Below are 72,089 nucleotides of genomic sequence, written 5' to 3'. Positions count from 1 at the left end.
GCCGATGCCCAATGTCATAGTACAGAGCATGTCAAATCCAAAACACCAAATATCAGTAAAAAAAGGACTCCAAAACCTAAAATAAAATTGTCGGAGGAGAAGCGTCTTTTTTTGCGCCTCTTTTTTTCTTTGCGTCATGTGCTGTTTGGGGAGGGTTTTTTGGAAGGGCCATCCTGCGTGACACTGCAGTGCCACTCCTAGATGGGCCCGGTGTTTGTGTCGGCCACTAGGGTCGCTAATCTTACTCACACAGCTACCTCATTGCGCCTCTTTTTTTCTTTGTGTCATGTGCTGTTTGGGGAGGGTTTTTTGGAAGGGACATCCTGCGTGACACTGCAGTGCCACTCCTAGATGGGCCCGGTGTTTGTGTCGGCCACTAGGGTCGCTAATCTTACTCACACAGCTACCTCATTGCGCCTCTTTTTTTCTTTGCGTCATGTGCTGTTTGGGGAGGGTTTTTTGGAAGGGACATCCTGCGTGACACTGCAGTGCCACTCCTAGATGGGCCCGGTGTTTGTGTCGGCCACTAGGGTCGCTTATCTTACTCACACAGCGACCTCGGTGCAAATTTTAGAACTAAAAATAATATTGTGAGGTGTGAGGTGTTCAGAATAGACTGAAAATGAGTGGAAATTATGGTTATTGAGGTTAATAATACTTTGGGATCAAAATGACCCCCAAATTCTATGATTTAAGCTGTTTTTTAGGGTTTTTTGAAAAAAACACCCGAATCCAAAACACACCCGAATCCGACAAAAAAAATTCGGTGAGGTTTTGCCAAAACGCGTTCGAACCCAAAACACGGCCGCGGAACCGAACCCAAAACCAAAACACAAAACCCGAAAAATTTCAGGCGCTCATCTCTAGTAATAGCCCTGCTTGCCAATACTGGCTTTACTACATGCCTAATGAGACAGATGGTTACATCATCTAGGTGTAGCAGGTTATCTGTCTCTGGCTGCAGCTCATTCATTGCACCTTTTTACCTGCTTCTCCCCTGCTCTTTATAAGCTACATGCCTTTCTACCTCCACCAACCTGTGTGAGCTGTTGGGAGGTGAATCTTCATGCCTGGCATAGGCAGGGGAACTGATGAGGGAAGAGCAGGCTGAGGAACTCCCGGCTCTGGATTGTAGCTGCTCCTCAGCTTCACCTCACACAAACTGCTCACAGTGTGGGTGGGTGGCTCTGCCTGCAGGGTGCTGGTCACTGGTGTGGTAGAAACTGCACTGGAGGTTGTCTGTGTGCCTGGCTGGGAAGTGAGGACTCGGACTCCCATGAGGTTGCCTGTTTCTGCTGCTGCTGATCATCATCTACACGGTCAGAGCAGCATGTGACTGGTTTCCTCCAATTAGAGCCCAGCACATGCTCCTCTGACCCCTCTGCAGAGTATCCTGGGATTTAGGGGTACATTTACTAAGCAGTGATAAGAGCGGAGAAGTGAGCCAGTGGAGATATTTCCCCATCAACCAATCAGCAGCTCTGTATCATTTTATAGTATGCAAATTACAGATGTTACGTCAGTGCTGATTGGTTGATGGGGCAACTTCTCCACTGACTCACTTCTCCGCTATTATCACTGCTTAGTAAATGTACCCCTTAGTACCCAGTAGTGCACTGCAGATTACTGTGTGCTCTGTGCTGTGCCCCGATCCTGTAGCTGATCACATCATACTGACCTGCAGACGAGCCTCTTAAATCAAGCAGTCCTGCTCATCTCTGGTATCATTAGTTGTCTTTCAGATGGGAGGGGGGGGGGGGGGGGGGAGCATAGTATAATAAGTCAGTCTGACTCATTTTACGCCATCAACTGTGGGCACAGGGAGCCAGAGACAGCGGAGGAGAGGTGCCCCCCATCAGAGGAGGAGGCCGGCAACAGCCGACTGCACTGTCACCGTGAGTTCCGCCTCTGCAGAGAAGCCTTCTTCAGCAGCGTGAGCTACCGCCCTCCAGTGGGCGCCGCCCATAGGCAGCTGCCTAAAACTGCCTAGTGGTGGCGCCGGCTCTGGACACGGTGTGAGAGGGTCAGCATCCAGGAGAGCGCTGTATAATGACCACTCCACAGCATCTGAATCTGACATATGTGTATATTTATATTGGTGTATGTATGTGTGTGTATATATATAATGTATGTGTATAATAAATAAATATATATATATATATATATATAATAAGATTTTACTTACCGATAAATCTATTTCTCGTAGTCCGTAGTGGATGCTGGGACTCCGTAAGGACCATGGGGAATAGCGGCTCCGCTGGAGACAGGGCACAAAATAAAAGCTTAAGGATCAGGTGGTGTGCACTGGCTCCTCCCCCTATGACCCTCCTCCAAGCCTCAGTTAGGATACTGTGCCCGGACGAGCGTACACAATAAGGAAGGATTTTGAATCCCGGGTAAGACTCATACCAGCCACACCAATCACACCGTATAACTTGTGATCTGAACCCAGTTAACAGTATGATAAACGCAAAGGAGCCTCTGAAAAGATGGCTCACAACAATAATAACCCGAATTTTTGTAACAATACCTATATACAAGTATTGCAGACAATCCGCACTTGGGATGGGCGCCCAGCATCCACTACGGACTACGAGAAATAGATTTATCGGTAAGTAAAATCTTATTTTCTCTGACGTCCTAGTGGATGCTGGGACTCCGTAAGGACCATGGGGATTATACCAAAGCTCCCAAACGGGCGGGAGAGTGCGGATGACTCTGCAGCACCGAATGAGAGAACTCCAGGTCCTCCTCAGCCAGGGTATCAAATTTGTAGAATTTAGCAAACGTGTTTGCCCCTGACCAAGTAGCTGCTCGGCAAAGTTGTAAAGCCGAGACCCCTCGGGCAGCCGCCCAAGATGAGCCCACTTTCCTTGTGGAATGGGCTTTTACTGATTTTGGCTGTGGCAATCCTGCCACAGAATGTGCAAGCTGAATTGTACTACAAATCCAACGAGCAATCGTCTGCTTAGAAGCAGGAGCACCCAGCTTGTTGGGTGCATACAGGATAAACAGCGTGTCAGATTTTCTGACTCCAGCCGTCCTGGAAACATATATTTTCAAGGCCCTGACAACGTCAAGCAACTTAGAGTCCTCTAAGTCCCTGGTAGCCGCAGGTACCACAATAGGTTGGTTCATGTGAAATGCAGAAACCACCTTAGGTAGAAATTGAGGACGAGTCCTCAATTCCGCCCTGTCAGAATGAAAAATTAAGTAAGGGCTTTTATATGATAAAGCCGCCAATTCTGACACACGCCTGGCTGAAGCCAAGGCTAACAGCATCGACACCTTCCATGTGAGATATTTTAAGTCCACAGTGGAAAGTGGTTCAAACCAATGTGACTTTAGAAAACTCAACACCACATTGAGATCCCAAGGTGCCACTGGAGGCACAAAAGGAGGCTGTATGTGCAGCACCCCTTTTACAAATGTCTGAACTTCAGGTACTGAAGCCAGTTCTTTTTGGAAGAAAATCGACAGGGCCGAAATTTGAACCTTAATGGACCCTAATTTTAGGCCCATAGACAGTCCTGTTTGCAGGAAATGAAGGAAACGACCCAGTTGAAATTCCTCTGTAGGGGCCTTCTTGGCCTCACACCACGCAACATATTTACGCCAAATGCGGTGATAATGTTTTGCGGTTACGTCCTTCCTGGCTTTGACCAGAGTAGGGATGACTTCTTCTGGAATGCCTTTTTTCCTCAGGATCCGGCGTTCAACCGCCATGCCGTCAAACGCAGCCGCGGTAAGTCTTGGAACAGACAAGGCCCCTGCAGTAGCAGGTCCTTTCTTAGAGGTAGAGGCCACGGTTCGTCCGTGAGCATCTCTTGAAGTTCCGGGTACCAAGTCCTTCTTGGCCAATCCGGAACCACGAGTATAGTTCTTACTCCTCTCCTTCTTATGATTCTCAGTACTTTTGGTATGAGAGGCAGAGGAGGGAACACATACACTGACTGGTACACCCACGGCGTTACCAGAGCGTCCACTGCTATTGCCTGAGGGTCCCTTGACCTGGCGCAATATCTGTCCAGTTTTTTGTTTAGACGTGACGCCATCATGTCCACCTTTGGTTTTTCCCAACGGTTTACAATCAGGTGGAAGACTTCTGGGTGAAGTCCCCACTCTCCCGGGTGAAGGTCGTGTCTGCTGAGGAAGTCTGCTTCCCAGTTGTCCACTCCCGGAATGAACACTGCTGACAGTGCTATCACATGATTTTCCGCCCAGCGAAGAATCCTTGCAGCTTCTGCCATTGCCCTCCTGCTTCTCGTGCCGCCCTGTCTGTTTACGTGGGCGACTGACGTGATGTTGTCCGATTGGATCAACACCGCCTGACCCTGAAGCAGAGGTTTTGCTTGACTTAGGGCATTGTAAATGGCCCTTAGTTCCAGAATGTTTATATGAAGAGATGTTTCCATGCTTGACCACAAGCCCTGTGTGGAGGCCACACACACTACTGAGCCTCATTTTGACTTGTTTTAAGGACATTACATAAAAGTTGGATCAGCCTGTAGTGTGTTTTTCCACTTTAATTTTGAGTGTGACTCCAAATCCAGACCTCCATGGGTTAATAAATTTGATTTCCATTGATAATTTCTGTGATTTTGTTGTCAGCACATTCAACTATGTAAAGAACAAAGTATTTAATAAGAATATTTCATTCATTCAGCAGTGTGTATATATATATATATATATATATATGTGTGTGTGTGTGTGTGTGTGTGTGTATATATGTATGTATATATATATATATATATATATGTGTGTGTGTATGTATATATATATATATATATATACATACATACACACACACACACACACACACACACACACACACACACACACAGATGTGTCCACTTACATCTTTGCTATATCCCACCATGTATGGCACAGTTTTGCATGCCATAGACTCAGATATTTAGCCATGCCTTGTGATTTTTCTTAATTTGCTTATTTAATATGTTACTTTATACATATTCTATTATGGCAAACAAAAATTTTAAAATTCATCCACTCGCTACTCGTGAATAACAGCTGAGCCGTGTTTTGCATGTTGTGTCAAATTTGTAATAAAGCAAAGATGTAAGTGGACACATCTGTATATGTGTGTGTGTGTGTGTATGTATGTGTGTATATATATATATATATATATATACACACTCAATTACCATGTATAACATCAGAAATTAGAGATCACGTGAGGTTTTCCAGATGTTTCGAAAAAATGTAAATTTGAAAATGAAAGTATTTATCCAGAGTAAGAGTCCCTCCTGCCTGCGCTATGGGGTACGCACCAGACTCCTCCTCCTCCTCATCTTCCCCATTCTACATGTGCTGTGCTGGGGCAGAAGCGTGTGGCTTTCTAGCTCCTGTATCACAGAGAAGTGACCAGTGCACGCCATTGGCTGAGCCGCATGACAACATTGGACCTCCGCTTCACGGTAAGTTGGGCCTGATGAAGGACTTGGTGAAAGCTCCGGACAGAGAAGGCCGGCTCTCAGTTATCTGAAGGGAAAGCTTCCGCAGCCCAGCTATAAGGAGGCGCATTTTCTGGCCCCAAAAAAGGAAACTGCCTACGGATTTAGGGTCTATTTACTAAGCCTTGGATGGAGATAAAGTCCCAGCCAATCAGATCCTAACTGTCATTTTTCAAACCCAGCCTGTGACATGGCAGCTAGGAGCTGATTGGCTGGTACTTTATCTCCATCCAAGGCTTAGTAAATAGACCCCTTAATATTTACTACTAAATTGCTGGAAATGGAGTCGGTTGCTCGTCCCTCCTGTATGTAGATTCTTAGGGAACAGAGCAGAGGCCACCTACCTGTGCATCGGGATTCAGCTCTTGGACGACTACAAGAATCTGGCTATAGAATCACTTATAGGGGGTTATTCAGAAATCTGCGACCGTACTGCTCACATTCTGGGGGTCACCCAGCACAAGGTAAGCCCATCCCGATTGTGTGGCTCCGCCCTGTGATCCAATCGCAATTCAATTGTGATCGCATCAAATAGAGGTTGGCCTCATCGCAGGAAATGCGTGCATTTCCTAAACAACGCCGCGTCACCACCCCTGGACACGCATCACCTGTCAATCAGCACGGTGAAGGATCGTGCAGGCGTAGTGTGCTGTTGCGCGTGCACAGACTGTATGGATACGGCTGCTGCGTGCAGGTCAGAATTAGGCCCATAATTCACTTTTTACATGGCAGCTGCATGATGTCCCTGCTCCCGCCATCTTCCAGAGCTGAGCTCCGCAGACTCCTCTCTCCCCTCAGCAGGGGGATGTCACTGGGGTCTCCCTGCTATTCAATAATCCGCATCTCCTTCCTCTACAGCCGCTTTCTGCCGCGCTGGAGCCGAGTCCGATACCTCTACACGTGGCGGCGGCCATTACTGGGCCCCTGGAGCTTTCCCTATCCAGGCTCCCCGTGACTCCCCTGGATCTGCGGCCTGGAGCTCTCTGGCCCTCTCCTCGCTGGCTGCCTCCTGGATCTCCAGGGCTGGTACTGCTGGAAGCCTGGGCTGCTCCACACTCTCGCCCTGCTGCTGTGTCCTGCTGAACTCTCTGTGCTGCGGTATTGATGTGCCTGGCCTTCGCTGCTGGAAGCCACTGCTGACCACCTATGGACTCTGCAGATAAGGAACGGGTCCCTCTGCTCTTCCACTGGTGCTCCGCTCTCCGCCCTGACAACTGTCTGCTGCCCTGTGGTGCTTGGTAGAGGGTCTGCCTCTTCTGCAGCCCCCAAAGCCACAGTGTAGCACCTGCACTGCACCATCATTTATAATTACCAGACCCTACACAGTGTCCTGCTTCTTCCTTCCTCCCTCCACTGAACCACAAAACACCGCTGGTCAGATGCTGTTTTCCAGCCAGGCTGCCAGCTAGGATTGGGGTCTCCAGCCCAGTGACAGGATTGCAGCTCGCACACAGCCAGCCACCGCCTTCATGGTGCATCAACTGTTAGGTGTCTGCTGCCCTTTGGTGGCTGACTTTGGTATTGTGTGTAGGGGTTCCATCAGCCTCTTAGTGAACCATCACACATTGGAGCCTGCTGCCCTCCTGTGGCCGCTCGGGATATTACACTGAATTTAGTGTCTCGGCTCCTGCAGACTCTCTATGCCAGGGGTTCTCAAACTATTTATCTCTAGGGCCCCGTCATATAAAAAAAATGATAATAGGACCCCAGCCAGTTACTGCAGAATAGCCGCCACACGTGTGGTCAGCAGATCGCACATGCACAGTAATAGACACAAAACAGAAGTGACCGCTAATGTGATCACTTCATTTCTTACACAATCACAGGAAAGAACTCCTTTTGAAGCCTCTGCTCTCTATGTGTTTTTAACATATTCATGCAATTGTTAAGTTTATGCCTGCTGTGAAGGCTTTGGAGGTGGTAGGGAGGCAGTGGGTGACAGGGAGGGGCAGTGGGACACTGGGGAGGAAGTGGATGACAGGGAGTGGCAGTGGGTGGCAGGGACAGATGGTGGCAGTGGAAGAGAGTGATTAGGGAGAGGAAGATGGTGACTTGGGAGAGGCAGAGTGTGACTGGGGGTGGTAGAGGGGGACAGGAGAATGACAGGGGGTAGAAGAGGGAGGCAGTGGGTGGCAAATGGTGACTAGGGAGACGCAGTGGGTGTTTAAATAATGAGCCTTCCCCTGTTCTTCCTCCACATCCTACACCGTGTGCTCCCCTGTCCCCCCCATCCACAGACACATACAGTCAGTGCTCCCTGGAACCTCCACCCACTTGTCCCTGCGGATGATCTCCCCCATGCAGCACTTGCGGGCTGCTAGCTGGCTCCTATGACTCTGATTGCAGTCCGCTGCTTGCTGCCTGTTCGATCTGTAAGTTTTCCCAGGGCACCCCCTGCACCCTCGGTAGTTATACCAACCCGGTGATTATTTCTGTGTTAGCTCCTCTTATTTGGGCCTCTTGGTAGATGCTACTACAGGGTAGATTCCCGACCCAACCATGCCCCCATCTCTCAGATTCTACCCCTTCATAATCCTCCTCTGTGCCACTGGCATTGGAAATGTAACGAGCAGTTCCTTCAGGACTCCCACTGTAGGGCTCAGAAGGTAGAGGCTCCGGGGGACTATATATCCCACAATGTCACTGATGACGTCTCCCCACAAGTGCGTCATCCGGGGGAAGTGTATTCAATTAATGTTCCTTCCTCAAAAAACAGAAGACTGAACGTACAGACGCCTTGTTGTCTAAACTTTGTACGCTGGAAATGACACATAAATGTCCTTTACCCTGACACTCTGGGCCTAATTCAGACCTGATCGCAGCAGCAAATTTATTAGCAAATGGGCAAAACCAGAGAGAGTGAGATTTGGGTTGGGTATGTTCAAACTGAAATCTAAATTGCAGTGTAGAAATAAAGCAGCCAGTATTTACCCTGCACAGAAAGAAACAATATAACCCACCCACATCTAACACTCTCTGCACATGTTACATCTGACCCCCCTGTAGTGCACGTGGTTTTATCCAACTGATAACAAATTTGCTGCTGTGATCAGGTCTGAATTAGGCCCTCTATTGGTACTCCGAAAAGCTAGAACTGTTCTAAATTCCCTTTTAAATGATGGGGTTCAAAGGGCGTTCGGGCAGTGTCACCACAATTATTATTGCTGGGGTAATAAGCCAGGTAAACCGCTAGCAAGGGCACTTAAGGCTTTAAGTTCTTTGACCTACCTACAAGGTATGACAGACCCCACAGGTAATCTCTGCAGCAGTCTCTCCACTCTGGTCTGTGCGATATAACCCCATTGCGCTCGGACTCAGTAGACTGAGACATGGAGATCTGGAACTATTTGGAAGCTATAGCTTGCACCACGCTCTCAGAAGAGGCGACAGGGCTCTGGATTCTCTGTTTAGAGGTATAATTATCTAATGCCCTTAAGCCTCTCCCTTTCAGACAGAAGCCCCGGCCCTGATGGTTTTACTGTGTCTTATCATAAGGCTAACCAAGATCAGCTATTACCACTGCTACTTTACTGTGCAAACACGTTCCTCTGACCAGGCGCTCAGCCCTCATAGTAATACCCAGGTGTGACAGGACGGTTCCGTACGAAAGCACTCGCCACTTTCGCGTCCCGTCTCCTGCGCACAGAATGGAGGGTCAGGTCACACGAGGCCTGACCACATAGGGGATTCCCGCTTAACGTCAGTAACCGCCTGTTACTGACTCCACCCACTGCATTGTGGGCGGATTTATGCTGCCACCACCAAACTCCTAACCTGCCGTGGCGTTTGGAACCACGGTTCTGCTCTGTATGTGCCGACGCACTGCCTTACCACACCTGTGTGGTGTTGACGAATCCCCACTAGCCACTTGCTAGGCCTCTACCGGTAGCTGGCGGAAGGCGGAACTTGGAGACGTTAGGTGCTTCCCTGGACAGCCAGAGGACGGGGCTATGTTTGGCATAACCCTGTAGGTCTCAAGATGAAGCAATCTTCTTGAGGCAGATGAGATGTTTATTTGCTCAATAATAGCCTTAAAAAAGACTCTTCCCTATTGCTAGGGGCAACAGCATACAGCAAGATGTTCCAGCAGAATAAAGATGGTACAATACAATACACTGGAGGCACGCAGGCCTCCTTTTTATGTCAAATTTCCACACAGTACAACAGGGGGTCATGTCCTCCCTGAGCCCTTTCTATCCATTCAGGATAACTTAGAAAATACAAGTAAATAAATTACATTTCAAAAGGAGATAAGTGCAATAAAACAATATCCTCCTCCCTGTCACCCAGACAACGTTTGGTATCAGATTAACATTCACTATTGATAAATTTATCACATAGCTTCAAAATACAAATGTTTCTGTCTCATTCACATCTCCAGGCAATCCCAGTGTTTGGGATTACAACAGGAAACACAACAAACAGTCTTCCTTCCTGCATCTGCCATTCAGGGTTCGTATATCAGTTAAATCAGCTACATGAAACAAACAGGTTCCAAGCCCATAGACTTCATCTATGGGATAAGGAGATCCCTGTGAGTAACATCTCTCTCTAAGGTACTTACACATCAAAAGGTTTTGTCATTCACACCTCTCTGCTAGGACAGGGCCATTAGCATGCCACTTCCTACTGACTGGAGATGATTATTCAGACATTGATAAGAGTAAGTGCATTTTCCCCTTTAAAATACAGGTGACCATATCTTGAATATAAAATAAATACAGTTAAACATGCAATCCTACAATTGTGCACAGAGCACTACATATGACATGTTAAAACACATCATTAAACAAACTTTTAAACAGTCCGCGCCCAGCGCCGTAAGTACGTTTAACAGTGACGCCAAGCGCCCATTGTCTCTTAATATGGCGCCGGGCACGAGGGTTAACCCCTTAAGTGCAGCAGCGGCCATTGTCCATGTGGGCTGGTGGTCTCTCCGGCCACACTCCTCCCCCCCATTCAAGCGGGTCAACCAGGGAGCCATGTCCCAATGATTTGACTCCTGGTCCCGCAGTCTGTTGAGTTGAAGGGGACGCTACCTGGGGGGTGCAGGCTCCGGCCTAGACAGTTCATCCATAGTGCAGTGGGCCTCTCTTCGTGGGTGCACAATGTTCAAATAGTCCACCTGAAGTCCAAGTTCAAGGCTCCACCACAAAAGTCTGTCCAATTTCCCCAAGGTAGGTTGCAGCCACCTAACAGGTGGGTGGTAAGTCACCACGGTGGGGGGCCAGTTACACACCAGTGCCACCCAAGGTGTCCCAATTGTGGCATACCCCACCTCCCACAATAGCAGTATACTGCTCAAACAGGCCACAGGGTGCTCCTGCCCATATGGCTCCTCCTGGCTCAGTACTGCTCCCAGTCCGTGCAGTGGCGCAGTAGTTCGTAAAACACAGTCCTGGTCAAGAATGTGCGCCATCAGCACTGGAGCGGGTACCAGAGCCTCCTTCATTGACTGGAATGCCAATTCGCAAGCGGGTGCAAAGTCCACTGACTTGGGAATGCCCTTCCTAGCCATCTCTGTAAAGGGGTACACTACAGGACTAAAGTCAATGACAACGTGTCCGTAGGGCCTTACAGGTTCTAAGGTCAGTACCAGTCTGGGTGATGTGGGTCGGGGACAGCCTCTGGTTGCCTCCACCCCCTCTGGTTTGGGCCTACCCCTGTCTCCTCCCACATGGTGCCCCAGGCACTGCACCTCCGTCATACCTATCTGGCAACTGTCTGCCCTAACTGTCAGACCTGCCCTCCAATCCTCCTCTGTCGACCTATGACTCGGGAAACCTACCCTGTCACCTAGGCCTACTCCTTCCTCCTCGTCCGCTACCTGTGCCACAGTGATGGAGGCCAGACCACCAGCCTCTGGATCCTGTGTGTCACCCACTACAGGGAGTCTGCGTGTCTTCCCCGATCTACTGAGCACAGGTAGGGGACCTGCTATGTCCACAGCAACTTGCTGTAAAGGTTCTCCTATGGGCAGAGGCCCAGAGACAACACAACCGCTGGAGTGCCCCAGCTGCCAATGCATGGCACCAGCCTTACAGTTGGTCTGGGCGTCATCCGACAATCCAGACCAGGGTAAGCACTGTGTCAGGCACTTCAGGGTACGGTCTATCTCAGGGATACTGTCCAAAGGGGTTTCGCTGGCAACCAACACCGGTTGCGCAGGAACGTTCCCTGGGGGGACCAGTTGGACACATTCCCTATCTGGTCTATCCCCTCCCACTTTCCTGGCTACCCTGTACCTTAACCCTTCCCGCCAGGTCAAACTTCCTGCCCCAACCCTGTCAAGGCCGCTGCCAGAGTGGCGCCTCATGCCTTTCAGGGATGGGTCAGAGGGTTGAGCCTCCCTAAACTCCTGCCTGCGGCCCTCAATCTCTCCTAAATTGGGACACACTACAGGGGGATCTAGGTGGGGACTACTAGGGTCAGTCTGGTAGGGGTCAGTCATGGAAAAGTCAGTGTGGTTTCTCATACTCACCGCCGGAGTTGGCAAACCACTTGGGTCAGGAGCATCATTGGGCACCCCCACAGGATCAAACGAGCTGGACCCAACATCCTCTGCGTTGCTAGTGGACCAGAGGCAAAAGGCATGCGGGGTCGATGTGCTGATCTAGCCGCTGTAATCTTTTCCTCTGGGCTGGTTGAAGCTGTGGTTGGCTGTGCTGGCAGTTGTCTAGCAGCTGTAGTCTTTTCCTCTGGGCTGGGCTGGGCTGTGCTGGAGCAGCTGATGTCAACGGTGGTTGTGGAACTTGACTCCGGGGAATGGCGCCAACAAACGTAGTGACGATCCCACCACCAAGATCATTTCCTAGGACCACATCAGTTGGGAGACCATCCATGACGGCAACTTCTCGCAACTCTGGTCCAGCTCCCCAGTCCAGGTAGACTCTTGCCATGGGAACCTCTTTCTCTGTTCCATCTGCCAGGGTGACCTTGGCAGTGCGACCCTGCAATACTGCAGCAGGATCTATAAGGTGGGGGCTCACCACAGTGATTGAGGCCCCAGAGTCTCTTAGGCCTTCCCCCTGCAGGGGTCCCACGTGGACCGGCTGCAGGTGCCTCCACATGTTGTGTAGGGGCTGTTTGGCCATGCAGGTGACTCTCTCCGCAGAGTGCACCTGTCTCTCGCCACACTCGATCTGACTGACTGGAGGGGGAACAGTCTCTGTAGGCTCATCTCCTCTCGTCAAACAAGCGAGCCGGGCTCCAGCACTCGGATTTGGGGCACGAGTCTGGGGTGCTTGGGATGCAGGACAGTTCATCCTCAGATGTCCGATTTTCCCACAGCCGTAGCACTTCTTCTCCAGTCGTGGCACCGATGATCTCTGATCAGTTGCAGGGACGCTGCGGTGCGGTTGCTGGCCAAGAGCACCCGGGTTGGAAGATGCTGGTCTTTGGGGGTGATGAGCTGAAGAGGGGGGTCCCCTTGGTGGTACAGTCTTTTGGAGCTGGCTGCTGGCTGGGCGCTTCTGCCCCTGTGGCCGAATTGCCACATACTTGTCTGCTAACTGGCTCCCGGTCTAGCACCCACTCCACTTCTGGGGCGCACCTGCGGTAGAACTGCTCCCTGCAGATCAGGTCGATAAGTGCGTCCCATGTAGTGGCTTCAGAATCCTTCACCCACTTCACCACGTACTGCCGCAGCTGGTTGGCGAACTGCTCATGGGTGCTGCTAGGATTCTTGGGCAAGTCTCTGAACTTCTTCCTGTAAGACTCTGGAGTGATGAAGAATAGCTGGAGGAGGGCCCGTGAGACTTCGTCGTACTCCCCACAGTCCTCCATGGCCACTCCTCGATAGGCCTCCAAGGCCTCTCCATGCAGAGTGGGCACAAGGTGTCTCACCCACTCTGACTTGGGTAAATCGTGTAGTTTACAAGTCCTTTCAAAAACTTGTAAATGTCCATCAATGTCCCCATCACTGTCTGCAAATTTGGCAAACTGAATGCGTCCTGATCTGTGTACAACAGCTGACAACGGCTCCCGGGGTACCACGGCCCGTGGTGCCCGCTCCGCATGCCACATCCGAATGACAAGCATGCGTTCTTGCTCCGTTGCCCTTTCCCCCAATTCCGCTAGCCGATCTGCTAGGGTATCCGGGATGCCCCCCCTGGGACGTTGGGATCCTGGCCCTGGTAGGGATTGCTGGGAAACATTGCTGCTGTGAGAGAGGGCGGGGCTTGTGGGTCTCACCGGTTCCTTACGAAGGTCCACTGTTGGGCCGTCCTTTGCGATGCTGACGCTGTCAGTGCTTTCCACCTCCGCCCGATGGGACTCCTCCACGCTCATGAGCGCCGCCTTCATGACGCTTCTGGACGCGTTGAAAGGGATATCCACACCCTTCTCCTGGCACACGATCTCCAGATCATCCTTGGACATTCCGTTGAATTCCGCCATCTTGTGCGTTCTCCTGCGCTGCAGTTACTCCTCCCCTGAGTAACTCGGCTTCTCCAAATCGGGTGATGAAAAGCCGCCTGGGATTATCCCACCGCTATGCCACCAATTTCTGTGACAGGACGGTTCCGTACGAAAGCACTCGCCGTTTTCGCGGCCCGTCTCCTGCGCACAGCATGGAGGGTCAGGTCACACGAGGCCTGACCACATAGGGGATTCCCGCTTACTGTCAGTAACAGCCTGTTACTGACTCCACCCACTGCATTGTGGGCGGGTTTATGCTGCCACCACCAAACTCCTAACCTGCCGTGGCGTTTGGAACCACGGTTCTGCTCTGTATGTGCCGACGCACTGCCTTACCACACCTGTGTGGTGTTGACGAATCCCCACTAGCCACTTGCTAGGCCTCTACCGGTAGCTGGCGGAAGGCGGAACTTGGAGACGTTAGGTGCTTCCCTGGACAGCCGGAGGACGGGGCTATGTTTGGCATAACCCTATAGGTCACAAGATGAAGCAATCTTCTTGAGGCAGATGAGATGTTTATTTGCTCAAAAATAGCCTTAAAAAAGACTCTTCCCTATTGCTAGGGGGCAACAGCATACAGCAAGATGTTCCAGCAGAATAAAGATGGTACAATACAATACACTGGAGGCACGCAGGCCTCCTTTTTATGTCAAATTTCCACACAGTACAACAGGGGGTCATGTCCTCCCTGAGCCCTTTCTATCCAATCAGGATAACTTAGAAAATACAAGTAAATAAATTACATTTCAAAAGGAGATAAGTGCAATAAAACAATATCCTCCTTCCTGTGACACAGACAACGTTTGGTATCAGACTAACATTCACTATTGATAAATTTATCACATAGCTTCAAAATACAAATGTTTCTGTCTCATTCACATCTCCATGCAATCCCAGTGTTTGGGATTACAACAGGAAACACAACAAACAGTCTTCCTTCCTGCATCTGCCATTCAGGGTTCGTATATCAATTAAATCAGCTACATGAAACAAACAGGTTCCAAGCCCATAGACTTTATCTATGGGATAAGGAGATCCCACGTGATTAGCATCTCTCTCTAAGGAACTTACACATCAAAAGGTTTTGTCATTCACACCTCTCTGCTAGGACAGGGCCATTAGCATGCCACTTCCTACTGACAGGAGATGATTATTCAGACATTGATAAGAGTAAGTGCATTTTCCCCTTTAAAATACAGGTGACCATATCTTGAATATAAAATAAATACAGTTAAACATGCAATCCTACAATTGTGCACAGAGCACTACATATGACATGTTAAAACACATCATTAAACAAACTTTTAAACAGTCCGCGCCCAGCGCCGTAAGTACGTTTAATAGTGACGCCAAGCGCCCATTGTCCCTTAATATGGCGCCGGGCACGAGGGTTAACCCCTTCAGTGCCGCAGCGGCCATTGTCCACGTGGGCTGGGGTCTCTCCGGCCACACTAGGGAGGACCCGGCCCTTCCTGCCAGTCATCGTTCTATATCTCTCTTGAATGTGGATATTAAGATGTATGCAAAGCTCACAGTCAACCGTCTCAAGCCTCGGTTATCCACTGATCAGGTGGGGTTTGTGACAGGTAGGGATGCTATGGATAATACCACGAAGGTCCTTGTGCTGGTACATCATGCAGTTTCTCCTGATACCTCATGACACTTCTCTCCATCGATACGGAGAAGGTTGTTGATCAGGTGGATTGGAGTTATAGGACAGAGGTGGTGAGATGTTTGGATCTGGGAGACACATCTCTTAAGATCATGGTTTTGTACACGGCCCCCTCTGCACAGATTCGGGTGAATGGCATCCTAATAGATCCAGTCCATATTACGAATGGTACCGGTCAAGGCTGCCCCCTCTCTCTCCATTGGTCATTGTTCTTGTATGGAGGCCCTGGCAAGAGTGACACGAGCTAATCCCAGTATCAACGGTTTGCGGGTGGGCACACAGGACTATCATCTTGGCTTCTTTGCGGACGACTTGCTGGTAGTTTTAACAAACCCTGTTCCATCTATTTTCAGCAGTTTAGCTATTGTTCTAATGTTAACATTGACTACAGTACATACACAATGTCACCGGAGAGACTGTATCTGCATGTAGTGCATCATTTGCATTTATATGGCAACCTTCTCAGCTTCAATATCTGGGCGTCCTTACACCGCGACGCCTCACTCACCTGATTGCCCTTTACCACACACCACTACTGCACTCCATTCATAAGGAATTAGACCAATGACTTCTACAGTGATCGCCTCCCTGACCCTTGTACCGTACGTATTGCAGACACCCCTATAAGTCTACCCCCACACTTCCTATCTGAGGTTACTCCAGAACTTTGGGGGAGAACGCCCAGATTTAAGCACAAGGTACAGTTAAGACTGGAATGGGGGGGGGATATGGGGTGCAAGGAACTATGATTCTTACACATTATCAGTACATTGTGTTAAGTTGGGTTCTGGATTGGACTGGGGGCACTGTTCAGGAATAGGCTATACCAAGGCATGGTCCTGTATGGCTCAGTGCCGACTTTACATTCAGAACATAACTAACAAGAATTTAGAACTTGTTATACGATTCATAGAATTACATGTCCAGAGTGTCTTCCTGCTTCCATATAAATAATGATGGTAATATCAGCCAGCTGCTGGTAATCTGGACATCTCAGTATAATGGCAGCAGAACCTTTTGCTTAGTGCGTTACCCCCATGCCAAGGAGAAGAAACCTGCAGAGATTCCACACAAGCTCTTCAGCCAGGGCCCGAACTATGGATTGGCTAGGATGGCACTTGGTGAGGGGGAACCACCTGGCTGAGACCTCCAATCCCGAGGCGTGACCAGGTCATAGGAATCTCATTCCAAAGCAATAATGTGCATAGGACTACTTGGTGCGGCACTGCCTTCATGTTGCTGATGGACTCCACAATGTAATGCCTCCTCTTTACCGATTCTGCTTCAGGTCATGCCCCCCTTTCTACACTCTAGCTCAGATCATAGCCCCTCTCTACACTAGGGATGGCCATCGACCATCGGTGGTTTATGACCAATGTTGAATGCTTTTGCTATCGATGGGAGAGAACCAGATGGTTTCTCTCCATTGATGGCACAACTTAAACAAATATTTTTCTTTTTCTTATTGCAAGGTGCCAGGACATGGAGCATAGCTCCACCCTAACACCTGCTAAGCCCTACCCCCATCTTTTTTATTGGCCCACGGCCCAGAGAACATCTTTCAGTGGTGCAAATCATCGACGGTTTGGCATAAATGGTTTAAGTACCATCGACGGTCATCACTGATGGTGCCATCGATGGTCATCCCTACTCTACACTCTAGTTCAGGTCATGCCCTCCTTGCATTCTCTATAATTTTCCCCATGTTTACATATATCCTACAAGGCCTCACATCTTGCCCCTCCTCTCTCCCCTATTCTCCTACACCTCTCCTGTCCCCCTCTTCCATCGTTCCTGTCCAACTCCTTACCTTACTGTTACCGCATAGTCTTATCTTCCTCACTTTCTCCTAAGGACCCCTGCGTCCATTGACAAGCTTGGCAATGGATGATTTGTGGCCACATGAGCTGCTGCAGATACCTCCTTCCCCTCGGACCCCATCCATCTCCTGTGTTAGCGGATGGACACAAATGGCCGGCATTTGGACCATTTCTACAGTGACCGGCTCGCACCAATAGCACAGATTATCCTTTGTGCCCCTATGGAGGTTTTCAGGAAAATATGCAATGTTGTAGCATTTGTGCACAGCTATAACGGAGTCTCACCCTCTGAGTCCACCATGAAGTTCTCCTTATACTGGAGTTCTCTAGCAATAAATGCAGGGCCATCTGTCCAACTGAAGCTGAGCAGAAACTGGAACAAGCAATAACCCTAAACAAACCAGCATTCCGGCGTAGCCGAGCCCAGGACCTCTGGAAGTGGCAAGGGGGTAATATCCCACAGATACAATAGAAGGCTTCTATACGAGTAACGCATATTCTACAGGTAATTGTTTTATACCATGCTTCTCTCACATCAGATAATAGGACAGCTCTCCTCATGCAGCAATCACAACACTGCATTGCAGGAAAAGTAAGAACGACTCATAAGCAGCATGAAGAGATCTCCATTACCTCCAGAGTATACAACAGCAGTGACCAGGCCGTGGAGCGGTGTGACAAGGGTTTATTTGCAGCGAGCTGTTCAATCCTGTCTCCCATACAATGTGTATAATACAAAGGTCCAAAATTCAGGACCTGAAAATAGATACACAAGTCCCAGCATCGCCCCAGAATCTCACACTCCTATATTATCCTCCATTTCTCTTCCTGGAAACATACTGCCCCTCAGCAATCCTGGACCCTAGTGCCTACACTTACTGAATAAGAGCCAATCTTCTCATTTGTGGTACAATCCTCATACTAAACATTCTTTACCCAAACTTCATATTATAAATCCCAATTGTGCTTTTTTTTAACCTGTAGAGAGGGCTGATGTCACACACTAGTGAGGATCTGGACACTCGTGGACCTAAACCATCCATTCTGATGTCAAACACTAATGAGGAACCAGACACTCCTGGCCCTTAATCATTCATTCTGATGCCAAGCACTAGTGAGAAACTGGACACCTAAACCATCCATTCTGATGCCAGGCACTAGTGAGGAACCAGACACTGATAGATCTAAACCAACTCTTCTGTTGCCAGGCACTAGTGAGGAACTGGACACTAATTGACCTAAACCATCTATTCTGATGCCAGACACTAATGAGGATCCAGACACTTGAGGACCTAAAGCATCCATTCTGATTCCATGCACTAATGAGGAACTGGACAATTGAGGACCTAAACCATCCATTCTGATGCCAGGCACAAGTGAGGAACCAGACACTCCTGGCCCTTAATCATCCATTCTGATGCCAAGCACTAGGGAGAAACTGGACACCTAAACCATCCATTCTGATGCCAGGCACTAGTGAGGAACCAGACACTGACAGATCTAAACCAACTATTTTGTTGCCAGGCACTAGTGAGGAACCAGACACTTGAGGACCTAAACCGTCCATTCTGATTCCATGCACTAATGAGGAACCAGACACTCCTGGCCCTATGTCATCCATTCTGATGCCAGGTACTAGTGAGGAACTGGACACTCACTGACCTAAACCATCTATTCTGATGATATGCACTAGTAAGGAACCAGACACTTGAGAACCTAAACCATCCATTTTGAGGCCATGCAATAGTGAGGAATCAGACACTCCTCGCCCTTAATCATCCATTCTGATGCCAGGCACTTCTGAGGAACTGGAGACTTGAGGACCTAAACCATCCATTTTGATGCCATGCAATAGTGAGGAACCAGACACTTCTGGACCTTAACCATCTACACTGATGCCAGGCACTAGTGAGGAACCAGACACTCAAGGACCTAAATCCATCCATTCTGATGCCAGGCACTAGTGAGGAACCAGACATTTGAGGAACTAAACCATCCATTTTGATGCCAGGCACTAGTGAGGAACCAGACACTCAAGGACCTAAATCCATCCATTCTGATGCCAGACACTAGTGAGGAACCAGACATTTGAGGAACTAAACCATCCATTTTGATGCCAGGCACTAGTGAGGAACCAGACACTCAAGGACCTAAATCCATCCATTCTGATGCCAGACACTAGTGAGGAACCAGACATTCGTGGATCCAAACCATCTATGCACATGAACAACAGATATCCGATACACCCAGTTAAACCCATATTATATTACACATTCCGTTGCCTCTGGGCGAGATATATCAAACCTTCTAAAGAGAAGTGGAGTTGTTCCCTATGAAAACCAATCAAATGATACCTATCCTTTATCTAGCACAGTGCATAAAATGCTAGCTAGCATCCGATTGGGTGCTATGGAAAACGCTGGCTTTTGTTCTCTTTTGAATGTAGGAAACATCTTTCCATACAAACTGGTCTACTCCAGCCCTTTACCCCTCGTCATTTCAGCCAGTCCACGCAAGTGTCCCTTCCTCACGTGTAACATTCATTGTGTTCATCTGCTCACTCGCCCTCCAATTATTATCTCCCCACTCACCCTGCGCCCTTCCATCCTAGCCATTCGCTCTCTGCCCGAGACTCCGCTCTCCTCCACGCCATCCATATTCCAGGCCTTCTGCTTCTTACTAATTTCTTTTTTTTAGCATTACCAAAAAATCAAATGATTATTATATCCATTGTTAGCAACAGAAATAACTCAGCAGCTGCTGGCAGCTCCCGCCCCCCGTGTCACTTAGCGGGCAGCGCGTCATTACGGCGTAGCATTAGCTGCTAGAGGAGCAATCTGCTCCGTTTCACTCACTACAGATGCTGGTGTTACGTACGTGTGGCTCGGCGACAGGTGTGACGTTACATTCATAATGTGAATTCATTTGACAGTGTATACAAAATAAAATATCATTAAAAAAAATAAAATACAAATACAGATGGCAAAAAAATGTAAGTAAAAAAAACACATGATATGCAGACTCAAAAAGGCGGAAATCCCAAACATTGGCAGGTCCCTATCACGGCACAAAGATGTGCCCCCTGCAGGGTAACGCACCAGGGGCTGTACAGGTTATATGGGGGAGGGGAGGGCTATATACACATAACATTATGTTCTGGAGGAGGAGTTGTATGTGTAAGTCATATGTGCAGTAGCATCATGAAGCAAAGGAAGTATGGGTGACTATGTGCAGGAGCGGGGGGCTCTATGTTACAGTATGTGCAGGAGCGGGGGGCTGTGTGTTACAGTATGTGCAGGAGCGAGGGGCTCTATGTTACAGTATGTGCAGGAGCGGGGGGCTGTGTGTTACAGTATGTGCAGGAGCGGGGGGCTCTATGTTACAGTATGTGCAGGAGCGGGGGGCTGTGTGTTACAGTATGTGCAGGAGCGGGGGGCTCTATGTTACAGTATGTGCAGGAGCGGGGGGCTGTGTGTTACAGTATGTGCAGGAGCGGGGGGCTCTATGTTACAGTATGTGCAGGAGCGGGGGGCTGTGTGTTACAGTATGTGCAGGAGCGGGGGGCTCTATGTTACAGTATGTGCAGGAGCGGGGGGCTCTATGTTAGAGTATGTGCAGGAGCGGGGGGCTGTGTGTTACAGTATGTGCAGGAGCGAGGGGCTGTGTGTTACAGTATGTGCAGGAGCGAGGGGCTGTGTGTTACAGTATGTGCAGGAGCGGGGGGCTCTATGTTACAGTATGTGCAGGAGCGGGGGGCTGTGTGTTACAGTATGTGCAGGAGCGGGGGGCTCTATGTTACAGTATGTGCAGGAGCGGGGGGCTGTGTGTTACAGTATGTGCAGGAGCGGGGGGCTCTATGTTACAGTATGTGCAGGAGCGAGGGGCTCTATGTTAGAGTATGTGCAGGAGCGGGGGGCTCTATGTTAGAGTATGTGCAGGAGCGGGGGGCTCTATGTTAGAGTATGTGCAGGAGCGGGGGGCTGTGTGTTACAGTATGTGCAGGAGCGGGGGGCTCTATGTTACAGTATGTGCAGGAGCGGGGGGCTGTGTGTTACAGTATGTGCAGGAGTGGGGGGCTCTATGTTACAGTATGTGCAGGAGCGGGGGGCTGTGTGTTACAGTATGTGCAGGAGCGGGGGGCTCTGTGTTACAGTATGTGCAGGAGCGGGGGGCTCTATGTTACAGTATGTGCAGGAGCGGGGGGCTGTGTGTTACAGTATGTGCAGGAGTGGGGGGCCACGTGTTACAGTATGTGCAGGAGTGGGGGGCCACGTGTTACAGTATGTGCAGGAGCGGGGGGCTCTGTGTTACAGTATGTGCAGGAGCGGGGGGCTGTGTGTTACAGTATGTGCAGGAGCGGGGGGCTGTGTGTTACAGTATGTGCAGGAGCGAGGGGCTCTATGTTACAGTATGTGCAGGAGCGGGGGGCTGTGTGTTACAGTATGTGCAGGAGCGAGGGGCTGTGTGTTACAGTATGTGCAGGAGCGGGGGGCTGTGTGTTACAGTATGTGCAGGAGCGGGGGGCTGCGTGTTACAGTATGTGCAGGAGCGGGGGGCTCTATGTTACAGTATGTGCAGGAGCGGGGGGCTGTGTGTTACAGTATGTGCAGGAGCGGGGGGGCTGTGTGTTACAGTATGTGCAGGAGCGAGGGGCTCTATGTTACAGTATGTGCAGGAGCGGGGGGCTGTGTGTTACAGTATGTGCAGGAGCGAGGGGCTCTATGTTACAGTATGTGCAGGAGCGGGGGGCTGTGTGTTACAGTATGTGCAGGAGCGGGGGGGCTGTGTGTTACAGTATGTGCAGGAGCGGGGGGCTGTGTGTTACAGTATGTGCAGGAGCGAGGGGCTCTATGTTACAGTATGTGCAGGAGCGAGGGGCTCTATGTTACACTATGTGCAGGAGCGGGGGGCTGTGTGTTACAGTATGTGCAGGAGCGGGGGCTGTGTTACAGTATGTGCAGGAGCGAGGGGCTCTATGTTACAGTATGTGCAGGAGCGGGGGGCTCTATGTTACAGTATGTGCAGGAGCGGGGGGCTGTGTGTTACAGTATGTGCAGGAGCGGGGGGCTGTGTTACAGTATGTGCAGGAGCGGGGGGCTGTGTGTTACAGTATGTGCAGGAGCGGGGGGCTGTGTGTTACAATATGTGCAGGAGCGGGGCGCCACGTGTTACAGTATGTGCAGGAGCGGGGGGCCACGTGTTACAGTATGTGCAGGAGCGAGGGGCTGCATGTTACAATATGTGCAGGAGCGGGGGGGCCGCGTGTTACAGTATGTGCAGGAGCGGAGGGGGGCCGCATGTTACAGTATGTGCAGGAGCGGAGGGGGGCCGCATGTTACAGTATGTGCAGGAGTGGGGGCCGCGTGTTACAGTATGTGCAGGAGCGGGAGGGGGCGCATGTTACAGTATGTGCAGGAGCGGGGGGCTGCATGTTACAATATGTGCAGGAGCGGGGGCCGCGTGTTACAGTATGTGCAGGAGCGGGGGGCTGTGTTACAGTATGTGCAGGAGCGGGGGGCCACGTGTTACAGTATGTGCAGGAGCGGGGGGCTGTGTGTTACAGTATGTGCAGGAGCGGGGGGCTGTGTGTTACAATATGTGCAGGAGCGGGGCGCCACGTGTTACAGTATGTGCAGGAGCGGGGGGCTGTGTGTTACAGTATGTGCAGGAGCGGGGGGCTGTGTGTTACAATATGTGCAGGAGCGGGGCGCCACGTGTTACAGTATGTGCAGGAGCGGGGGGCCACGTGTTACAGTATGTGCAGGAGCGAGGGGCTGCATGTTACAATATGTGCAGGAGCGGGGGGGCCGCGTGTTACAGTATGAGCAGGAGCGGAGGGGGGCCGCATGTTACAGTATGTGCAGGAGCGGAGGGGGGCCGCATGTTACAGTATGTGCAGGAGTGGGGGCCGCGTGTTACAGTATGTGCAGGAGCGGGAGGGGGCGCATGTTACAGTATGTGCAGGAGCGGGAGGGGGCGCATGTTACAGTATGTGCAGGAGCGGGGGGGCCGCGTGTTACAGTATGTGCAGGAGCGGAGGGGGGCATGTTACAGTATGTGCAGGAGCGGGGGGCTGCGTGTTACAGTATGTGCAGGAGCGGAGGGGGGCCGCATGTTACAGTATGTGCAGGAGCGGAGGGGGGCCGCATGTTACAGTATGTGCAGGAGCGGAGGGGGGCCGCATGTTACAGTATGTGCAGGAGTGGGGGCCGCGTGTTACAGTATGTGCAGGAGCGGGAGGGGGCGCATGTTACAGTATGTGCAGGAGCGGAGGGGGGCCGCGTGTTACAGTATGTGCAGGAGCGGGGGGGCCGCGTGTTACAGTATGTGCAGGAGCGGGAGGGGGCGCATGTTACAGTATGTGCAGGAGCGGGGGGGCCGCGTGTTACAGTATGTGCAGGAGCGGAGGGGGGCCGCATGTTACAGTATGTGCAGGAGCGGAGGGGGGCCGCATGTTACAGTATGTGCAGGAGTGGGGGCCGCGTGTTACAGTATGTGCAGGAGCGGGAGGGGGCGCATGTTACAGTATGTGCAGGAGCGGAGGGGGGCCGCGTGTTACAGTATGTGCAGGAGCGGAGGGGGGCATGTTACAGTATGTGCAGGAGCGGGGGGCTGCATGTTACAATATGTGCAGGAGCGGGGGGCCGCGTGTTACAGTATGTGCAGGAGCGGGGGGGGCGTGTGTTACAGTATGTGCAGGAGCGGAGGGGGGCATGTTACAGTATGTACAGGAGCAGGGGGCTGTGTGGTACAGCATGGGCAGTAGCGGGGAACTGCGTATTACACTATGTGCAGGAGCTGGGGGCTGCGTGTTACACTATGTGCAGGAGCGGGGGGCTGTGTGTTACAGTATGTGCAGGAGCGGGGGGCCACGTGTTACACTATGTGCAGGAGCGGAGGGGGGCCGTGTGTTACAGTATGTACAGGAGCGGGGGGCCACGTGTTACACTATGTGCAGGAGCGGAGGGGGGCCGTGTGTTACAGTATGTACAGGAGCAGGGGGCTGTGTGGTACAGCATGGGCAGTAGCGGGGGGGGCGTGTGTTACAGTATGTACAGGAGCAGGGGGCTGTGTGGTACAGCATGGGCAGTAGCGGGGAACTGCGTATTACACTATGTGCAGGAGCTGGGGGCTGCGTGTTACACTATGTGCAGGAGCGGGAGGCTGCGTGTTACAGTATGTGCAGGAGCAGAAGGCCGCGTGTTACACTATGTGCAGGAGCGGGAGGCTGCGTGTTACAGTATGTGCAGGAGCGGGGGGCTGTGTGTTACAGTATGTGCAGGAGCGGGGGGCCACGTGTTACACTATGTGCAGGAGCGGAGGGGGGCCGTGTGTTACAGTATGTACAGGAGCAGGGGGCTGTGTGGTACAGCATGGGCAGTAGCGGGGAACTGCGTATTACCCTATGTGCAGGAGCGGGAGGCCGCGTGTTACAGTATGTGCAGGAGCAAGGGGCTGCGTATTACACTATGTGCAGGAGCAGAGGAGTCGCGTTACAGTATGTGCAGGAGCGGGGGGGGGCTGCGTGTTACAGTATGGCAGGAGCGGGGGGCTGCGTGTTATAGTATGTGCAGGAGCGGGGGGGGGGGGCTGCGTGTTACAGTATGTGCAGGAGCGGGGGGGGGCTGCGTGTTACAGTATGGCAGGAGCGGGGGCTGTGTGGTACAGTATGTGCAGTAGCGGTGGGCCATGTGGTACAGTATGTACAGGAGCGGGGGGGCTGTGTGGTACAGTATGTACAGGAGCGGTGGACCATGTGGTACAGTATGTACAGGAGCGGGGGGGCTGTGTGGTACAGTATGTACAGGAGCGGTGGACCATGTGGTACAGTATGTACAGGAGCGGGGGGGCTGTGTGGTACAGTATGTACAGGAGCGGTGGACCATGTGGTACAGTATGTACAGGAGCGGGGGGCTGTGTGTTACACTATGTGCAGGAGCGGGGGCTGCGACTGGGGTCAGACCAGCTCTACACTCACATAGTCTGAAGCTGCGCTGAGCGCCATTTGCTCTTGCAGCATTTGGCACAGAGTGTGAATTATAATACATGATTGGAAAAGAAAATGAGTGATAGTATAAATAGCTCAGTATTATAACCATATAACTGCTCTGCCAGACCTTACCCCACGCTGCTGCACCTCGCAGGGGTGTAAGACAGGGGGCTCCTGAGAGAGATGGACACTGCAGCGGGCTGTACCCTGGGCTGGGAACCACTTACAGCCTAGAGGACAGGAGAGAGGGGATTGTGGACCCGATTCAGAGGACGGCAATACAGTATTTGTGGCCGATCTGAAGGAGGGACATGCAGGAGACGTCTCAGTACAAGAGACACCTCCTGCCTGTAGCTGTGATCCCAGCACTGTGACTGACGTCGCAAGCTGGTATCCAACACCGCGACCAGCTTACTTTGCTGACAGAAGGGGCAGATGCAAGACCGGGAAGTCTGCGTGGTGACATGCGCAGAACGGACCTTGCACAGCCACAGATTGCCGATAATCAGAAATCTGCATGGTGCAGCGGACCTGCAGTCAGATCTGAATCAGGCCCTACAGTATGTCCTGTGGTGGTGGGGAGAGGGAAGGCCCTATACCCTGGAGACAACTTATACTCTGGTTGGGGATGACAATGACCTCTGCCCTGGCAAGGGGGAGACACTTATACCGTGTGTGTGTGTGGGGGGGGAGAGATACAAGACCCTGTGGAACAAATGGCGGTGGGATGCACAGAGGGAGTTATACTCAGGTAGGGGTAAGGAGAGGGGGGACTGTAACCTGTGGAAGAGATGGTGGAGAGATGTAGAGGGGGAGTTATACCCCGGTAGGGGTAAGGAGAGAGGGAACTGTACCCTGTGGAAGAGATGGTGGAGAGATGTAGAGGGGGACCTATACTCAGGTAGGGGTAAGGAGAGGGGGGACTGTAACCTGTGGAACAGATGGTGGAGAGATGTAGAGGGGGACCTATACTCAGGTAGGGGTAAGGAGAGGGGGGACTGTAACCTGTGGAAGAGATGGTGGAGAGATGTAGAGGGGGACCTATACTCAGGTAGGGTTAAGGAGAGAGGGAACTGTACCCTGTGGAAGAGATGGTGGAGAGATGTAGAGGGGGACCTATACTCAGGTAGGGGTAAGGAGAGGGGGAACTGTACCCTGTGGAAGAGATGGTGGAGAGATGTAGAGGGGGACCTATACTCAGGTAGGGGTAAGGAGAGGGGGAACTGTAACCTGTGGAAGAGATGGTGGACAGATGACGAGAGGGACCTATACTCAGGTAGGGGTAAGGAGAGGGGGAACTGTAACCTGTGGAAGAGATGGTGGACAGATGTAGAGGGGGATCTATACTCAGGTAGGGGTAAGGAGAGGGGGAACTGTAACCTGTGGAAGAGATGGTGGACAGATGTAGAGAGGGACCTATACTCAGGTAGGGGTAAGGAGAGGGGGGACTGTAACCTGTGGAAGAGATGGTGGAGAGATGTAGAGGGGGACCTATACTCAGGTAGGGGTAAGGAGAGGGGGAACTGTACCCTGTGGAAGAGATGGTGGAGAGATGTATAGGGGGACCTATACTCAGGTAGGGGTAAGGAGAGGGGGAACTGTAACCTGTGGAAGAGATGGTGGAGAGATGTAGAGAGGGACCTATACTCAGGTAGGGGTAAGGAGAGGGGGAACTGTAACCTGTGGAAGAGATGGTGGAGAGATGTAGAGAGGGACCTATACTCAGGTAGGGGTAAGGAGAGAGGGAACTGTAACCTGTGGAAGAGATGGTGGACAGATGTAGAGGGGGACCTATACTCAGGTAGGGGTAAGGAGAGGGGGAACTGTAACCTGTGGAAGAGATGGTGGACAGATGTAGAGGGGGACCTATACTCAGGTAGGGGTAAGGAGAGGGGGAACTGTAACCTGTGGAAGAGATGGTGGAGAGATGTAGAGGGGGACCTATACTCAGGTAGGGGTAAGGAGAGGGGGGACTGTAACCTGTGGAAGAGAAGGTGGACAGATGTAAAGAAGGACCTATATCCTGGTGGTGGAAGAGGGAATTACACCCCATACGCTGAGATCCATACAGATGCAGCCCTGACATAGTCTGGAACCCTGCAGTGGGTCACAATAAGAAATAAATGCTGGGAAAACCCTGTAACTGCTCCATGTGGAGACCCTGTTTACCCTTCAAGAAGTTACATTCAGGAGCTGAGGCCGGTTCACCCTTCGTGTAACTCCCAGCGTCAGGGAACGACCCAGCACAGTCCAGGATACATACTGTAGTGGTGTGTGTAGTGTATACCTTACTGGCAAACATGGGTGACCATATACAAACTGGAGACGCCAGATACTTCTGTACACAAGTTCACTGCCTGCCAGGTGTGTAAGTTCAACAGGAACCATTACCAATCAGTGCAAAAGTCCATGAGCAGCCATCTTTCCCGCTGCAGCTAGACGGCAGCCATCTTTCCCACGGCTGCCATCTTTCCATCGGCAATCAGGTGGCAGCCATCTTTCCTGGGGCCACACTTGTGGTGGTAGACATCCACAGTGGTGCAGCTGGTTGGACCCACGGAGCAAGAGGCCAGCCATAAATGAAGTCTTTATGTAAGCGCCCATTTTGGCCTGTAAACATTGGTGTAAGGACCTGCGAAATCTCCCACGACTCCCTGCACAGATACACATTCAGCAGCCATCCTTCGTAGAGTCTGGATCATTACAGGGAACTGCAGCGATAAGAGCAAGGTCACAGGGAGATGGGGAAAGCAGGAGCGGTATGGCAGAAAGCAGGGGCGGCTCGTTAGACCTTATTTGTGCTGAGCAGAAGTCATTTGGCAGAACACAGAAGGGTACAGCAGTGTTTACACATTGCGTCTGGCACTAGGACAAGAACTGGCACTCGCGGCTTATAGGACAGACAGGGAGGAGACACCACGTCAGGACGGACTGGGCAGGCAGCTGGCAGATGTCAAGCACATGGCATAGTGCCAGCAGAGGCTCCTTTCCCCGCATCATCACTGGAGGTACCGGTAGACTTTGAAGCAATGGTTTCCAGAATCAGCCACCACCACGTGACCATCGGAGGTGAGCGCCAGCCCTTGCGGCCCATACAGTGGGTCGGCCATGGTATTGATGTAGGATAAAAAGGAGCCAGAACTGTCAAACACCTGGGATAGGAAAGGACAGCGTATAGGGGTGGGGGGGAGAAGAAGAGAGAAAGACATTACTAGGACCTCCCAGTGTGCTCATCTGCATATGAACAACACAATCCCATAAAGTTCTATGGCAGATACTGTAAGGTGGGGTGTTACACATTAAATATATATCCCACCAATCACACGCCACCGCTGCTCCAACCCAACTGGCTCAGGCCATCTAACATAGCCACCAACCCCCGATCCCTCATTCATCCGCTCTGCTCTTTCTCCAATCTCCAACTCCCACCGGACTCTGCACCCTCCCTATTACCCACTGATTCAGAGGGACCCAGAAACAGGCGAGTGCAAGACTCCTCCCAATCACCATCCAGGAAAGCCCGCTTCTCCCCTCGTGCATGCAAGACGCCTCCCTGTCACCACCCAGGAACACCCATTTCTCCCAAAGTGCGCAAATATGTCTCCCAGTCACCACCCAGGAATGCCCGCTTATCCCCGTGCATGCCAAGATGCTTCCTTGTCGCCACCCGGGAACGCCCGTTTCTCCTGGTGCATGCCAAGACACTGCCCTGTCACCACGGAGGAACGCACGTTTCTCCCCCTGCATGCCAAGATGCCTCTTCCCAGGAACGTCCGTTTCTCCTGGTGCATGCCAAAATGCCTCCTCCCAGGAACGCCCGTTTCTCCTGGTGCATGCCAAGACACCGCCCTGTCAGCACAGTGGAACGCATGTTTCTCCTCATGCGCACAAAGATGCCTCTGAATCACCACCCAGGAACGCATGTTTCTCCCTGTGCATGCTAAGATGCCACCCCGTCAACACCCAGGAACGCACCTTTATCCCCACACGCGCAAAGATGCCTCCCAATCACCACCCAGGGACGCACGTATCTTCCCACGTGCGCAAAGATGACTCAGAATCACCACCCAGGAACGCACGTTTCTCCCTGTTCATGCCAAGATGCCTCCACGTCACCACCCAGGATTCACGTTTCTCCCCACACGCGCAAAGATGCCTCCCAGTCACCACCCAGGAAGGCACGTTTCTCCACACGTGCGCAAAGTGTACTGTGAATCACCACCCAGGAACGCATGTTTCTCCCCGAGCATGCCAAGACGCCCCCATTAACACCCAGGAACGCCCGTTTCCCCCTAAGCGCGCAAAGACGCCTCCTGGTCACCACCCAGGAATGCCCGCTTTTCTCAGCGTGGGCCAAGACATCACCTAGGAACACCCATTTCTCCCCGTCCGCGGCTTTGCACAGTCACAATCTGGACGCATGCGCAATAGCACCACTCCACCCGCCGTGCATCCTGCTCTGCCCTTACTGCGGCAGCCTGTCCCAGCCATGACGCGGTCCCCACCTGAATACGGCTGTTGCCCCAGTCAGCAACAATAATGTTTCCATTCGAATCCACAGCAACTCCAGTGGGAGCGTTAAACTGTCCGTTCCCCTCCCCATGGGAGCCAAACTTATAGAGGAACTCTCCTTCCGCACTGTACACCTACAGGGAGAACATAAAACACACGGGTTACAGTATAATGTATGTCACGTGTCTTCTACACAAGTAAAGGGCCCCATACACTAGAGCGATAACGCCCGATTTCATCTGATTTCGGCCCGATATATCGGATGAAATCGGGCATTTTGGAGGTGTTTCCGATCTGATGCGCGTTCCCGTGAGCATCGGATCGGATCCTCCAGATTGAATGTGCTGCACATTCAATCATGTCCGACCCCACAGGCGTGGCTGGGATCCCCCAAGATACATTGTATGCAAAAGAACAACATACAATGTATCGTGGGCAATCCTGTTCCCCGGAAGGCTGCCGGGGGTGATCGCCCGCGACATGTCCGTCTCACATATTGCGGTAGTGTATGGGGCCCCTAAGATTCACACTATGACGCATAAAGCCAGCTGCAGAGCAATGGTGCGCTCTACCGGCTGCGCTAACAAACGTACAAGCGGGGTAATTCAGACCGGGAAATTTGTTAGAAGTTGGGCAAAACCATGTGCACTGCAAGGGGGGCAGATGTAACATGTGCAGAGAGAGCTAGATTTGGGTGGGTTATTTTGTTTCTGTGCAGGGTAAATACTGGCTGCTTTATTTTTACACTGCAATGTAGATTTCAGTTTGAACACATCCCACCCAAATCTAACTCTCTCTGCACATGTTACATCTGCCCCCCCCCTGCACTGCACACGGTTTTGCCCATTAGACAACAAATTTGCTGCTGCGATCAGATCTGAATTATCCCCAATGACGGATATTTAAGCACAGCTCATCAAAAATAAAGTCATTTACCATAAATGAGCACAAGCATTAAATTATAAATGATAACAATTTTAACCAAGAATATAAAACACACAAAATACATTAAAAACCACTCTCCCTATATATCACTTTCCAGGAAACCGGTCATCCACAAATGCTGTTATACAGGGTCTTTAATACCCAGAGAAAAAATTCACTTCCAGTGTACGATATAAAACTGTATCCACGTAATTAAGTCCTGTTATTATTTATATAAAGTACATGTTGTGAGGATACGGATTCTCTGATCACTCAGGTAAACAGTTTAGTAAGTGGCAAATGCCCTTTATTGTAAATATACACACACAGTACACACTAACATTAACAATTGCAAGCCAGGATGGTATCTTACTTACTAAGTACCCACAGTAGTTTAGGATTACAGATGCCTGCGATCTGCTGTTACACACTGGCTGTGGTTCTGTGTCCCCTGGTCTAGGATACCAGCTCACACAGCGACCTGCACCACGGATTCTCCCCACAGACGGCACCGCAATGCCTAGTCAGCATCTGCACGTCAGAAGTACAACCACTCTCTGACCTTCTCTGCAGATCTCTCCCTCACCAGTAGAGGTCACTCCTCTTGTTATACCCTCCCCTGTCTATTCATCACACAAGCAGGTCAGTGAGGAGGTCACAGAGGAGTGGAGACGAGGTGTCTGGGCTCCTATACTGGCCACGTCTCTCTCCTGCCTGTACTGGCCGCGTCTCTCTCTCCTGCCTGTACTGGCCACGCCTCCAGCGTCTGTCTCTCCTGCCTGTACTGGCCACGTCTCCCGCGTCTCTCTCTCCTGCCTGTACTGGCCACGCCTCCCGCGTCTCTCTCTTCTGCCTGTACTGTCTGACGTCTCCTGCGTCTCTCTCTCTCTCTCCTGCCCCTACTGCCAATGGAATGAGAGCGAGGTAGATGAACAGATTCTGGATCAGCAGGCTTTGTGGATGGTGTGTGTTTCCAGAGCATGGCTGACAAGGACGGTACCGAATAAGAGGTCTCCAAGAGACTGGAGTGGTGGGCAAGGTGGGTGCAGGAGTTGGCAGAGAGAAATTGGAGAACATGAGAAGGAAGGGGGTCATGTGGAGCGGAGAGGATGAAAGACTTCATTCCCGGGGGCAGAGGGACAGGGTGGAGTCAGGAGATGGTGGGGCAGGGGAGGAGGACAGGGTGGAGTCAGGAGATGGCGGAGTCAGGAGATGGTGGGGCAGGGGAGGAAGACAGGGTGGAGTCAGGAGATGGTGGGGCAGGGGAGGAAGACAGGGTGGAGTCAGGAGATGGTGGGGCAGGGGAGGAAGACAGGGTGGAGTCAGGAGATGGTGGGGCAGGGGAGGAAGACAGGGTGGAGTCAGGAGATGGTGGGGCAGGGGAGGAAGACAGGGTGGAGTCAGAAGATGGTGGAGTCAGGAGATGATGGGGCAGGGGAGGAGGCCAGGGTGGAGTCAGGAGATGGCGGGGCAGGGGAGGACAGGGTGTAGTCAGGAGATGGCGGGGCAGGGGAGGACAGGGTGGAGTCAGGAGATGGCGGGGCAGGGGAGGACAGGGTGGAGTCAGGAGATGGCGGGCAGGGGAGGACAGGGTGGAGTCAGGAGATGGCGGGGCAGGGGAGGACAGGGTGGAGTCAGGAGATGGCGGGGCAGGGGAGGACAGGGTGGAGTCAGGAGATGGCGGGGCAGGGGAGGACAGGGTGGAGTCAGGAGATGGCGGGGCAGGGGAGGACAGGGTGGAGTCAGGAGATGGCGGGGCAGGGGAGGACAGGGTGGAGTCAGGAGATGGCGGGGCAGGGGAGGACAGGGTGGAGTCAGGAGATGGCGGGGCAGGGGAGGAGGACAGGGTGGAGTCAGGAGATGGTGGGGCAGGGGAGGAGGACAGGGTGGAGTCAGGAGATGGCGGAGTCAGGAGATGGTGGGGCAGAGGAGGAAGACAGGGTGGAGTCAGGAGATGGTGGGGCAGGGGATGAGGACAGGGTGGAGTCAGGAGATGGCAGAGTCAGGAGATGGTGGGGCAGGGGAGGAAGACAGGGTGGAGTCAGGAGATGGTGGGGCAGGGGAGGAAGACAGGGTGGAGTCAGAAGATGGTGGGGCAGGAGAGGAAGACAGGGTGGAGTCAGAAGATGGTGGAGTCAGAAGATGGTGGAGTCAGAAGATGATGGGGCAGGGGAGGAGGCCAGGGTGGAGTCAGGAGATGGTGGGGCAGGGGAGGAAGACAGGGTGGAGTCAGAAGATGGTGGGGCAGGGGAGGAAGACAGGGTGGAGTCAGAAGATGGTGGAGTCAGGAGATGATGGGGCAGGGGAGGAGGCCAGGGTGGAGTCAGGAGATGGTGGGGCAGGGGAGGAAGACAGGGTGGAGTCAGGAGATGGTGGGGCAGGGGAGGAGGACAGGGTGGAGTCAGGAGATGGCGGAGTCAGGAGATGGTGGGGCAGGGGAGGAAGGCAGGGTGGAGTCAGGAGATGGTGGGGCAGGGGAGGAAGACAGGGTGGAGTCAGGAGATGGTGGGGCAGGGGAGGAAGACAGGGTGGAGCCAGGAGATGGTGGAGTCAGGAGATGATGGGGCAGGGGAGGAGGCCAGGGTGGAGTCAGGAGATGGCGGGGCAGGGGAGGACAGGGTGTAGTCAGGAGATGGCGGGGCAGGGGAGGACAGGGTGGAGTCAGGAGATGGCGGGGCAGAGAAGACAGGGTGGAGTCAGGAGATGGCGGGGCAGGGGAGGACATGGTGGAGTCAGAAGATGGTGGGGCAGGGGAGGAAGACAGGGTGGAGTCAGAAGATGGTGGAGTCAGGAGATGATGGGGCAGGGGAGGAGGCCAGGGTGGAGTCAGGAGATGGTGGGGCAGGGGAGGAAGACAGGGTGGAGTCAGGAGATGGTGGGGCAGGGGAGGAGGACAGGGTGGAGTCAGGAGATGGTGGGGCAGGGGAGGAAGACAGGGTGGAGTCAGGAGATGGTGGGGCAGGGGAGGAAGACAGGGTGGAGTCAGGAGATGGTGGGGCAGGGGAGGAAGACAGGGTGGAGTCAGGAGATGGTGGGGCAGGGGAGGAAGACAGGGTGGAGTCAGGAGATGGTGGGGCAGGGGAGGAAGACAGGGTGGAGTCAGAAGATGGTGGAGTCAGGAGATGATGGGGCAGGGGAGGAGGCCAGGGTGGAGTCAGGAGATGGCGGGGCAGGGGAGGACAGGGTGTAGTCAGGAGATGGCGGGGCAGGGGAGGACAGGGTGGAGTCAGGAGATGGCGGGGCAGGGGAGGACAGGGTGGAGTCAGGAGATGGCGGGGCAGGGGAGGACAGGGTGGAGTCAGGAGATGGCGGGGCAGGGGAGGACAGGGTGTAGTCAGGAGATGGCGGGGCAGGGGAGGACAGGGTGGAGTCAGGAGATGGCGGGGCAGGGGAAGACAGGGTGGAGTCAGGAGATGGCGGGGCAGGGGAGGACAGGGTGGACTCAGGAGATGGCGGGGCAGGGGAGGAGGAGAGGGTGGGGCGCGGGAGGAGGGGAGCGTGGAGTCAGGAGAGGGTGGGGCAGGGGAGGAGGGCAGGGTGGAGTCAGGAGAGGGTGGGGCAGGTGGATATAACCTAGCGGAGAGCATTCACTTTGGAATATGTAGAGCCTGGGCAGAGCCGGTCAGTGTCCGTATGGCAGAGAACGCCGTCAGTGCGGAGCAAACAGGGCCAGGGACGGGGCGTGAGGCTTTGTTGGTGAATGTAGACCTGGGATGGTTGGTGTCCAGGAATCGCCATTTATACAGTAATCTACAGTACTGCAAGTCTATATACAGTATAAAGTTATTAGGTACAATGCATTATACTCAGTAATATGTGGACACCTACAGTACAGCGCGGTGGCACATGCGGTATGTAGAGACTTACCTTTACAGAATGGTTGTGGAAATCCGTCACTATGATCTCATTCTTGTTATTAACCGCAACAAAATGGGGGCCTAAAAACACAGCGTATTCATCAATGTCAATTAGTTGTTACATTACACAAATCAGCCACGCCCACCCTACACCCGCCCCACCCACTGGCCAGCCTCGCCCACCCCACATCCGCTCCACCCACTGCCCAGCCTCGCCCACCCCACATACGCCTGCTGCCCCGCCTCGCCCACTCCACATCCGCCCACTGCCCAGGCCTCGCCCACCCCACATCCGCCCGCTGCCCAGCCTTGCCCATCTCACATCCGCCCGCTGCCCAGCCTTCCCCACCCCACATCCGCCCGCTGCCCAGCCTCGCCCACCTTACATCCGCCCGCTGCCCAGCCTCGCCCACCCCACATCTGCCCGCTGCCCAGCCTTGCCCCGCCCACCCCACATCCGCCTACTGCCCAGGATTCACCAACCCCACATCTGCCCGCTGCCCAGCCTCGCCCACCCCACATCCGCCCGCTGCCCCGCCTCGCCCACACCTCATCCGACCACTGACCAGGCCTCGCCCACCCCACATCCGCCCGCTGCCCAGGCCTCGCCCACCCCACATCCGCCCGCTGCCCAGCCTTGCCCACCCCACATCCGCCCGCTGCCCAGACTCGCCCACCCCACATCCGCCCACTGCCCAGGACTCACCCACCCCACATCCGCCCACTGCCCAGGACTCACCCACCCCACATCCGCCCACTGCCCAGCCTCGCCCACCCCACCCACCCACTGCCCAGCCTCGCTCACGCTACATCCGCCCCACCCACTGCCCAGCCTCGCCCACCCCACATCCGCCCGCTGGCCAGCCTCGCCCACCCCACATCTGCCCGCTGCCCTGCCCAACCCACATCCGCCCACTGCCCAGGCCTCACCCAACCCACATCCGCCCACTGCCCGGCCTCAACCAACCTACATCCCACCCACTGCCCACCCTACATCCACTCCACCCACGTGCCCAGCCTCACCCACCCTACATCCGCCCACTGCCCAGCCTCACCCACCCTACTTCCGCCCAGGCCTCACCCACCCCACCCACTGCCCAGCCTCACCCACCCCACATACGCCCACTGCCCAGCCTCACCCACCCCACATCTGCCCACTGCCCAGCCTCCCCAACCCACCCCATATCTGCCCACTGTCCAGGCTCAACCAACCTACATCCCACCCACTGCCCAGCCTTACCCACCCCACATCCACCCACTGCCCAGTCTCGCCCACCCCACATCTGCCCACTGCCCAGCCTCACCCACCCCACTTCCCATCCTCACCCACCCTACATCCACTCCACCCACTGCCCAGCCTCACCCACCCTACATCCACTCCACCCACTGCCCAGCCTCACCCACCCTACATGCACTCCACCCACTGCCCAGCCTCACCCACCCTACATGCACTCCACCCACTACCCAGCCTCACCCACCCTACAACCACTCCACCCACTGCCCAGCCTCACCCACCCTACATCCACTCCACTCACTGCCCAGCCTCACCCACCCTACATGCACTCCACCCACTTCCCATCCTCACCCACCCTACATCCACTCCACCCACTTCCCATCCTCACCCACCCTACATCCACTCCACCCACTGCCCAGCCTCACCCACCCTACATCCACTCCACCCACTGCCCAGCCTCACCCACCCTACATCCACTCCACCCACTGCCCAGCCTCACCCACCCTACATGCACTCCACCCACTGCCCAGCCTCACCCACCCTACATGCACTCCACCCACTGCCCAGCCTCACCCACCCTACATGCACTCCACCCACTACCCAGCCTCACCCACCCTACATCCACTCCACCCACTGCCCAGCCTCACCCACCCTACATGCACTCCACCCACTGCCCAGCCTCACCCACCCTACATGCACTCCACCCACTACCCAGCCTCACCCACCCTACATCCACTCCACCCACTGCCCAGCCTCACCCACCCTACATCCACTCCACCCACTGCCCAGCCTCACCCACCCTACATGCACTCCACCCACTGCCCAGCCTCACCCACCCTACATGCACTCCACCCACTGCCCAGCCTCACCCACCCTACATGCACTCCACCCACTACCCAGCCTCACCCACCCTACATCCACTCCACCCACTGCCCAGCCTCACCCACCCTACATGCACTCCACCCACTGCCCAGCCTCACCCCCCCTACATGCACTCCACCCACTGCCCACCCTACATCCACTCTACCCACTGCCCAGCCTCACCCACCCTACCTCCACTCACTGCCCAGCCTCACACACCCTACCTCCACTCACTGCCCAGCCTCACACACCCTACCTCCGCTCACTGCCCAGCCTCACACACCCTACCTCCGCTCACTGCCCAGCCTCACACACCCTACCTCCACTCACTGCCCAGCCTCACACACCCTACCTCCACTCACTGCCCAGCCTCACCCACCCTACATGCACTCCACCCACTACCCAGCCTCACCCACCCTACATCCACTCCACCCACTGCCCAGCCTCACCCACCCTACATCCACTCCACCCACTGCCCAGCCTTACCCACCCTACATGCACCTTACCCACTGCCCAGCCTCACCCACCCTACATGCACTCCACCCACTGCCCAGCCTCACCCACCCTACATGCACTCCACCCACTGCCCACCCTACATCCACTCTACCCACTGCCCAGCCTCACCCACCCTACCTCCGCTCACTGCCCAGCCTCACACACCCTACCTCCGCTCACTGCCCAGCCTCACACACCCTACCTCCGCTCACTGCCCAGCCTCACACACCCTACCTCCGCTCACTGCCCAGCCTCACACACCCTACCTCCGCTCACTGCCCAGCCTCACACACCCTACCTCCACTCACTGCCCAGCCTCACACACCCTACCTCCACTCACTGCCCAGCCTCACCCACCCTACATGCACTCCACCCACTACCCAGCCTCACCCACCCTACATCCACTCCACCCACTGCCCAGCCTCACCCACCCTACATGCACTCCACCCACTGCCCAGCCTCACCCACCCTACATGCACTCCACCCACTGCCCAGCCTCACCCACCCTACATGCACTCCACCCACTGCCCACCCTACATCCACTCTACCCACTGCCCAGCCTCACCCACCCTACCTCCGCTCACTGCCCAGCCTCACACACCCTACCTCCACTCACTGCCCAGCCTCACACACCCTACCTCCGCTCACTGCCCAGCCTCACACCCTACCTCCGCTCACTGCCCAGCCTCACACACCCTACCTCCACTCACTGCCCAGCCTCACACACCCTACCTCCACTCACTGCCCAGCCTCACCCACCCTACATGCACTCCACCCACTACCCAGCCTCACCCACCCTACATCCACTCCACCCACTGCCCAGCCTCACCCACCCTACATCCACTCCACCCACTGCCCAGCCTCACCCACCCTACATGCACTCCACCCACTGCCCAGCCTCACCCACCCTACATGCACTCCACCCACTGCCCAGCCTCACCCACCCTACATGCACTCCACCCACTGCCCACCCTACATCCACTCTACCCACTGCCCAGCCTCACCCACCCTACCTCCGCTCACTGCCCAGCCTCACACACCCACTGCCAAGCTTCAACTGTGCTCTCCTTCCACTCTCACACTTCACTCTATCACACTGGAGCACCGTACAGCCAGTGACACCTCTTCTAGCTTTTACATAGAAAACGTAAACCTCACCATCAGGGCATTCCTTATTTCACCCCTGTCGCTCATGTAATATACCAACCCTGCTCTGTACACTGCCAGGGAACTGTACGGAGCCAAATAAACACATTCAAAGAACAGCAGCATAAACTAACACATCCTAAACCAGACTCCACCCACTGCGCAGTTATATATAGTCTGAACCAGACTCACTGTCTATCCTCCATATAGTGCCTAGACTCGCACACCCTCTCCACAATACTCCACCCACTGCCCAGCCTCAAATAATTAGACTCCACCCACTGCCTAATCTTGCACACCCTCAGACTCCACCCAGTGCCTTGTCTCGCACATAATCCCTACAGACTACGCCTACTGCCAAGTCTCACACACCCTCTCCCCAGACTCCATCCACTACCAAGTCTTGCGCACCCTCCCCCAGACTCCACCCAATACATGGCCTCACACAGTTTCTCCCAGGTACCACCCAAGGCCTAGTCTCGCACGTCCTCTCCCCAGACTCCGCACACTGTGTAATCTTCCACAACCTCAGACTCCACCCACTGCCAAGTCTCACACATCCTTTCCCCAGACTCCGCCTACTGCCTAGAATCGCACAGTTTCTCCACAGCCTAGTCTTGCACACCCATTCTACAGACTCCGCCAATTGCCTAATCTTGCACACCCTTACAGACTCCACCCACAGCCTAGTCTCGCACACCCTTTCCCCAGACCCCATCCAATGGCTAGTCTTTCTATAGGAATGTCCTTCTCCCAATACTGAATACGTTCCGTCCATTGTCATCCGCACCAGCTGCTAATTACCATCCAGGCTTCCTGCTTGGTGCTTGTCTCCTGGACCCCGACCCCCAAATCTCCCAACTAATTTTCCATTGGACTGGAAGATGAAGATGCAACAGGACTTGTTATCCACCACGATGAGATGCCCATTACGGTCTACGGCCACTCCCTTGGGGCCCATTAGACGTCCAACACCCACTTTGTTCTAGAAGCACAGGAAGAACGAGAGAGAGAGACTTAGAAAACATGGAGCCTGTAACAAGAATGGGCGATGGGACACAGAGAGAATGACTTCTCCTATGAGTGGTCACAAAGCTCTGCGTTCCTCAACTACCTTGAACTTGCCCTCTGGAGAGAAGATGCTGACCCAACGATTGTCATAATCTGCCACGATGATGTCACCGTTCATGTCCACTGTCACACCGGTGGGGCGCTGCAACTGCCCCGGCGATCTCCCTCGGACCCCAAAACGCAGCTTAAACTGCCCCTCATTAGAGAAGACCTGCAGCGGAGACAACACCAGAGGAACAGCGAGAATCCTAAGAGAAGAGGTGACGCGAGGATCCGTGGTGAGCCAGGCAGCAGACAGAAAGACACAACATTACCTGTATGCACTGATTGTTACTATCAGCCACCACGATGCGATTGTTACTGGACGCAGAGATGCCCTGGAGGTTGGAGAATTCGCCTTTTTCGCGCCCGCGGGACCCTAAAAAGGACACGTCATGAGAAGTTGAGGCTATCTGCTGCCGAAACAACAGTACAGTCCCATTACTGGATCGGCGAATACGTCCGAACTCTACTAACATAGTCACCCCAATCCTCTGTCACCTAGTGAGATACCTGGAACCTGCGTCAGGAGCACGGTGACCACCAGAAGCGTATTCACCAGAAGCCAAACACTCCCCGAAACCGTCTGCTCCCAGCAGCCGCTGAGGAGAGAGCGCCAGTGACCGGGGCTATGTGCAGTGTGCAGGACTACGGTACAAGTGTGTAAGACTGATCTACATCCTCCAGGAGTTTTAATCGGACATTTTTAGATTGATGGATGTTGTTACTTACTCAGTTTCATAACAATAGGTTTTCTGCATGGGTATGCTATGTATTACCGGCGGACGAGATGCCAGCTGTTATTATCCCGACAGCGGCATCACGCCCGCCAGAATGCCGGCCGCGGGGCGAACGCTAAGAGGCCCCTTGCAGGCTGGCTGCGCTCGCCACAGGATCTATGGTTGTCGTGGACACCCACGAGTGGGAATAGCCATTGTGTGCCGGGAGTCCGGCTGGCGGCATTCTGGCGTTGGTATCCTGACCGCTGGGATCCCAACAGCCAGCAAATTAAACACATGCCATCTGCATACTGGGATCACGTAAAGGTGAGTAATTCCTAAATCATGTAACATAACATATACTATATACTACAGGCATTATACATCTCACAGCTATAAATATGCAACAAAAATCTGATGATAATTACACCTATTTTTTGGGCGTCACCCAGAATAATGTGGGTCATCTTTAGTAGGTCACTGACCTTAATGATACATAGACCAGTTCTGTATTTTCCATCCCGTCATTTCAGAGGCAGAATTCAGCAACTACTACTACTCAATGTCACCCCTGTACTCCTACCCAAATTCTCCCCATAACCCATGTCCCTCAGCCGGTGTTCTTCCCCAAACCTAGGGCCTAAGCCCAATAGGACAGGCCAGATTTGTCACTAGGAACGTCCAACCTAAAGTCACCTCTGATCCATGTGTGGCAGCTGAGATTTTAGCCCAGGCCCCAGCAGACACAGACCTCTCCAGATCACATGCGGACCTCCTACTTCTTACAATATATTCCTTTAGGGGCTCTCCATGTGTGATAAAGTAAACTTCCAGCTCCTGACTCACCAACTCTGAGGATCATCTCATCTTCTATGGGGTTTTCCTTCTTCTTGTTGGTGCTGTACATACTGGATGGCCTCCTCACCGCCTTTTGTCTTATGTGACCCCCGCTAGGAGACTTTACCCTGCGCTTCACATCCTCAGGCGAGGCTGGTACGTCTCCAGGCTTTACCGCTCTCACCCTGTACGGGCTTCCACGTAGAGGCTGGCCATACAGCCGTAGAGAGAGGTGGTGTTCACCTTCATGACGTGGAGTGTAGAGGACCTCGTAAGTCCCATTCTTATTATCAGTCACCTCCCCGTCCAGCGTTGCCCCATCTGGAGTCGTCAGTTGCGCCTTTAGGGTGGCATTGCCAGTTTTGACTAATTCTCCGTCTTTGTCTTTAGTGGTGACAGTGACAGATGTTTGGTGTCCCACCAGGGCTTGGCGCAGGCCCTCTCCCGTAGCGACGGATGCATGGGCCACAGCACTAGTGGTAAGAAGAGCCCCCAGGTTCTGCAGGGAGCGACGAAGCCCTTCTGTCTCCACTCGGAATTCCAGCTGTGGGTTCTGCTGGGGGTGCAGATGGAAGTCACGGGAACCCAGCTCATTCAGTCTCTCGCTCATCTGCTTCCTGACCAAGAGGACTTCTGTTTCCGAACCATGACCAAGAGCTTGCTCGGTAAAACGCACGCTGCTCTCCATGTTATCTAGGCCTTGCCTCAGAGACGACAGCTGAGCTTGTAGAACCTGACGGAGAGGAAGACAAAGAGACAAAGGCTCAGATCACAACTGAAGATGAAGAAAGGAGTTACGTCTTCATGACCAATGTACTCACTAAAGAGAAGCTTTATTGAAACGAGGATCTTGGAGGCCTAACGCATGGCTATAATGCAATATATTATATGTAAGCATACATGTATTACCTACAAAGTGCAGACAGATCCTGAAGCTCGTTACAGAGAATATGCGGTCAACCAAATGAGTCTCTGCCCACAATCTATATACACCTATCACATGATTACATATACACTATGTGGGAGGAAACCAGAGCCCTCTGAGTAAATCCACGCAAGCATGGGTAGAACATAGAAAATCCACACAGTCAGGGCCTTGGTGGGAAGCAGAGTCTTTGTACTAAGCACTGCTAGTCAGAATAATTATAAGAATTTCCGCAATATGACATATAGCAAAATTAGGGTGCTTAGAATAATTTTTGGCCAAAAATATATGGGCCGACCAACCGCGGCAAAGTCACCTCATGTTGGTAGGTCCCTAACACTAAGGTTGAAGTACAGGGCACATGATCCCCCAAGTCAGCACAAGCCAACCGCCCCAAGGCCCCACACCAGTCAGAGGATAATGTGTTAATAGGTGTCATATAAGAAGCAGAAGCTATGTGTTACATACTGTAGGTGAGAAGCAAGAATTGTTTTTTTAAAAACTCATCTGAATTTTCAAGGTGTTTTTGAGAGAAAGTCTTGCTCTTAGGACTGTCAATAATACAACCTTACGCCAATCTAATGCGTTTCATCTAGACATGGGCGCCTTCCCTGTCATGACTTCATCAGGGGTAGAATGCAAAGGAGGGGAGAGGGTAACTTACTTTACATCCTGTCATTTATTAGGATCAACAGTATAAATTACAAAGACTGCACAGCTCCTATTAGAGGATAGTATTTAAGGTAGGCATGGTACCCCATTGCATTGTATAATGGGTACCGCTGAGGAAGTCTTAATAGATATGGGGCTTGTGCTTATTCCATTTTGGAATAAGGCTGTAACATAACACAATGTGGAAAAAGTGAAGCGCTGTGAATACTTTCCGGATGCACTGTATAGTGTTATCTTGCTTGATTCTGTAGCAGACACTTATTCACTGACAGAAAGCGAAACACCCACCTGCTGCTGCTGGCTGGCACAGAGAGACCTCCTGCTCGCTGGCAGAGTCACACCCACCTCCTGGCAGAGACACCCACCTCCTGCTCGCTGGCAGAGCCACACCTACCTCCTGCTCGTGGGCAGAGCCACACCTACCTCCTGCTCGCTGGCAGACCCCCACCTACCTCCTGCTCGCTGGCAGACCCCCACCTACCTCCTGCTCGCTGGCAGAGCCACACCTACCTCCTGCTCGCTGGCAGAGCCACACCTACCTCCTGCTCGCTGGCAGAGCCACACCTACCTCCTGCTCGCTGGCAGAGCCACCTACCTCCTGCTTGCCGGCAGAGACACCTACCTCCTGCTTGCCGGCAGAGCCACCTACCTCCTGCTCGCTGGCAGAGCCACACCCACCACTTGCTCGCTGGCAGAGCTACACCCACCTTCTACTCACTGGCGGAGACACCTACCTCCTGCTCGCTGGCGGAGACACCTACCTCCTGCTTGCTGGCGGAGACACCTACCTCCTGCTTGCTGGCGGAGACACCTACCTCCTGCTTGCTGGCGGAGATGGCCTCCAGGTCCTGGAGCAGTGAGTTCTTCCTGTGCTGCAGAGCTTTTTCTAATTCCTCAAAGGCTGAGCAGATCTCGTTGACGGCGGCATTCTTCCTCTCGCTCAGCTGCCGGCTGATCTCACCCACCAGGTCAATGGCGGAGGTCAGCTGGGGGATTCTGGGAGAAGGAGCAGACGTCTTATACAGGGTAATGTTATATCTCCTGGACATTGCCCATGTGTAGGACACAGCTAATCACTGCCCCCTGTAGCGGTGAGGTCACTTTCGGTCAACCGCTGACCTGAAAGTTCCCACCATTGGTTACAATGGAGCGCATAGGCGCTACATTGTAACACTGCCGTGTGCCGCCTGTCAGACAGTACAGGAGCACACAGCCGATCAGGAGGGTGCCACAACGTGGCGCTCCCTGATTGGCTGAAGAAACCCACTTAGACATCAGTCAGAGTGGGTTTCTGGCATTCGGGGAAAGGGGTCCCATGTGAAAACATGGGTCCCCTTTCAGTTCGTGGTCGGGTGTCCGTTTTTTTATTTTTTTCAAGTACGTGGATTACAAAAGGATTACAAGAAGAGGAGCCTTCAACCATGGATTATGTGAGTATAATTTTTTCTACAGGTACACCATGGATTCTACTGGAGAAGAGGACCGACCTGCGTGGGAACATAAGGTAAGTATGTGTATATGGAGGTGTGGATGGATGTATTAAAGTTATACTTTCAAGGTGTGTGTGTGTGTTGTCTTTATTGGGGTATTTTTTTAGTAGTAGTACTACAGGTACCAGCGGGCCCGTTTTTCCGCCGCATGCTGGTACTTGTGGTTCTCCAAGTACCAGCTTGCGGGGGAGGCTTACTGGGACTTATAGTACTGCTACTAAAAACAATATCATTCACTTTGATCAAAGGCTATCAGCCCCCCATCCGCAGCCCATTGGATGGGGGTGGGGGACAGCCTCGGGCTTCACCCCTGGCCCTTGGGTGGCTGAGGCGGGGGACCCCTTGATTGAAGGGGTCCCCACTCCCCCAGGGTACCCCGGCCAGGGGTGACTAGTTGGATATTTGATGCCAATGCCGCAAGGCACTGTATAAAAGTGACCCCCGGCTGTGGCATTATCTGTCCAGCTAGTGGAGCCCGATGCTGGTTTCAAAAATACGGGGGACCCCTACTCTTTTTGTCCCCCGTATTTTTGGAACCAGGACCAGGCGCAGAGCCCGATGCTGGTTGCTTAAATATGGGGGAACCCCTGTCCATTTTTTCCCCATATTTCTGCAACCAGGATTGGCTCAAAGAGCCCGAGGCTGGTTTGGTTTAGGAGGGGGGACCCCACGCAATTTTTTTTTGAAAATTTATAACATTTCACCCCCTTCCCACTGAAAAACATGCACGGATCTCATGGATCCGTGCATGCCTATACAAACACGGGATAAAAAAGCAGGTCTGGTTTTTTTTAGCACTTTTTCACGATTTGTATTTCAGCACGGCAGTGTTTGGCTATTGTCGGCAGTGTTTGTGTTTTGCACTTTTTAGTAAATGACCGATTTCTACCAAATTGCAGGCGTATTTGACCGATGGTGTATTGATTCGTGATTTTTTCCTAGGACTTCCAAAATATTACGAATGCCCTCATCACTGCCGTGATTTTTGCTTAGTAAATTACCGAGATGACACTTTGAAGAAAAAACGGCATCTCGGTCAAAATCGGGACCTTAGTAAATATACCCCATTGTGAGAGTATTGGGGGAAGCTGGGAAACTGAGGTCAGCGGAGGAGTGCAGGCACATTGTGAGTGTATCTAGGAGTGTAGGCACATTGTGAGTGTATCTAGGAGTGTAGGCACATTGTGAGTGTATCTAAGAGTGTAGGCACATTGTGAGTGTATCTAGGAGTGTAGGCACATTGTGAGTGTATTGGGGGAAGCTGGGAAACTCTTGGGTCAGCGGAGGAGTGCAGGCATATTGTGAGTTTATCTAGGAGTGTAGGCACATTGTGAGTGTATCTAGGAGTGTAGGCACATTGTGAGTGTATTGGGGGAAGCTGGGAAACTCTGAGGTCAGTGGAGGAGTGCAGGCACATTGTGAGTGTAGTGGGGGACGCTGGGAAACTCTTGGGTCTGCGGAGGAGTGCAGGCATATTGTGAGTGTATCTAGGAGTGCAGGCACATTGTGAGTGTATTGGGGAAGGCTGGGAAACTCTGAGGTCAGCTCAGCCACTTTCTCCAGACAGCACTGAGCGCAGTTTACGTTTAGCTACAGCGGTCTGTAGTCCCCACCAGCACAAACCCCTGCATGTCCCGGGCCCCACAGGTGCAGAGTATAGAGGGGAAGAGTGAGCAGTGTTCTCCAGACGGAGGAATGAGAAATGGGAATAATATGGAGCCAGGGATGGATGGCATACGCTACAACATGAAGCAGGAACAGCAGCTCTGGTCTGAGCGGTTATTCCTCAGATATTTACCTTACAGGCATTATATGGAGGTCTTATACACCCGACAGTCTCATAGACCCCTGCCACCCTCCAGCCATAGACCCCTGCCACCCTCCAGCCATAGACTCCTGCCACCCTCCAGCCATAGACTCCTGCCACCCTCCAGCCATAGACTCCTGCCACCCTCCAGCCATAGACCCCTGCCACCCTCCAGCCATAGACCCCTGCCACCCTGCCATAGACCCCTGCCACCCTTCAGCCATAGACCCCTGCCACCCTCCAGCCATAGACTCCTGCCACCCTCCAGCCATAGACCCCTGCCACCCTCCGTCCTATGCCACCCTCCAGCCATAGACCCCTGCCATCCACCAGCCTCAGACCCCTGCCACGCCTCATACCCCTGCCACCCTCCAGCCATAGACCCCTGCCACCCACCAGCCTCAGACCCCTGCCATGCCTGACCCTGCCACCCTCCAGCCTCAGACCCCTGCCACCCTCCAGCTTCAGACCCCTGCCACCCTCCAGCCATAGACCCCTGCCACCCTCCAGCCTGTGTCCTCCTGTGTCCTCCAGCCTCAGTTCCATGCTACCCTCCAGCCATAGACCCCTGCCACCCTCCAGCCATAGACTCCTGCCACCCTCCAGCCATAGACTCCTGCCACCCTCCAGCCATAGTCCCCTGCCACCCTCCAGCCATAGACCCCTGCCACCCTCCAGCCATAGACCCCTGCCACCCTTCAGCCATAGACCCCTGCCACCCTCCAGCCATAGACTCCTGCCACCCTCCAGCCATAGACCCCTGCCACCCTCCGTCCTATGCCACCCTCCAGCCATAGACCCCTGCCATCCACCAGCCTCAGACCCCTGCCACGCCTCAGACCCCTGCCACCCTCCAGCCATAGACCCCTGCCACCCACCAGCCTCAGACCCCTGCCATGCCTGACCCTGCCACCCTCCAGCCTCAGACCCCTGCCACCCTCCAGCCATAGACCCCTGCCACTCTACAGCCTGTGTCCTATGCCACCCTCCAGCCTCAGTTCCATGCTACCCTCCAGCCATGGACCCCTGCCACCCTCCATCCTATGCTACCCTCCAGCCATAGACCCCTGCCACCCTCCGTCCTATGCTACCCTCCAGCCATAGACCCCTGCCACCCTCCAGCCTCAGACCCCTGCCACCCTCCAGCTTCAGACCTCTGCCATCCTCCAGCCATAGACCCCTGCCACTCTACAGCCTGTGTCCTATGCTACTCTCAGTCCTATGCCACCCTCCAGCCTCAGTTCCATGCTACCCTCCAGCCATAGACCCCTACCACCCTCCGTCCTATGCTACCCTCCAGCCATAGACCCCTGCCACCCTCATCCTATACCACCCTCCAGCCAGACCCCTGCCACCCTCCGTCCTATGCTACCCTCCAGCCATAGACCCCTGCCACCCTCCAGCCTTAGACCCCTGCCACCCTCCGACCCTTGCAACCCTCTATCCTATACCACCCTCCAGCCATAGACCCCTGCCACCCACCAGCCTCAGACCCTGCCATGCCTCAGACCCTGCCACCCTCCGACCCTTGCCACCCTCAGACCCTGCCACCCTCCAGCCTCAGACCCTTGCCACCCTCAGACCCCTGCCACCCTCCAGCTTCAGACCTCTGCCATCCTCCAGCCATAGACCCCTGCCACTCTACAGCCTGTGTCCTATGCTACCCTCAGTCCTATGCCACCCTCCAGCCTCAGTTCCATGCTACCCTCCAGCAATAGACCCCTGCCACCCTCCATCCTATGCTACCCTCCAGCCATAGACCCCTGCCACCCTCCGTCCTATGCTACCCTCCAGCCATAGACCCCTGCCACCCTCCAGCCTCCGACCCCTGCCACCCTCCGACCCTTGCCACCCTCTATCCTATACCACCCTCCAGCCTCAGACCCTTGCCACCCTGAGACCCCTGCCACCCTCTAGCTTCAGACCTCTGCCATCCTCCAGCCATAGACCCCTGCCACTCTACAGCCTGTGTCCTATGCTACCCTCAGTCCTATGCCACCCTCCAGCCTCAGTTCCATGCTACCCTCCAGCCATAGACCCCTGCCACCCTCCGTCCTATGCTACCCTCCAGCCATAGACCCTTGCCACCCTCCGTCCTATGCTACCCTCCAACCATAGACCCCTGCCACCCTCCAGCCTCCGACCCCTGCCACCCTCTATCCTATACCACCCTCCAGCCATCAAACCCTGCCAGCCTCAGTCCTATGCCACCCTCCAGCCATAGACACCTGCCACCCTCCAGCCATAGACCCCTGCCACGCCTCAGACCCCTGCCACGCCTCAGACCCTTGCCACCCTCCATCCTATACCACCCTCCAGCCAGACCCCTGCCACCCTCAGTCCTATGCCACCCACCAGCCTCAGACCTATGCCTTCCTCCAGTCACCCTCCAGCCATAGACCCCTGCCACCCTCCATCCTATGCCACCCTCTAGCCAGGCCCCTGCCACCCTCCAGCCTCAGTCCTATGCCACCCTCCAGCCACATCCCCATGCTACTCTCTAGCCGCAGCCTCATGCCACTCTACAGCCCCATGCCACCATCCAGCCACAGACCCCTGCCACCTTCCATCCTCAGCCCTACCCTCTATCCTCATGCCACTGACCAGCCTCAGAGCCCCGCCACCCTACGTGGCACACGCTGCTCCACTATACCTGCCCTTGATGCTGTCCAGCTGGATGCGCAGTGACGCTTTGTGCTGCTCTAGAACGTCTCTCAGGGGCACAGTACAATGTTCCCGGTGCTCTCCCTCTGTGCACTCTACACACATGGCTGTCTCACAGGGGCCACAGTAATACTCCATGGTCTACAGGAGAAACATGAGTGCACAGTTACGGGGTGGACACCAACCTTCATTACAGGAGGCCTAGAACTGGTACTGACCTTTCCCTGGTGGTTTGGACAGGACAGCGGTGTTGCAGGTGTGTGGCCCTCACTCGGCAGCACGTTCTGCTCTTGTCGCCCACTCTCAGGGCTCCGCTGCAGAACCTCCATTAGGTTTGTGATGAAGAAGTTATTCTGCAGAGCCGAGACCCCACGTTCGGGCAGGATGGAGGTCTGGCGGCACACCGGGCAGGAGAGAGTCAGGCTCTGAGGGGGTATATAGCTCTGCAGACACCTGGAGGAGGAGAAAGTGGTTGGTGTAGACATCTCCAATGGTTCATCACCATCTACACATTCTATTCTCATAGGGACACACAAAGCCGGACACTCTCGTGTTGCTCCACGGCCCAGGCTGTCCGCAGCGGGCGCTCCCCTCTACTAACATTTACGCAGTGCCAGCAGATGCCGCTGTGCGTTACTATCGGGAACACAGCGACTACTCAGAGAAGTTGGAGAGTCCTGCTCGCAGGCTTACACTCTATAGGACAACAGACCCTTATCCTCTCCATTCTGCTCTATTGTAACCGATTACCATCACAGGAGGGATCCGGACTCCGGCACAGCGCACAAACGTTCTCAGGCGGCTGCCGCTGATTCTCGTCGTGTTTAATGACTTTAATATGGAAACACGCCTCGCTAGAACCTTCTACCCGGCAGTAATAGGCAACGTCTGATACAGAAGTCTCACCTCTCGCAGAACGTGTGAAGACACGGGAGGACCTTGGGAATGTGGTACCGCTCCAAGCAGATGCTGCAGACGAGGAACTGCTTGTCAATCTGACGCACCACGGGGCTCGCCATGGTTACACCAAGGAGGCGCCAAACTAATAGCTGAAACATAAACCATGTACAACACATCAATGAGGAGGAAGAGCTGGGAGGGGACAGGTGGGCAGAGGAAAGGGAGGCCAGGAGGGGACAGGGAAGCAGTGGAGGGGGCAACAGGAAGTCATGAGGGGACAGGCGGGCAGAGGGAAGGGCTGTGTGGAGGGAAAAGGTAGGCAAAGGGAGGGCAGGTTGAGAGGGGTCAGAAAGGCAAAGGGACGGGACCTGCGAACGGCCGGGAGGGGAAAGGAAAGCAGTGAGGGGGGAGGCAACAGGGATGCAGAGGGGAGGGGTGGCCTGGAGGGGACAGGTGGGCAGAGGGAAGAGAGGCCGGGAGGGGACAGGGAAGCAGTGAGGGGGGAGGCAACAGGGAAGCAGAGGGAGGGGAGGCTGAGAGGAGACAGGGAAGCAGTGAGGGGGAAGGCCAGGAGGAGACAGGCGGGCAGAGGGAAGGGAGGCCGGGAGGGGACAGGGAAGCAGTGAGGGGGGAGGCAACAGGGATGCGGAGGGGAGGCCGGGAGGGGACAGACCAGCAGAGGGAGGGGAGGCCGGGAGGGGACAGTCGGGCAGAGGGAGGGGAGGCCAGGAGGGGACAGGCCTGCAGAGGGCGGGGAGGCCGGGAGGGGACAGGCGGGCAGAGGGAAGGGAGGCCAGGAGGGGACAGGGAAGCAGTGAGGGGGGAGGCAACAGGGAAGCAGAGGGAGGGGAGGCTGAGAGGAGACAGGGAAGCAGTGAGGGGGGAGGCGACAGGGAAGAAGTGAGGGGGGAGGCTGAGAGGGAACAGGGAAGCAGTGGGGGGAGGGGCAACAGGAAGTCATGAGGGGACAGGCAGGCAGAGGGAAGGGCTGTGTGGAGGGAAAAGGCAGGCAAAGGGAGGGCAGGTTGAGAGGGGTCAGACAGGCAAAGGGACGGGACCTGCAGACGGCCGGTAGGGGATGGGACCTACAGATGGAGGGGAGGCCGGAAGGGGACAGAACCTGCAGAGGGAGGGGAGGCAACAGTCTGGCAGGGGAAAGGGAGGCCGGGAGGGCACAGTCAGGCAGAGGGAGGGGAGGCAGAGACGGCACAGTCAGGCAGAGGGTGGGGAGGCCGAGAGAGGACAGTCAGGCAGAGGGAGGGGAGGCCAGGAGGGCAAAGTCAGGAAGAGGGAGGGGAGGCCAGGAGGGCACCGTCAGGCACAGGGAGGGTAGGGGAGGCTGGGAGGGAACAGTCAAGCAGAGGGAGGGGAGGCCGGGAGGGGACAGACCTGCAGAGGGAGGGGAAGCTGGGAGGGGACAGTCGGGCAGAGGGAGGGGAGGCCGGGAGGGGACAGTCAGGCAGAGGGAGGGGAGGCCGGGAGGGGACAGTCAGGCAGAGGGAGGGGACAGTCAGGCAGAGGGAGGGGAGGCCGGGAGGGGACAGTCAGGCAGAGGGGACAGACCTGCAGAGGGAGGGGAGGCCGGGCGGGGACAGACCTGCAGAGGGAGGGGGGGACAGACCTGCAGAGGGAGGGGGGGACAGACCTGCAGAGGGAGGGGGGGACAGACCTGCAGAGGGAGGGGAGGCCGGGAGGGGACAGACCTGCAGAGGGAGGGGAGGCCGGGCGGGACAGTCAGGCAGAGGGAGGGGAGGCCGGGGGGGGACAGACCTGCAGAGGGAGGGGGGGGGACAGACCTGCAGAGGGAGGGGAGGCCGGGAGGGGACAGACCTGCAGAGGGAGGGGAGGCCGGGAGGGGACAGTCGGGCAAAGGGAGGGGAGGCCGGGAGGGGACAGACCTGCAGAGGGAGGGGACAGGCGGGAGGCCGGGTCGGTTGCCGGGCGGTGGGGTGGGATGGGATGCGGCGCCCGCTCCGGGTCACTCACTGTCAGGCCGCTCTCTGTCTCTCAGTCCCGGAGGCCGCAGCTTCCTTCTCCCCGGCTGCCATTGTACAGGGAACAGCTGAGCCTGACGTCACCGGCCCCGCCCACACTGACGTCACCGTGACGTCTCTGCTTCCAGGGGTATATAAAGCAGCACTCTGTATAGTACAGTATATATATAGCAGCACTCTATATAGTACAGTATATATATATATATATAGCAGCACTCTGTATAGTACAGTATATATATATAGCAGCACTCTGTATAGTACAGTATATATATATAGCAGCACTCTATATAGTACAGTATATATATATATATATATATATAGCAGCACTCTGTATAGTACAGTATATATATATATAGCAGCACTCTGTATAGTACAGTATGTATATATATATATATATATATATATATAGCAGCACTCTATAGTACAGTGTATATATATATATATATATATATATATCAGCACTCTGTATAGTACAATATATATATATATATATATATATATATATATATAGCAGCACTCTGTATAGTACAGTATATATATATAGCAGCACTCTATATAGTACAGTGTATATATATATATATATAGCAGCACTCTGTATAGTACAGTATATATATATAGCAGCACTCTGTATAGTACAGTATGTATATATATATATATATATATATATATAGCAGCACTCTGTATAGTACAGTATATATATATATATATATATATATATAGCAGCACTCTATATAGTACAGAGTATATATATATATATATATATATAGCAGCACTCTGTATAGTACAGTATATATATATATATATATATAGCAGCACTCTGTATAGTACAGTATATATATATATAGCAGCACTCTATATAGTACAGTATATACTTAAATCTTCTGTATTATGTGCATTGTGTGAGTTCTAGTTGGCGCCGCGGATGGCTGCCTCGGTGCTGCTCTGCCAAGCAGTCTTAGTTTTTAGTCTTAAATGTATAATATGTCTACTGTACAGTTGCATATGTGCAGTATGAACTCATATGTGTAATGTTTGTAATGTATGCTACGTTTTTTCCTCCATGTTGCTGCTTGGCGATGCATTGTACCACAAAGAATTCCTAGTGTACGTGAGTACACCTGGCCAATAAAGCTGATTCTGATTCTGATATATATATAGCAGCACTCTGTATAGTACAGTATATATATATATATAGAAGCACTCTGTATAGTACAGTATATATATATATATATATATATATATATATATAGCAGCACTCTGTATAGTACAGTATATATATATATATATATATATATAGCAGCACTCTGTATAGTACAGTATATATATATATATATATATATATATATATATAGCAGCACTCTGTATAGTACATAGTGATGTGCACCGGCAATTTTTCGGGTTTCGGGTTCGGTTCCGCGGCCGTGTTTTGGGTTCGAACGCGTTTTGGCAAAACCTCACCGAATTTTTTTTTGTCGGATTCGGGTGTGTTTTGGATTCGGGTGTTTTTTTCAAAAAACCCTAAAAAACAGCTTAAATCATAGAATTTGGGGGTCATTTTGATCCCATAGTATTATTAACCTCAATAACCATAATTTCCACTCATTTTCAGTCTATTCTGAACACCTCACAATATTATTTTTAGTCCTAAAATTTGCACCGAGGTCGCTGGATGGCTAAGCTAAGCGACACAAGTGGCCAACACAAACACCTGACCCATCTAGGAGTGGCACTGCAGTGTCAGACAGGATGGCCCTTCAAAAAAATACTCCCCAAACAGCACATGACGCAAAGAAAAAAAGAGGCGCAATGAGGTAGCTGTGTGACTAAGCTAAGCGACCCTAGTGGCCGACACAAACACATGGCCCATCTAGGAGTGGCACTGCAGTGTCACGCAGGATGGCCCTTCAAAAAAATACTCCCCAAACAGCACATGACGCAAAGTAAAAACAGAGGCGCAATGAGGTAGCTGTGTGACTAAGCTAAGCGACCCTAGTGGCCGACACAAACACCTGGCCCATCTAGGAGTGGCACTGCAGTGTCACGCAGGATGGCCCTTCAAAAAAATACTCCCCAAACAGCACATGACGCAAAGAAAAAAAGAGGCGCAATGAGGTAGCTGTGTGACTAAGCTAAGCGACCCTAGTGGCCGACACAAACACCTGGCCCATCTAGGAGTGGCACTGCAGTGTCACGCAGGATGGCCCTTCAAAAAAATACTCCCCAAACAGCACATGACGCAAAGAAAAAAAGAGGCGCAATGAGGTAGCTGTGTGACTAAGCTCAGCGACCCAAGTGGCCGACACAAACACCTGGCCCATCTAGGAGTGGCACTGCAGTGTCACGCAGGATGGCCCTTCAAAAAAATACTCCCCAAACAGCACATGACGCAAAGAAAAAAAGAGGCGCAATGAGGTAGCTGTGTGACTAAGCTAAGCGACCCTAGTGGCCGACACAAACACCTGGCCCATCTAGGAGTGGCACTGCAGTGTCACGCAGGATGGCCCTTCAAAAAAATACTCCCCAAACAGCACATGACGCAAAGAAAAAAAGAGGCGCAATGAGGTAGCTGTGTGACTAAGCTAAGCGACCCTAGTGGCCGACACAAACACCTGGCCCATCTAGGAGTGGCACTGCAGTGTCACGCAGGATGGCCCTTCAAAAAAATACTCCCCAAACAGCACATGACGCAAAGAAAAAAAGAGGCGCAATGAGGTAGCTGTGTGACTAAGCTCAGCGACCCAAGTGGCCGACACAAACACCTGGCCCATCTAGGAGTGGCACTGCAGTGTCACGCAGGATGGCCCTTCAAAAAAATACTCCCCAAACAGCACATGACGCAAAGAAAAAAAGAGGCGCAATGAGGTAGCTGTGTGACTAAGCTAAGCGACCCTAGTGGCCGACACAAACACCTGGCCCATCTAGGAGTGGCACTGCAGTGTCACGCAGGATGGCCCTTCAAAAAAATACTCCCCAAACAGCACATGACGCTAAGAAAAAAAGAGGCGCATTGAGGTAGCTGTGTGACTAAGCTCAGCGACCCAAGTGGCCGACACAAACACCTGGCCCATCTAGGAGTGGCACTGCAGTGTCACGCAGGATGGCCCTTCAAAAAAATTCTCCCCAAACAGCACATGACGCAAAGAAAAAAAGAGGCGCAATGAGGTAGCTGTGTGACTAAGCTAAGCGACCCTAGTGGCCGACACAAACACCTGGCCCATCTAGGAGTGGCACTGCAGTGTCACGCAGGATGGCCCTTCAAAAAAATACTCCCCAAACAGCACATGACGCAAAGAAAAAAAGAGGCGCAATGAGGTAGCTGTGTGACTAAGCTAAGCGACCCTAGTGGCCGACACAAACACCTGGCCCATCTAGGAGTGGCACTGCAGTGTCACGCAGGATGGCCCTTCAAAAAAATACTCCCCAAACAGCACATGACGCAAAGAAAAAAAGAGGCGCAATGAGGTAGCTGTGTGACTAAGCTCAGCGACCCAAGTGGCCGACACAAACACCTGGCCCATCTAGGAGTGGCACTGCAGTGTCACGCAGGATGGCCCTTCAAAAAAATACTCCCCAAACAGCACATGACGCTAAGAAAAAAAGAGGCGCAATGAAGTAGCTGTGTGACTAAGCTAAGCGACCCTAGTGGCCGACACAAACACCTGGCCCATCTAGGAGTGGCACTGCAGTGTCACGCAGGATGGCCCTTCAAAAAAATACTCCACAAACAGCACATGACCCTTCAAAAAAATACTCCCCAAACAGCACATGACGCAAAGAAAAATGAAAGAAAAAAGAGGTGCAAGATGGAATTGTCCTTGGGCCCTCCCACCCACCCTTATGTTGTATAAACAGGACATGCACACTTTAACGAACCCATCATTTCAGCGACAGGGTCTGCCACACGACTGTGACTGAAATGACTGGTTGGTTTGGGCCCCCACCAAAAAAGAAGCAATCAATCTCTCCTTGCACAAACTGGCTCTACAGAGGCAAGATGTCCACCTCATCATCATCGTCCGATTCATCACCCCTTTCACTGTTTACAGCCCCCTCCTCACAGATTATTAATTCGTCCCCACTGGAATCCACCATCTCAGGTCCCCGTGTACTTTCTGGAGGCAATTGCTGCTGGTGAATGTCTCCACGGAGGAATTGATTCTAATTCATTTTAATGAACATCATCTTCTCCACATTTTCTGGAAGTAACCTCGTACGCCGATTGCTGACAAGGTGAGCGGCGGCACTAAACACTCTTTCAGAGAACACACTGGAGGGAGGGCAACTTAGGTAGAATAAAGCCAGTTTGTGCAAGGGCCTCCAAATTGCCTCTTTTTCCTTCCAGTATACGTACGGACTGTCTGACGTGCCTACTTGGATGCGGTCACTCATATAATCCTCCACCATTCTTTCAATGGTGAGAGAATCATATGCAGTGACAGTAGACGACATGTCAGTAATCGTTGGCAGGTCCTTCAGTCCGGACCAGATGTCAGCACTCGCTCCAGACTGCCCTGCATCACCGCCAGCGGGTGGGCTCGGAATTCGTAGCCTTTTCCTCGCACCCCCAGTTGCGGAAGAATGTGAAGGAGGAGCTGTTGACGGGTCACGTTCCGCTTGACTTGACAATTTTCTCACCAGCAGGTCTTTGAACCCCTGCAGACTTGTGTCTGCCGGAAAGAGAGATACAAGGTAGGTTTTAAATCTAGGATCGAGCACGGTGGCCAAAATGTAGTGCTCTGATTTCAACAGATTGACCACCCGTGAATCCTGGTTAAGCGAATGAAGGGCTCCATCCACAAGTCCCACATGCCTAGCGGAATCGCTCTGTTTTAGCTCCTCCTTCAATGTCTCCAGCTTCTTCTGCAAAAGCCTGATGAGGGGAATGACCTGACTCAGGCTGGCAGTGTCTGAACTGACTTCACGTGTGGCAAGTTCAAAAGGTTGCAGAACCTTGCACAACGTTGAAATCATTCTCCACTGCGCTTGAGTCAGGTGCATTCCACCTCCTTTGCCTATATCGTGGGCAGATGTATAGGCTTGAATGGCCTTTTGCTGCTCCTCCATCCTCTGAAGCATATAGAGGGTTGAATTCCACCTCGTTACCACCTCTTGCTTCAGATGATGGCAGGGCAGGTTCAGGCGTTTTTGGTGGTGCTCCAGTCTTCTGTACGCGGTGCCTGTACGCCGAAAGTGGCCCGCAATTCTTCTGGCCACCGACAGCATCTCTTGCACGCCCCTCTCGTTTTTTAAATAATTCTGCACCACCAAATTCAAGGTATGTGCAAAACATGGGACGTGCTGGTATTTGCCCAGATGTAATGCACGCACAATATTGCTGGCATTGTCCGATGCCACAAATCCCCCGGAGAGTCCAATTGGGGTAAGCCATTCTGCGATGATCTTCCTCAGTTGCCGTAAGAGGTTTTCAGCTGTGTGCGTATTCTGGAAAGCGGTGATACAAAGCGGAGCCTGCCTAGGAACGAGTTGGCGTTTGCGAGATGCTGCTACTGGTGCCGCCGCTGCTGTTCTTGCAGCGGGAGGCAATACATCTACCCAGTGGGCTGTCACAGTCATGTAGTCCTGAGTCTGCCCTGCTCCATTTGTCCACATGTCCGTGGTTAAGTGGACATTGGGTACAACTGCATTTTTTAGGACACTGGTGACTCTTTTTCTGAGGTCTGTGTACATTCTCGGTATCGCCTGCCTAGAGAAATGGAACCTAGATGGTATTTGGTATCGGGGACACAGTACCTCAATCAAGTCTATAGTTGGCTCTGAAGTAACGATGGATACCGGAACCACGTTTCTCACCGCCCAGGCTGCCAAGGCCTCAGTTATCCGCTTTGCAGCAGGATGACTGCTGTGATATTTCATCTTCCTCGCAAAGGACTGTTGGACAGTCAATTGCTTACTGGAAGTAGTACAAGTGGTCTTCCGACTTCCCCTCTGGGATGCCGATCGACTCCCAGCAGCAACAACAGCAGCGCCAGCAGCAGTAGGCGTTACACTCAAGGATGCATCGGAGGAATCCCAGGCAGTAGAGGACTCGTCAGACTTGCCAGTGACATGGCCTGCAGGACTATTGGCTTTCCTGGGTAAGGAGGAAATTGACACTGAGGGAGTTGGTGGTGTGGTTTGCGGGAGCTTGGTTACAAGAGGAAGGGATTTACTGGTCAGTGGATTGCTTCCGCTGTCGCCCAAAGTTTTTGAACTTGTCACTGACTTATGATGAATGCGCTGCAGGTGACGTATAAGGGAGGATGTTCCGAGGTGGTTAACGTCCTTACCCCTACTTATTACAGCTTGACAAAGGCAACACACGGCTTGACACCTGTTGTCCGCATTTGTGTTGAAATAATTCCACACCGAAGAGCTGATTTTTTTTGTATTTTGACCAGGCATGTCAATGGCCATATTCGTCCCACGGACAACAGGTGTCTCCCCGGGTGCCTGACTTAAACAAACCACCTCACCATCAGAATCCTCCTTGTCAATTTCCTCCCCAGCGCCAGCAACACCCATATCCTCATCCTGGTGTACTTCAACACTGACATCTTCAATTTGACTATCAGGAACTGGACTGCGGGTGCTCCTTCCAGCACTTGTAGGGGTCGTGCAAATGGTGGAAGGCACAAGCTCTTCCCGTCCAGTGTTGGGAAGGTCAGGCATCGCAACCGACACAATTAGACTCTCCTTGGGGATTTGTGATTTCGAAGAACGCACAGTTCTTTGCTGTGCTTTTGCCACCTTAAGTCTTTTCTTTTTTCTAGCGAGAGGATGAGTGCTTCCATCCTCATGTGAAGCTGAACCACTAGCCATGAACATAGGCCAGGGCCTCAGCCGTTCCTTGCCACTCCGTGTCGTAAATGGCATATTGGCAAGTTTACGCTTCTCCTCAGACGCTTTTAATTTTGATTTTTGGGTCATTTTTTTACTGTGTTTTGGATTTTACATGCTCTGTTCTATGACATTGAGCATCGGCCTTGGCAGACGACGTTGATGGCATTTCATCGTCTCGGCCATGACTAGTGGCAGCAGCTTCAGCACGAGGTGGAAGTGGATCTTGATCTTTCCCTATTTTTTTAACCTCCACATTTTTGTTCTCCATATTTTAATGCGCACAACTAAAAGCCACCACAGGTATACAATGTAGATGGATGGATAGTATAGTATTATATTACTTATGGACGACGACTGACGACACAGAGGTAGGTACAGCCGTGGCCTACCGTACTGCTATATATATATAATATACTGTATAATATAATAACGGACCTGGTGGACACTGTCAGCAGACTGCTAAACTAGTATGAAGAAAAAAAAAGCCACCACAGGTATACAATGCAGATGGATGGATGGATAGTATAGTATTATATTACTTATGGAGGACGAGTGACGACACAGAGGTAGGTACAGCCGTGGCCTACCGTACTGCTATATATATATATATATATAATATACTGTATAATAATAACGGACCTGATGGACACTGTCAGCAGACTGCTAAACTAGTATGAAGAAAAAAAAAGCCACCACAGGTATACAATGTAGATGGATGGATAGTATAGTATTATATTACTTATGGACGACGACTGACGACACAGAGGTAGGTACAGCCGTGGCCTACCGTACTGCTATATATATATAATATACTGTATAATATAATAACGGACCTGGTGGACACTGTCAGCAGACTGCTAAACTAGTATGAAGAAAAAAAAAGCCACCACAGGTATTCAATGTAGATGGATGGATAGTATAGTATTATATTACTTATGGAGGACGAGTGACGACACAGAGGTAGGTACAGTCGTGGCCTACCGTACTGCTATATATATATATATATAATATACTGTATAATAATAACGGACATGGTGGACACTGTCAGCAGACTGCTAAACTAGTATGAAGGAAAAAAAAGCCACCACAGGTATACAATGTAGATGGATGGATAGTATAGTATTATATTACTTATGGACGACGACTGACGACACAGAGGTAGGTACAGCCGTGGCCTACCGTACTGCTATATATATATAATATACTGTATAATATAATAACGGACCTGGTGGACACTGTCAGCAGACTGCTAAACTAGTATGAAGAAAAAAAAAGCCACCACGGGTATTCAATGTAGATGGATGGATAGTATAGTATTATATTACTTATGGAGGACGAGTGACGACACAGAGGTAGGTACAGCCGTGGCCTACCGTACTGCTATATATATATATAATATACTGTATAATAATAACGGACATGGTGGACACTGTCAGCAGACTGCTAAACTAGTATGAAGAAAAAAAAAGCCACCACAGGTATACAATGTAGATGGATGGATAGCATAGTATTATATTACTTATGGAGGACGAGTGATGACACAGAGGTAGGTACAGCCGTGGCCTACCGTACTGCTATATATATATAATATACTGTATAATATAATAACGGACCTGGTGGACACAGACTGCAGACTGCTAAACTAGTATGAAGGAAAAAAAAGCCACCACAGGTATACAATGTAGATGGATGGATAGTATAGTATTATATTACTTATAGACGACGACTGACGACACAGAGGTAGGTACAGCCGTGGCCTACCGTACTGCTATATATATATATAATATACTGTATAATATAATAACGGACCTGGTGGACCCTGTCAGCAGACTGCTAAACTAGTATGAAGAAAAAAAAGCCACCACAGGTATACAATGTAGATGGATGAATAGTATAGTATTATATTACTTATGGAGGACGAGTGACGACACAGAGGTAGGTACAGCCGTGGCCTACCGTACTGCTATATATATATATAATATACTGTATAATAATAACGGACCTGGTGGACACTGTCAGCAGACTGCTAAACTAGTATGAAGAAAAAAAAAGCCACCACAGGTATACAATGTAGATGGATGGATAGTATAGTATTATATTACTTATGGACGACGACTGACGACACAGAGGTAGGTACAGCCGTGGCCTACCGTACTGCTATATATATATATAATATACTGTATAATATAATAACGGACCTGGTGGACACTGTCAGCAGACTGCTAAACTAGTATGAAGAAAAAAAAAGCCACCACAGGTATACAATGTAGATGGATGGATAGTATAGTATTATATTACTTATGGACGACGACTGACGACACAGAGGTAGGTACAGCCGTGGCCTACTGTACTGCTATATATATATAATATACTGTATAATATAATAACGGACCTGGTGGACACTGTCAGCAGACTGCTAAACTAGTATGAAGAAAAAAAAAGCCACCACAGCTATACAATGTAGATGGATGGATAGTATAGTATTATATTACTTATGGAGGACGAGTGACGACACAGAGGTAGGTACAGCCGTGGCCTACCGTACTGCTATATATATATATATATATAATATACTGTATAATTATAACGGACCTGGTGGACACTGTCAGCAGACTGCTAAACTAGTATGAAGAAAAAAAAGCCACCACAGGTATACAATGTAGATGGATGGATAGTATAGTATTATATTACTTATGGACGACGACTGACGACACAGAGGTAGGTACAGCCGTGGCCTACCGTACTGCTATATATATATATAATATACTGTATAATATAATAACGGACCTGGTGGACACTGTCAGCAGACTGCTAAACTAGTATGAAGAAAAAAAAAGCCACCACAGGTATACAATGTAGATGGATGGATAGTATAGTATTATATTACTTATGGACGACGACTGACGACACAGAGGTAGGTACAGCCGTGGCCTACCGTACTGCTATATATATATATAATATACTGTATAATATAATAACGGACCTGGTGGACACTGTCAGCAGACTGCTAAACTAGTAGGAAGAAAAAAAAAGCCACCACAGGTATACAATGTAGATGGATGGATAGTATAGTATTATATTACTTATGGAGGACGAGTGACGACACAGAGGTAGGTACAGCCGTGGCCTACCGTACTGCTATATATATATAATATACTGTATAATATAATAACGGACCTGGTGGACACTGTCAGCAGACTGCTAAACTAGTATGAAGAAAAAAAAAGCCACCACAGGTATACAATGTAAATGGATGGATAGTATAGTATTATATTACTTATGGACGACGACTGACGACACAGAGGTAGGTACAGCCGTGGCCTACCGTACTGCTATATATATATAATATACTGTATAATATAATAACGGACCTGGTGGACACTGTCAGCAGACTGCTAAACTAGTATGAAGAAAAAAAAAGCCACCACAGGTATACAATGTAGATGGATGGATAGTATAGTATTATATTACTTATGGACGACGAGTGATGACACAGAGGTAGGTACAGCCGTGGCCTACCGTACTGCTATATATATATAATATACTGTATAATATAATAACGGACCTGGTGGACACTGTCAGCAGACTGCTAAACTAGTATGAAGAAAAAAAAAGCCACCACAGGAGTGTATTTCAGGCAGACAAACGTATACTGGACTGGTGGTCACTGTCAGCAAAACTGTGCACTGTACTCCTGCTATAACTGCTCCCCTGTCCCCACAATTAGGCAGTGTGAGCAGTGCACTCAGCACAGATATATCATGCAGCAGTGCAGCACACTGAGCACAGATATGGTGGAGCGTTTTTTTCAGGCAGAGAAACAACGGATTAAACTCACTGGTGGTATTATAATCAAAACCCTGCACTGTACTCCCTAACAGCTGCTCCCCGTCCCCAATCCTCCCCACAATTATAACTAAGTCACTCTTTTCTACTATAACGGAGAGGACGCCAGCCACGTCCTCTCCCTATCAATCTCAATGCACGTGTGAAAATGGCGGCGACGCGCGGCTGCTTATATAGAATCCGAGTCACGCGAGAATCCGACAGCAGGATGATGACGTTCGGGTGCGCTCGGTTTACCCGAGCCACACGGGAGAATCCGAGCACGGCTCGGACCCATGTAAAAAGGCTGAAGTTCGGGGGGGTTCGGTTTCCGAGAAACCGAACCCGCTCATCACTAATAGTACAGTATATATATATAGCAGCACTCTATATAGTACAGTATATATATATAGCAGCACTCTGTATAGTACAGTATATATATATATAGCAGCACTCTGTATAGTACAGTATATATATATATACATATAGCAGCACTCTGTATAGTACAGTATATATATATATATATATATAGCAGCACTCTGTATTGGACTATATATATATATATATATATATAGCAGCACTCTGTATAGTACAGTATATATATATAGCAGCACTCTGTATAGTACAGTATATATATATAGCAGCACTCTGTATAGTACATTATGTATATATATATATATATATATATATAGCAGCACTCTGTATAGTACAGTATATATATATATATATATATATATATATAGCAGCACTCTGTATAGTACAGTATATATATAGCAGCACTCTATATAGTACAGTATATATATATATATATATATATATATATATAGCAGCACTCTGTATAGTACAGTATATATATAGCAGCACTCTGTTATATATATAGCAGCACTCTGTATAGTACAGTATATATATATATATATATATATATATAGCAGCACTCTGTATAGTACAGTATATATATAGCAGCACCCTGTATAGTACAGTATATATATATAGCAGCACTCTGTATAGTACAGTATATATATATATATATAGCAGCACTCTGTATAGTACAGTATATATATAGCAGCACTCTGTATAGTACAGTATATATATATATATATATATATATAGCAGCACTCTGTATAGTACAGTATATATATATATATATAGCAGCACTCTGTACAGTACAGTATATATATATATATATATATAGCAGCACTCTGTATAGTACCCTTACATAGCACTTCTGTGCTTCTTATTAACCCTTATTAATTCTCACCTGTGTGCTGACCTGGGGTAGCCGACCTGTGCCGGCATGATGGGGTCCTGCACCCCGGACCCATACCTAGTATTAGGGACCCCCAGTGACGGAGAAGCCTTGCCGATCGGCCTGGGGGCTTAACCCTATATCTGCAGATATACGCAACTAAGATCTCCGTATTATCTGACTATTATGTAGTATTATTTCTCACTCAGCGTGCATTAGGGAACACGGAGTGCTACTACTGTCGGCATTATTACTATTGTGTGACCACGCCCCTTTCTTTTGGAGACCACGCCCCTTTTATGCGGTGTGCGCCTACGGCGCATGCAATACCTTTATTACTTGAGCGCCGTGGGGAGGGGCGTGAGTTCCACCATCTCTCTAGGACCACTTTAAGATATATATATATATATATATATATATATACATATACACATACATACACACACACACACACACACACACACACACACACACACACACACACACACACATACACAGTTGTGCTCATAAGTTTACATACCCTAGCAGAATTTGTGATTTTCTGGCCATTTGTCAGAGAATATGAATGATAACTCACAAACTTTTCTTTCACTCATGGTTAGTGGTTGGGTGAAGCCATTTATTGTCAAACAACTGTGTTTACTCTTTTTAAATCATAATGACAACAGAAACTACCCAAATGACCCTGATCAAAAGTTTACATACCCCAGTTCTTAATACCATGTATTGCCCCCTTTAACATCAATGACAGCTTGAAGTATTTTGTGGTAGTTGTGGATGAGGCTCTTTATTTTCTCAGATGGTAAAGCTGGCCATTCTTCTTGGCAAAAAGTCTCCAGTTCCTGTAAATTATTGGGCTATCTTGCATGAACTGCACGTTTGAGATCTCCCCAGAGTGGCTCAATGATATTGAGGTCAGGAGACTGAGATGGCCACTCCAGAAACTTCACTTTATTCTGCTGTAGCCAATGACAGGTCGACTTGGCCTTGTGTTTTGGATCATTGTCATGTTGGAACGTCCAAGTACGTCCCATGCGCAGCTTCCGGGCTGATGAGTGCAAATTTTCCTCCAGTATTTTCTGATAACATGCTGCATTCATCTTGCCATCAATTTTGACCAAGTTTCCAGTGCCTTTGTAGCTCACACATCCCCAAAACATCAGCGATCCACCTCCGTGTTTCACAGTAGGATGGTGTTGTTGACTTCTCTCCAAATGTAACTGTGACCGGAGAGACTAACCAGCCACACGTGTAATGGCGGCCGCAGCACTGAAGGGGTTAATCCTCAGCTGCCCGGCACCATTTGGACAAAAGGCGCTTGGCGTCACTGTTAAACGTACTTACGGCGCTGTGTGCGGACTGTTTAAAAGTATGTTTAATGATGTGTTTAACATGTCATATGTAGTGCTCTGTGCACAATTACAGGAATGCATGTTTAACTGTATTTATATTCAAGATATGGTCACCTGTACTTTAAAGGGGAAAATGCACTTACTATAGCTGTCTGAATAATCATCTCCAGTCAGTAGGAAGTGGCATGCTAATGGCCCTGTCCTAGCAGAGAGGTGCGAATGACAAAACCTTTTGATGTGTAAGATCCTTAGAGAAAGATGCTAATCACGGGGGATCTCCTTATCCCATATATAAAGTCTATGGGCTTGGAACCTGTTTCATCATGTAGCTGATTTAATTGATACACGAATCCTGAATGGCAGATGCAGGAAGGAAGACTGTTTGTTGTGTTGCAGCCTTTCCTGTTGTAATCCCAAACACTGGGATTGCATGGAGATGTGAATGAGACAGAAACATTTGTATTTTGAAGCTATGTGATAAATTTATCAATGGTGAAGTGTAAACTCCCAGGTGGTAGGAATTGGAGTTTAAATCATACAAAACTTTGTGTGTGCCAGGAAGGAGGAAATTGTTTTATTTATTTGTATTTTGTAAGATTTTCTGATTGGATGGAAATTACTCAGGGGGGACATGACCCCCTGTGGTACTGTGTGGAAAATTGACATAAAAAGGAGGCCTGCGTGCCTCCAGAGTGTATTGTACCATCTTCATTCTGCTGGAACATCTTGCTGTATGCTGTTGCCCCTAGCAATAGGGAAGTCTTTTTTAAGACTATTATTGAGCAAATAAACATCATCTGCCTCAAGAAGATTGCTTCATCTTGTGACCTACAGGGTTATGCCAAACATAGCCCCGTCCTCCGGCTATCCAGGGAAGCACCTAACGTCTCCAAGTTCCGCCTTCCGCCAGCTACCAGTAGCGGCCTAGTCAGGTGACTAGTGGGGATTCGTCAACACCACACAGGTGTGGTAACGCAGTGTGTCGGCACATACAGAGCAGAACCGTGGTTCCAAACGCCACGGCAGGTTAGGAGTTTGGTGGTGGCAGCATAAACCCGCCCACAGCGCAGTGGGTGGAGTCAGTAACAGGCGGTTACTGACGGTAAGCGGGAATCCCCTATGTGGTCAGGTCCCGGGTGACCTAACCTTCCATTCTGTGCACTGGAGACCGATCGTCCGGTCACAGTAACGTTTATGGTTGTGGCCAAAAAGTTCCATTTTGGTCTCATCACTCCAAACGACTTTGTTCCAGAAGTTTTGAGCCTTGTCTCTGTGCTGTTTGGAATATTGTAAGCGGGATGCTTTGTGGCATTTGCGTAGTAATGGCTTTCTTCTGACGACTCAACCATGCAGCCCATTTTTCTTCAAATGCCTCCTTATTGTGCATTTTGAAACAACTACACCACTTTTTTTCAGAGAGTCCTGTATTTCAGCTGAAGTTATTTGTGGATTTTTCTTTGCATCCCGAACAATTTTCCTGGCAGTTGTGGCTGAAATTTTTGTTGGTCTACCTGACCGTGATTTGGTTTCCACAGAATCCCTCATTTTCCACTTCTTAATTAGAGTTTGAACACTGCTGATTGGCATTCTTAGTTGCTTGGATATCTTTTTATATCCCTTTCCTGTTTTATACAGTTCAATTACCTTTTCCCGCAGATCCTTTGACAATTCTTTTGCTTTCCCCATGACTCAGAATCCAGACACGTCAGTGCAGCACTGGATGAAAGATGCAAGGGTCTTTCAGTAGTCCAGAAACTCACTGACCTTTTATACACAAACACACTGATTACAAGCAAACAAATCACAGGTGAGGATGGTTACCTTTAGTAGCCATTCAAACCCGTTTGTGTCAACTTGTGTGCATGTTATCAGGCCAAAATCTGCAGGGTATGTAAACTTTTGATCAGAGTCATTTGGGTAGTTTCTGTTGTCATTATGATTTAAAAAGAGTAAACACAGTTGTTTGACAATAAATGGCTTCACCCAACCACTAACCATGAGTGAAAGAAAAGTTTGTGAGTTATTATTCATATTCTCTGACAAATGGCCAGAAAATCACAAATTCTGCTAGGGTGTGTAAACTTATGAGCACAACTATATATAGCAGCACTCTGTATAGTACAGTATATATAAATATAACAGCACTCTGTATAGTACAGTGTGTGTGTGTGTGCATATATATATATCTATATATATATATATATATATATATATATCAGCACACTGTATAGTACAGTATATATACAGGAGCACTCTGTATAGTACAGTAGGTATATATATATATATATATATATATATATATAGTAGCACTCTGCATAATACAGTATAAATATATATATATATATATATAGCAGCACTCTGTATAGTACAGTAATATATATATATATATATATATATATATATACACATATATAGCAGCACTCTGTATAGTACAGTATATATGTTGTAACACTGTAAGGGAACAAGGTGCTGTTTCCTGGGGTAAATGGCAGCAAGCAGCAGCTGAGGAATCATACAAGTCCAGTTTGTGGTGCAACTGGCCACAACCAGTTTTTATTAAGCAGAAAATAAAACAAACATCAAAAGAAAATACCTTGCCTGTCCGGCACTAACTTAGGACGTTCCTAACTATTACTAAACAAAAACACAGAGTTCTCCAGTAAACATTGTATAGCTCACTTGTATAAAGAAGCGTGTTTCTCTCTTCAGAGAGTCTCCAGTCTCCTCAGGCAGTCTGCCCACACTGATCAGGCCAGCAGCCCTATAACACTCTTAAGGTGCATACACACGGAGCGATATAACTGAGCGATTTTGACTATATAGTCAAAATCGCTCAGAAAGTTAGTGCAGATCGCTCCGTGTGTACACAGCCAGCGATAGCGATGCGCGTCCCCGCTAGGTCGCTATCGCTGGGAAAAATAGTCAGTGCAGGCAAGTCAATTTTGGCTATGTCGCTGCAAAAGTTAGTCAAAATCGCTAACACTTTAAGAGGCCAGCGATTTTTCCCAGCGATAGCGATGTGCAGGCGGCGGTGGTGCGGGCGGCGGCGGGTTGTGGCGGCGGGTTGTGGCGGCGGTGCGGGCGGCGGCGGGTTGCGGTGGCGGTGTGGGCGACGGCGGGTTGCGGCGGCGGTGTGGGCGGCGGTGGGTTGCGGTGGCGGTGTGGGCGGCGGCGGTGCGGGCGGCGGCGGGTTGCGGCAGCGGTGCGGGCGGGGGAAATTTACCTTTCTATTGCTGAGTTTGGCAGCGGAGCGGTACCAGTTTCAAAAATGGCGCCTCAGCGGCATTTTTGAAATTCAAGATGGCCGCCGCGAGCCAATCACGGCTCGCCGCGTCATCGCCCCGCCCCCTCCCGCTGACTTATATAAGTCAGCGCGAGGCAGCGGCTGTCAGTCCGACGGCGGAGGAGGAGCGGAGAAGAGCTCCTGAAGACGCCGTGGAAGTCCTGGATGGGCGGCAGCTATGCAAAAGAGCTTAGCAGCCGCCGCCCACCAGGTGAAGATGCTGGAAGTCCTGGGAAGGCGGCGGCCATGCAAAAGAGCTTAAAGGCCGCCGCCTCCCAGGTGAAGACGTCGTGGAAGTCCTGGATGGGCGGCGGCTATGCAAAAGAGCTTAGCAGCCGCCGCCCACCAGGTGAAGACGCCGGAGCAAGACCCCAGAAGCCCTGGGGAGGTGGCGCCCCCCCAGGTGAAGACGCCGGAAGCCCTGGGAAGGCGGCGGCCATGCAAAAGAGCTTAAAGGCCGCCGCCCCCAGGTGAAGACCCAGTTTAATAAAGGATTTTTAAAAGAATGTGTTGTGGTTTTTTTTTTATATTTTCTTTACAGGTGGACTACAGGTGCCAGCGGGCCCTTTATGTCCGGGCATGCTGGCACTTGTGGTTCTCCAAGTGCCAACATGCTGGGGCAGGCTTGCTGGGACCTGTAGGCCTCCTGTAAAGAACAATATTACTATTGAAAGGCTATCAGCCTCCCATCCACCGGGCCACGGATGGGGGGGACAGCCTCGGGCTTCACCCCTGGCCCTTGGGTGGCTGGAGGGGGGGACTCCTTGATTTAAGGGGTCCTCACTCCTCCAGTGTACCCCGGCCAGGGGTGACTAGTTGGGGGGGTAATGGCACGGCCGCAGGGACCAATATAAAAGTGTCCCCCGGCTGTGGCATTATCTCCCTGGCTAGTGGAGCCCGGTGCTGGTTTGGAAAATACGGGGGACCCCTATGTCTTTTGTCCCCCGTATTTTTTAAACCAGGACCGGACGCAGAGCCCGGTGCTGGTTGTCTAAATATGGGGGAACCCTACTCATTTTTTCCTCTGTATTTTAACAACCAGGACTGGCTCAAAGAGCCCGAGGCTGGTTTTACATAGGAGGGGGGACCCCACGCAAATTTTTTTTTTAACTTTCAGCTATTTAAATACCAGCCACCCTGTAAAATCGTCCTATATATGACACTCATCCCCTTATTTAAATGAGATAGTCAAAATCTCCCATAGCCAAAATCTCTTGCATAGTTAGACCAAATCTCTGGTAAAGTTAGTCAAAATCTCCTACTGCCAGTTCAAGGGAAAAGTTAGTCAAAATCTCTCATAGCCAAAATCTCTCCGTGTGTATGCACCTTTACACAGCTGAAACCCTGATTAGCCTTCTGTGAGGCCAAAGACCCGAACTGGGCCCAACGTCTGGAACTTGCCCTATCTCTCTTTCAGGGCCCTTATGCAGCTTTTCCAATAAACTGAAAAGGTTCTGACAAAACAAAACATTTTCCTAGAAGTTTTCATTTTTCTAATACATGTAAGACAAGAACCTGGGACAAGCATACCTGCCCTCAAACATTATTCCAGTGTTCTTGTCACAATATATATATATCAGCACTCTGTATAGTACAGTATATATATATATATATAGCAGCACTCTGTATAGTACAGTATATATATATATATATATATATCAGCACTCTGTATAGTATTTATTATATATATATATATATAGCAGCACTCTGTATAGTACAGTATATATTATTATTATTATTATTATTATTATTAGCAGTTTCTTATATAGCGCAGCATATTCCGATGCGCTTTACAATTAGAACAACAGTTATAGAACAAAACAGGGCAAAGACAGACATAGCGGTAGGAAGGCCCTGCTCGCAAGCTTACAATCTATAGGGAAATAGGTATTGATACACAAGGATAGATGCTACCTATTGCATAATGTTTCCCCAGATTGCTAGGTTCTTAGTGGGTTGTATGATATGATCACCCAGCAATGTTGGAAGACAAAATGTGAGGTTATGGGGACTGTACAGAGCGGATGTAACTTGATAGGGAAGCTGTGAAGATTATGTGTGTGGGTCAGGAATTTGGTAGGCTTGTCTGAAGAGATGAGTTTTCAGGGAACGTTTAAAGGTTTGGAGACTAGTGGAGAGTCTTATTGTGCGTGGGAGGGCATTCCACAGACTGGGTGAAGCCCGGGTAAAGTCCTGTAATTTTGAGTGGGAACAGGTAATACATCTGGATGAGAGACGCAGATCTTGTGCAGAGCGGAGGGGTCTGGTAGGGAGATATTTTGAGATGAGTGAGGAGATGTATGATGGTGCAGTTTGGGTAATAGCCTTGTATGTAAGTAAAAGTATTTTATATTTGACACGGTAGAATACCGGTAACCAATGGAGGGACTGACAGAGCGGATCAGCAGATGAAGAACGTCTGGCGAGGAAGATTAGCCTCGCAGCTGCATTTAAAATGGATTGCAGTGGTGAGAGCCTATGTTTGGGAAGACCAGTAAGGAGACTATTACAATAATCAATGCGGGAGATGATGAGAGCGTGGATCAGAGTTTTTGCAGTGTCTTGTGTAAGATAAGGGCGTATTTTGGATATGTTTTTAAGGTGCATGTAACATGATTTAGAGACAGATTGAATGTGTGGAACAAACGACAGTTCAGAGTCAAGGATGACACCTAGGCAGCGAGCTTGTGGGGTAGGGTGGATAGTAGCATTGTCAACAGTTATGGCAATATCAGGTTGGTAACTACCCTTAGCTGGTGGGAAAATAATTAATTCTGTTTTGGAAATGTTGAGTTTGAGATGGCGAGATGACATCCAAGATGAAATGGCAGACAGGCATCCAGTGACACGAGCCAATACAGATGGTGATAAATCTGGGGAGGATAGGTAGATTTGAGTATCATCAGCGTACAAATGATACTGAAATCCAAAGGAGCTGATTAGTTTACCAAGAGAGGAGGTATAGATTGAGAAAAGCAGAGGACCTAAGACTGAGCCTTGCGGTACTCCAACTGATAGAGGTAGAGAAGAGGAGGTAGAATCAGAGAAGTGAACACTGAAAGATCGATTAGATAGGTAGGATGAGAACCAAGTAAGGGCTGTGTCCTGAAGACCTAGGGACTCTAGTGTTTGTATGAGAAGAGAGTGGTCAACAGTGTCAAAAGCAGCAGAGAGATCTAGAAGAATAAGTAGTGTGTAGTGGCCTTTTGATCTAGCAGTGACTAGATCATTCACTACTTTGGTCAGTGCCGTCTCCGTGGAGTGTTGGGCACGAAAGCCTGACTGAAGTGGGTCCAGTAAGTTGTGGGAGTTAAGAAAGTGTGTAAGGCGAGTGTAGGCAAGTCTCTCAAGTAGCTTGGAGGAACATGGGAGCTGAGAGATGGGACGGTAGTTAGAGAGAGAGTTAGGGTCAGAGTTGTGTTTTTTTAGAATGGGAGTAATGACTGCATGTTTAAACAGAGATGGAAAGATGCCAGTAGAGAGAGAGAGATTACAGATTTTAGTTAAGGTTGGGATAAGCACAGGAGACAAACTTTTGCTGACCTGTGAGGGTATAGGATCAAGAGGAGAGGTAGTGGAGTAGGAGGATGAAAAGAGTGTTGATACTTCATAATCACTTGTGGGATCAAATGAAGAGAAAGTGCCAGAGGGTTCAGATAGGGATTTGAGCAGGTCACTGGCTGAGTTAGAGCATACCATTTCATCTCGGATTTTATCAATCTTATCTTTGAAGTAGGAAGCAAGTTCTTGTGCACGGATAGTAGCTAGTGGGGGAGGTGAGGGAGGGTAAAGAAGTGATTTAAATGTATTAAAAAGTTGTTTGGGGTTGGTGGCATGATAAGAGATGAGAGATTGGAAATATGTTTGTTTGGCAGTGTCCAGGGCCTGACGATAGGAGTGGTAGGTAGTTTTATATGTGAGAAAGTCACTTGGATTCTGAGATTTCCGCCACTGACGTTCTACGTTACGTGACAGTTTTTGTAGGTGTCTTGTTGATTTAGAGTGCCATGGTTGGCATCTAA

The 72,089-nt window shown here is 51.1% G+C and overlaps 1 protein-coding gene across 1 annotated transcript; it reads right to left on the bottom strand.

Moving 5' to 3' along the window:
* Window positions 1–18,053: 18,053 nt before the first annotated feature.
* TRIM3 (tripartite motif containing 3) lies at window positions 18,054–51,620 on the bottom strand. The gene is made up of 12 exons (XM_063950774.1): window positions 51,514–51,620; window positions 49,534–49,676; window positions 48,846–49,080; window positions 48,617–48,768; window positions 43,482–43,662; window positions 41,079–41,802; window positions 39,789–39,892; window positions 39,518–39,685; window positions 39,208–39,388; window positions 34,678–34,748; window positions 29,880–30,020; window positions 18,054–28,526 (listed from the first exon to the last, which is right to left on the bottom strand). The coding sequence occupies exons 2-12, from the start codon at window positions 49,644–49,646 to the stop codon at window positions 28,374–28,376; spliced, it is 2,223 nt and encodes a 740-aa protein (XP_063806844.1). The 5' UTR covers window positions 49,647–49,676; window positions 51,514–51,620; the 3' UTR covers window positions 18,054–28,373.
* Window positions 51,621–72,089: the final 20,469 nt, after the last annotated feature.

This window comes from Pseudophryne corroboree, chromosome 2 (genome assembly GCF_028390025.1).
Source record: "Pseudophryne corroboree isolate aPseCor3 chromosome 2, aPseCor3.hap2, whole genome shotgun sequence".
NCBI classification, from domain to species: Eukaryota; Metazoa; Chordata; class Amphibia; order Anura; family Myobatrachidae; genus Pseudophryne; species Pseudophryne corroboree.
This window is presented reverse-complemented; position numbering and strand designations above follow the sequence as displayed.

Coding starts and splice junctions, on each gene's coding strand:
- TRIM3 (XM_063950774.1), bottom strand. CDS start 49,646: ATGGCGAGCCCCGTGGTGCGTCAGATTGACAAGCAGTTCCTCGTCTGC. Junction 49,081..49,533: donor CTTCACACGTTCTGCGAGAG/GTGAGACTTCTG, acceptor CTCCTCCTCCAG/GTGTCTGCAGAGCTATATAC. Junction 41,803..43,481: donor TCTCCGCCAGCAAGCAGGAG/GTAGGTGTCTCC, acceptor CCTCTCCGTCAG/GTTCTACAAGCTCAGCTGTC.